Source organism: Rhipicephalus sanguineus, chromosome 7, assembly GCF_013339695.2.
Source record: "Rhipicephalus sanguineus isolate Rsan-2018 chromosome 7, BIME_Rsan_1.4, whole genome shotgun sequence".
Lineage (NCBI taxonomy): Eukaryota > Metazoa > Arthropoda > Arachnida > Ixodida > Ixodidae > Rhipicephalus > Rhipicephalus sanguineus.
The window spans coordinates 122216726-122288814 of NC_051182.1; the positions used below are offsets into that span (position 1 = coordinate 122216726).

Here is a 72089-nt window from a genome sequence, read left to right on the forward strand (position 1 = left end):
TTTTAATGGAGTTTCTTTTTTTTTTCGTCCCTAACATTGACGTCGGCCACAGATGGCCTTTTAATATCTCACTGCGTACTTTGAAGGCATCGTCGTTTGCGAAATCCAAGACGAAAATGGAGCTGGCATGGTAAGTACAGTACTGAGCAGCCTCCAGCCCATCAAGACATCCGAACGCATGAACTAAATCCTTCACACAAGACCAACAGTTTGCAGATTCTGCTCCTGTCACTAATGCAGAGACCTGCAGTGCACCAAACAACATAACAATGTGCTCTCCATTAGACATGCTCATTGCACGAGCGAACAGGAGCACTGTACTTGATAGTGTTGCAGAATTCAAACGTTTACTCCAATAATAACAAATTTACGCAATATCAACATGCTTTCAATATCTTTCTCAATATAATTCGGTGGACATTCATTTGGGCATTCTGCGAGTACATGTCATTATCTTACATTCGATTAACTAAAAATTAAAAATAACAGTCGAACGGGCCTTAGTATCCAATAAGCCTGATTTCTACCAAGTTGACTGCGAGATTGTATCAACTTCTACCAATTTCTCTTTTTCCTCAAAACTACATGAACAATGTCGCAAGTGATGACAAAGAAATCTCGGTATTGTTATCCCCTATCATGCGTTCCAACATTTGCGGGCAATCGAAGGCAGTGTAATAAATTCCGACACATCTGATCCTGTGGTCCTTTAACCATTTCTTGACATTCCAGAACAAAATGCCGGTTGTACCTCCTACCGGCACACTAGCATCCGCGGCATGCCTTTCTGTACGTGACCGGCCGTGGTGGCGCTGGTGTCGCATCACGAGGCAACGACGATCGTTGGCGTTGGTGCTCACCAGAGGTCTTTGGTTTCCACGCCGCATCGCTGCCGATGCACCGACACTTGTGTGTACGTGAGCGTGTGTTATTCCACTGCGAGTTTGTATGTCTCTACGCAAATATAGATGGTTGTTGTTGGCAAGCGGGGGGTTGTGTCAAGTGTTCCTTTTGCGACATCATAACACGGTCTCCTTCTCGGTGATCTCCCGCTGGATGAGCGCCACGGGTCCGCCCCTCGAATCCGAGGGCGTCACCCGGTTGTTGGTCCCTTCCCGAGACCGCAGTAGCTCCTGCACTGTAGACGGTGGCCTGCGTCGCCAAGCACGGGCACTTGGATTTACTCGCACGATTAGGGTACAACACTCAATGGAGCAATAATCGGGTACAAGTTAAGGAGGCCGGAGAGGTCCAACCCATATCCCCGCTATATGTACACCCCCACTGATATGTCGGCGTGTGCGTGCTAAATGAGAGGCGCTATAAAGCGTCTCCGGCGCAGGGTCAGACGGCACTGCGCAACGGAGGCGCACATCTGGGCGCGCGCCGGCGCCAATGCGTCTGCCACGGCTATGACGTCACTCCTCTGGAGTGCGCATACCGCCGACGCGCGCGCCGGCGGCTCCGGTGCGCCAGCTGTGCGCCGTGTGACGTCACTTCTCCTCGCGCATGCGCCGCACGGCTCTCAAGCTGCCGCGCCAAATTGCTCCGCCTCGGCCAGTGTAGCTAACGCTACAAAAAGGAAACGCAGATACACGAATGCAAACCAACGTGCCTGTGTATTCCAAGCTGAGCCTCCAGCTGGCTGACCCGCATGCGAGCCAGGTCCAGTTCGTGGCGGACCTTCCACAGCTGAGTGTCGCACACGGGGTCCCTGCAGCGGTGTCTCATTCGAGCTTCGTACACGGCGTCGCGGAAGCTCAGCGACTTGCCCATGCTCTGCATTCCATGAAACGATGCAAAAAAAAAAGAACCAGCCAATACAGGTTGACTTCTACAGCGATAATAATCTCGACAACATTACGAAACATGCTAATTATATGGTTGCGAACTACCAGATTTACAACAGAGTATGAACTTCGCCTTGTTAAACTTGCAAAGGAGTAGATATTCTCTTCAGACTGGTGCATGCTACCAGTTCACCTGAAATTTACGAACGCTCACCAGCTACCATAAAACCGAATATTTTTTTATACAATAAATGCTAACCTCATAATTCTTGTGTGTGTTGAATGTGATTGCTCACGTCTTTATCAATGTTTTTTGTTTTCTTTCCAGTGTATGTGCGTCCGATTTTACGTAAGATTTACACCTTGTTTGTTTCAAACATTTATTGTTAGTTTATTCTACAAACTAGCAATCAAAGACAATCATGTACACTTTGTCATTTACTAACGCTCAAATTGTCACGAAGGACATTCGCTTTCACTGCTTTCGTATTTAACACATTTTTTCTCATCATCTACAGAATGTACCGAGTGAGTATTGAACTACAGGACGCCCTTCCATTATTACATGTTTCACAATACGCATTCCACGACTGGCAAATACAGTGTAGGATGTCTGCAAGATGAACCATTCAAGACGCGAAAAATAAAAGTCAACGTTATTTATCATAAGGGCCCCCTAACCATGTTTGTGGGGCATGTAGAATTGCCGTTGTCCGTACACATAGCGTTCCACTATTCCCCAACACTGCTGAGAGAGTTTCACGTGACTAATAAAAGTAATTTCGCAGAGCCCCTCCTTTCAGGACCTTATGTAATGACCTATCTATCTATCTATCTATCTATCTATCTATCTATCTATCTATCTATCTATCTATCTATCTATCTATCTATCTATCTATCTATCTATCTATCTATCTATCTATCTATCTATCTATCTATCTATCTATCTATCTATCTATCTATCTATCTATCTATCTATCTATCTATCTATCTATCTATCTATCTATCTATCTATCTATGTGCACGTATGTATGTATGTATGTATGTATGTATGTATGTATGTATGTATGTATGTATGTATGTATGTATGTATGTATGTATGTATGTATGTATGTATGTATGTATGTATGTATGTATCCGAACTATGCCATCTGCACGTATGTTCTCTCTAGAAGTGGCTCTCTTGTCATGAATCTCCTTTTCACTTGTTACAGTGAACGTGGTCACTGCTAGAGGGCCAATGTTGCTTGAAACGTAATCAAGACGTGGAAAAACGAACGTGTTATCGGACGTGTTAAACGAACGTGTTAAAACGAACGAAGACGTGTTATCTGGAAAGATATAAGTGTAATTTAGACTAAATGGAGGCCGTCACTAGCGCACTCACCAGGGAGATGAGGGCCAGCCATCGACCCGAAGGACCCCGGCTTCCCGAGGCCACCCGGGCGCGGAGGTAGCGGAAGTATAAGTGCTCCAGGAGTAGCAGTAGCAAGGTGAGCAACACTCCACAGCCCAGAAGGAGAAATGCACTCATGAACTGGTTCACATCCAGAGGGTTGCTCGCGTTGCGTTTTGCCTTGTCCGGCTTGCAGGCACCCTGAAGCCAGAACCTCTGGAGACGCTCCAGGTCTCCGCGTTCCCTTGGACATAGCAAGATGGAAACGTTTTGTGATTTTTGAGGCAGGTGAGTGGGGATATGAAGAACTACTATTCACTAGCGAGACTGCACTGAGGAATAGGGAAAAGTGAAAGAGAGGAGCATGATGGGCAATGATGACAACATAAGGACGATGAGAAACTTATAACAGGCAAGTTGTCTCAAAGCATAGAATCTATTTAAGAACGACATGTTTATGACTTTCATATCCTGGGTTGGATTAGATGAAATGGGAACGTCATAATCACCCGATAAATGCTTCTGGCTAATGCTTCAAGTAGAACTACTTATCAGATATTTGAAGGCAGAAACTGCATGACGCACTTTTATATGCGCCTCCAGAGAGTTCACCTGGCAAAGACTCCACTTTTAATATCGCTTACTGAGCCATAGATGTGACTGTATAAGTTAGCAAAATGTTTAAATACAATTGATTGAATGGTTGATTAAGTGGTTAATTATTAATCAAGCCTTCTCGCTTTCTTCGCGTCACTTAATGTTCCAGCTGTTTCTCCCCAGTCTTCACAAGCAGTTTATCGCATCCCGTATCCTGATCAACGCACGTTACTTTGCTCTAACGCAGGGGTCGGCATTTTTTTAGGTGGAAAGCCAAGTTGCATGATGTTGACAAGGCGGGGGCCGGAGAGGAAAACCGGGGGGAGGGGTTTTTGCAGGCAGAGAGAAAAATTAAGTGAATTCACAATAATGTACAAAACTGACATACACTTGGAGATTCTCAGATGAAGGTCCTTGCCTGACCTAGTATTTCTACAAAGAATATTTCTTCCCCCTTTTTTTGGACATGTGCAAAGAAAGGAACTGAAGATGATATCTCGCTAAATATAAAGATGGGGGACAATGCCAACTCGAAGAGATTTTTGTTTGTTCACGTCGGACCCCATCTGAGGTGGAAACTGCCATGTCATCCTTCAGATAGGAAGTGACAGGGGAAGGAGGGTTGGAGTGCCGGGGGCCGCAGGTTTCCGACCCTTGGTCTAAAGAACTACTGAACATTAAGTGTCGAATTAGCATAACACGTCAGTACTGTTCGAACATTACGCTGTGTTGATACAACGAGAGCAAAGGTAATCCTTGTTTCAGCTATCCATTGTTACGTTATTGCGCACCACTTTGAGGACGAAGACTGAACCCCCGAACACAAGCGCAACACTGCGCTTCTGTTCCCGTGTGGTTCAGTCTTCGTCCTCAATATGGTGTACAATAACGTAACAATGGATAGATACCAACTGGCCCAAGCAAGTTCCCTTATCAATGTGTAGTAGGCTGCTAATTGCGAAATATATGGCCCGAAGTCCACGACTCACCGGTACTCGATCATCTGTCGGTTGAACATCTGCAGGTACTTGGACTTTTTTGGGAGCGCGAATCCGTATCCCGTCATGGCGTACCACGAGCCCACAGTGAGCAGGCGGCACTCGTCGTCCTGACCGACCAGGTAGTCCAGCACAGTGGCGTCGTACACGAAGGCATCCAGCTCCCCGCGCTTGACGGCCCGGATGCCTTCGAGGACCGTGGACCGGTTGAATTGCCGCATGTACGAGTACATCTTGGGCTTGTTCTGCTTAAGCACAGCCTCCGTGTTTCCGTGCGGGATGGTCCCGAAACGGAATGGTGGCTCCACCTGCTGAGGGTTTTGCAGCTGCGCCGAGGAGAGAGAGAATTAAGCTTTATTTGAATGACCAGGCTGTTGACGCCCGTATGCGGGCGGCCAACTCAGTTCATGTAGCCGTGAGCTTGAGCTAATAGCCTAGCCCTGATGACCTCTGGACTGTGGTCCTCTGGACTGTGGTTGTCAGCTGTGCCTCCCACTGTTCCTCTGTTGGTGATTGGATAGACGTTGTTTGTGGATTCTCGCTACATTCCCAGACCACGTGGTACAGTGTGTCCGGCAACTTTCAAAATTTGCAGAGTCTTGCATATGTTCCGGGATACATCCCATGTAATTCAGTGCCATGGAGCTAATTGCCCACTTGAAGTCGGCGCAGTATGACGGCTTCTTCTCTGTTTAAATCGCAATGTAGTGTGAGTTATTTCCGAGTGTTCTTCGTGTAATGTTTTAGAATGTCGTGGTAGTTTGTTCGCACGCCTTCACCTGGCTCTGGTGGTACACGATAACCGGAAGAAATATACTCACCGTAAGTGTCCCTACGCTTCAGTTCGTCGGTACATGACGAGTGGCCGCAGCTCACTTCGAGGAAAAGCGACGTGCACACATTGAATGCAGCATGCATAATGATGTTCATAGTGCGTTCCATCTGTCTCAGGGCTACGCGTAACAATAAGCTCGAAAGGTACGATTCGCTGATATGACGAAATTCCGTCAGTTTAGCTACAATTGACAAGAGCTTTGAAAGGGAGAACTGCCGAGGTAGGCCAGTGCTATCTTTATTTGAACCACGCCTATCATAAGTAAGTAGGCTGCTTCTCCATGTCAACACTATCAGTAGCAGTTAACAACAATTATGCAAGTTCTGTACCACCACAAGGACTACTGTAGAGTCATCAGCGCGCTGGGCGATATAACATCACGGAGACGGTAAAAACATTGCTATAGAATCGACATATAACAGATGGTGTAGACGAAATGCAATCATATAGTCTCTTACTCCTTCAACAGAAACATTTGATCAGCTAAGTACGCATCATTCTGGCCTTGTTTTGTTGATGTTCAAGATGAAAACAATCAAAGGAAAACAACGGACGCAGGAAAAGTTGTTAGTCCGTCTTTGTCCTGTCGCCCTCTTCATCTGTGTCAGTTGTTTCCTTGGCTTGCTTTCATCTTCAATCGTGTACCAGCTGGAACAACTATCGAGTTCGTTGATGCTGTTCAAGGCCTTAAAGGCCGACTCCGGCGATTTTTGGCCATGTCAAAGTAATGGCGATTTTATGTTCCTGAGACGCTCCTGTTACGGGCCCAATAGCAGAAATACTCGGCAAATTGGAGAATAATTTTAAATAAGCAAAAAAGCGCAACACCGAAACCGAAACCCAACCGAGAGTACTGTCTACGTATGACGTAGACGTTGTTACGAACGAACCGGAAGTCGTGCCAGGCATGCCGGTCACTCCGGCGCGGAGTATGAAAACTGCGACAGCCGGGACGACCAGCGAAGCGCCGGCCAAACCAACGCTGTCTGTCGCCTTGTGCACAGCAGACGCTCGCTGTAGCGGCCGAAGCGCCGAAGTTAGCGGTGCCCTCGGCTGCGTCACTTCCGCCGCCTTGCCAATACTGACGTCACAGACGCAATGTTGCCAATAATTGTGGGAAGCCAGGAGGGCGTTTGCAGACAATCTTTAAAATTCATTTGCAAACAATCTGCGCATGTCTCAAGCCTGCAATTTGGCATTAATGACGGAAACGTGCAAAGGAACGTACCCAACGAATTTCATTGAGATCCATCGACCTCGAAAAATCGCCGGAGTTGGCCTTTAACATTCTCCGCATTATGTCCCGAAATGTAGGACTGAAAACCACCTGCTTGTAGCGCGAAACCACATGTACTTCACATGCTTCGAGGCGTTGACTCATCCGCCCTCGCGCTGCCACTTGCCAGCATCTTCGTTAGCTCAGTTGGTAGAGCGACCGCCCAGGAAAGGCGTTGGTCCCCGATTAGAACCCCGTACCGGGGGGAAATCTTCAACCTTAACCATTCGTTTCTGAGAAATCCGTATGGATTTCCTTGCAGCCTCGTGCTATTAACGTGTGCTTGTTAGTTATTCCTTTCGGTCACATTGCGGGATTCCGCGGGAGTAATTTTCAATATTGCACATTAGGTCATTTTAAGGTTGCCTTTAATAAGAGCAGACGGCAACGGTACCTTACCCGGTGGTCCTCGATGCCGATGAGGTTGTAGTACTCCTCTCGGGTTATCATGAATGCGGCCAGATTGGCCGTGTAGATGGCCAGAAAGACGACGGCGAACATGGCCCATACGTTGGACATGAAGCGGGCAGTGTAGCCGCGCGGGCAGTCCACGTTCACCGCCGCCCCGAACAGGATGGCCCACACCAGCCAGTAGGTGCGGAACAGCGAGAACCGGTGCTCTGCGCAAAATTAGTGACAGCTTTGTGAGACAACTCAAGATCCCGTTTTTTAACTTTTGTATAAGCGCCGAACGAAACAGATTGTCTTTCATCGGGCCGTAAGGAGGACTTGGTCAGCCAACTTTACATCGTTCTTACTTATAATGGGCGTACTGTGACACGATATAGTTCTTGAATATGTGATCAAGTTATTAGAGTTCTGATTTATTACCTATTCACAAAAGTTACATGTTCCACTAACACAACATCTCTTAATCTATATAAAACGCATGGTAGCCTAAATTACATATTACCGCATGATTCACTGACTTTTTAGGTAACGAACAGCTCTAAATCTGCATTTCTCTCCATTACCTTGTAATGGCATGGCAGGGTGAACTGGATGAAAACTTTTGGGAGACATTCATAGCATCGAGAAGAAAGTGAAAAAAGAAGATATTTCGATCTGAGCGCTAGCTTAAATGTTTCAGCGTTACTTTCAAGGTTTGTTCTGGTGTGCAATTACCAGAGCGACTGAAATCAAGCCTTTCACTTCTCCATGACTTCCCTTACCTCTGGGAGGAGTGATCCGCATGTCGTAGCCGGAGGGGCTCATCCACTCGAAGACGAAGATGGAGAACGCGGCCACCTGGATGCTCACCAGAAGAATGAGCAGCCACGACACCGTGTCGAATGGTTCTACGGGCAAAGCGACAATTATATAAAAAAAGACATTGTGATGTTGATTTACTGATAGAGTGAAAACATCTTCATTTACACAGAAAACGCTTATAGCGTGAGGCTGGGCTTCCCAACCTTGTACTATATCTCAATATCACTCTCTGCGTATTGGCTGGGATCAGCCTGTTCAGCATTGTGAAGAGTCCGACATGATGACCCGAAACTTGCTCTATACCCTTTGAAATTTCCGAACAAATAAAAGATCTGTTAGAATATTTTGCATATTATTTATAGCGACATACATCTACTTTATTACTACGCATATCTTGTAACCGCCGACAGCCGCCTAAATAAGTAACCATGCTATTCAAATCACAAGATAAGATGGTATGCTCTCGAAAGACCACATGTTTTCCTAAAGATTGAAAGCTGGTTCCGGTTAATGTTCCCATGGAAGTAACACACTTTCCACGTGTTATCCATGGAACTAATGTCTAGTGGGTCTAGGCCGAAGCGTTTTCTGGTTTACAATGTACTACGCTTTTTATAGCAAGCAATTTTGCTCGAAAAGTGCTATCTGAGCATTGTCACCGAGATTACATTATCCTGAAGTATCATGTAACATGTTATTTTGAAATTACTTGCAAAGATCCTCTACCTGAACTGTCTCTTTCTCTTCAAAAACTATAAGGTTGGTAAGAAACGCTGCAAAGCACCTTTCCGTTATAGGGATAATTGTTTTAGAGATGTTACCCCTTTTGTTCTCAAATATTCACCGCTCGCCATACCAAGGAACAAGAGTCATCACCTAGAAAGGCCTTAGGTGAGATGATGCCGGTCCGCTTTGCTACCACGATGGCGATTCCAGTCTCGAGGAATGGCACCGTGAAGTCAACCGCCATTTGGCGGTCAGAGTTGATCTTGATGGAAGTGACCACGATGTCAGCCTTGCCGTTGAGGAGCTCGGCTATTAATCCATTCCATGTGCCATTCTGCGAAAGAGCATAGAATAAAATACTTTCTAGTGACGCCATAATAACAACCACTAGTTGGTTAAGCCAACAATATTATGTAGTGTAAAAGAAAATTAAGCTATATTCTCCAAAGTAGATCCATAATAACGCATAAGAGCACAAATTTAACCATGACACACGTAGGGTAGATGCATAATTCATCTTTTAAAACACATAGCGATGGTTCTGTGTCACTGTAAAATAGTTAATTTTCCTTTATCAAAATGCATCACGTTACATTTTACAACTTTCTAGCCGTAACAATGGCAAGATTAGAATATAAAGGTTTGCAAGCAGGGGTCTCATCTTCAGCATCGCTTACGTGACGCAAAGGTGGCAAAAAGACCTGAATAGGGTAATTTGGATTTCAGATACGCAGACGTTCTTGAGTGCCCTGATGGACCTTAATGGATACGGATTACCAGGTAGTGCTCATGTTGCTTTGTTGAGCGATTTAAATTCTTATAAACGCCCAGTGGATCGCGTCCAATCATTTTAAATAGAAATTTAAAAGTTGTATGCCTGCCCAGAAATGTGCCACTCACTCACTCACTCACTCACTCACTCACTCACTCACTCACTCACTCACTCACTCACTCACTCACTCACTCACTCACTCACTCACTCACTCACTCACTCACTCACTCACTCACTCACTCACTCACTCACTCACTCACTCACTCACTCACTCACTCACTCACTCACTCACTCACTCACTCACTCACTCACTCACTCACTCACTGGATCGCTAATTCCCTCGCCCATTCCCTCATACACTCGAGCAGTCTTTGACACACTCAGTCACAACGGCGCTCACAACGGCGCAGTTTTATAATGCAAGCTTTGGCTGTAATTTGAACATGTCATGTTCTTTGCTATCCCTATTGAAACGAGGCAATCGAACTCACGTCCTTGACACCCCAGGTGCCGTCTTCCACTCGGTGAATGTCGTACGTAAAACCTAAGTCCTGGGCGAACATTTGCAGGAGGTCTATGCAGAATCCCAGGCAGCATTTGTAGAATGTAGAGTTTTTGCGAGCAGCTGTATCGTTGATCCTGAGCAGTGAAGAACAGCAAGGAAGGAAATGGGCAAGTTAAATCACATCTGAAAATTTCAGAGTATCTGTTAGTCTTTCCGATAAATCCTCACTTGTCACGTATATGACTCTCTTTAAGGATACGCGTTAACTCTTTCTTGGGTCCTATGACTCCCCGACGAGAATATAATGATCTCCAAAAGGAGTTCACGCGCCCTTTTAAAAAAACTGATATACGTGCCAAACCAGGACAAAAATGAGCCAAAGCCTCTTTTTCGTTCTTAGAGTGTCAGGCATAGGTCGGCAAAAAATGTGGAGCTCACTTAAACTCACTCATGGAATATATTTTGCCCTTCGGGCTCACTCGGACTCAGACTTAGAGCACTGCACGGGCCGGGATTTTCGGCCCGGGCCCGGTCCGGGCCCGGAACTCGTTCAAGTTTACCCGCCCGAGCCCAGCCCGGCGATTCAATACGCGACCTGAGCCCGGCCCGAACCCGAGAAAAAATTTCGCCTACCCGGCCCGGCCCGGCCCGGCCCGACGGTAGATCAGGCCCGACAGATGCAATGGGGATCATCAAGAGCGTTTTGTAGCAGATATTGCAGCAAGGTAAGCGATTTGCAGCATGAATTCAGTTTCGATAGGAAATGCAATAAAAACAGAGGAGAGAAAACACAACGCTCTCATTGCGCTCTTTACTGAAACTTAAAACATGCTCTAACGACAAAACCAATCATGCACCCTTCGATCTGGATATGTAACACATGTCTTCAGTACCTTGCCACAGCAAGATGGAGGAAGAAAGCCAAGTTTATTGCCTTGCTGTATGTACACTAACCTAGATAAATATTATAACGAACCACGTGTGCGCCACGTGTACTTTTAGAAATACGTATAGGCAGCCGAAAGGACGAAAAAATTATTTGTGGTAGCATTATTTTCCTATATCATATTTATTTCATATATCACCGCTGCTACTATATGCAGTCCATAAGTCTTTTGTGGCCCATTTTATAGTTTATTACTTCACGTGTTATTGTGCAAGAAATCAAATTATCTAGAGATTCCGGCTTTAAGCACGCCATACACCGTTGCATCACATATCCTGCCACGCTAAAGTTTCTCGCACTGCATGCGCTAGCCGCAGGGGTGCACATCTGCCTTGCGAAATGTGAAGGCGTCGGCAGTCGTTGTTCTTAACTTCCACCACTGGAGCAAATTTAGGATGTCTTTGTGGACCTCTGCAGAATGAACGTAGCTGTGCAGCTTATCCCTTCATTTCTATCGTTCCCGAACGTCGTGACACTCTTTCAGTATCCCCTATAAAACTCCTCTATGAGGGCTTCTGCTTGCAGTTTTCAGCCGTGTATGTTTGTACGGTTTGCACCGCGCTCTTCTTTTCTTCCGTATCATAATGCTCTATGCCTCCAACGATGTTGTACTGGTAGAAGGTGATCACTGGACTACGCGGGTAGGACTCGCAGGAGGTGGACGAAGCGATTTCGATCTATTTTTGGTGTTTGTTACAGTTTGGTAATAAAGGCGCGAATAAGCTTCTCGACGCTTATTCATTGGATGCCTATGGTTCGAGGTGAAGGGACATCACCCGGCACGGAATTTGTAATTGTCTTTTTCAAGCCCGATATTTCGTCAAGCGAATATATTTTGCCTCACGCCTTATGCTGTTTGAACCTATGCTATTCCTGCACATTCCAACGGTGCCGTGGCAGTGCCACGTAGCTCTCACACTATACCTGTATAGCGCAGGGGACCCAGTTTTTCATTTTCTTTTTAAGTATGTTCTTAAGTTACACAGGCATGACAAGTCTAAAGCTTTTTTGTCGTGAGGCATCCCCTGCGGCCACCATGTGTTGATACCTAACCGTGAAACAAAACTCTATACTTCAAAATCGGCGTCTTTATTTTATTCATGTAAGATAGGCATCGATAATGTTGGAATCCTGCCGCTAAATACCCTTCAGAAACGACCCATATGTTACATATCGGAAAGCTCTTCTCCTAAATGGCAACGTTAGCTGACATTTGGTACAACCTAGCCCCTTTACACCCCCCCCCCCCCCCCGGGCTTTTAGCTGCGTTACTGTCCTGGCCCTTGCGGGAGTAAATTTTCGTGATATGCGACCCGTTAGCTGAGGTGGGTTTGAGATCCCTGACGTAGCGGATAAAGGCGAAAGTTCAAATGTTAACGAATTGGGCACACCAAGCAGGCTGTGCACGTCCATCACGCGTCACATGACCACTGGGGGCCGTGACGAAGCCACGGAAAAAGAATGTCTATGTATATGACTTCTATGTAACAAGAGTCCGTGCAGGCCTTTCGTTTTAGTGCAGGGCTGGAAACTTCAAAAACGTTTGCTCACTTTCGAGCTCTGTGATCGCTCTTGCGATAAGCTACAGGTATATATTTATTATATTGCACTGATTACTGAGATTACAGAATAACATTTGCGATATAAAGTCATAACGAATGAAAATAAAGCACAGAATATCGACATGTTAAATATATAAGCGCCTGGTATATCTACTTTTAACTCGCGTGTTTAAGATAAATCAAGTAGCCCCATATGCAAGGAACAAAAGAAGTTCAGTACTTGTCTCTAATAAAATTTCTCTAAATAGCTTGCCCCACAGAAAAAGAAAGCGTTTTTTTTTTTCGAGAGAAAATGTGAAACAGAAAACGCCAGGCCTGCGCTGAAACCGCAGCACAGTCACAGCGAAAGCAGGAAGAGCGGCGTTTCTAGAGCCCGTTAAGCTCTCTTGGGGCTACAATACAAGTACACTAGGAAGGTACCCACTACGCCATAAATCACAATTTTTGTGAAGTTGGGAAGCACCTACTAAGCCATTATCGTCATTCTGCGGAGAGGCGAGGCACCAGCTACACGTCTGTAAGGCATTATGTGCACTTTGTTGACGTGACGACTGGTGACGATGAAGAAATATGGCTCAGCCCTTTGTAATGGGTTGGAATCTTTAAACGGCCCACCAGTTATGTAATTTGCATTGGGTGACGCCCGGTTGCTATTTCCCTCTCCCATCATGCTGTATAACATACATTGACGTGGGAGAGAGACGGGTGGGGGGCGAAGAACTTTACTGAGACCCCGAGGAAATGGATCATGCGCTTATGGGCTTCCTTGGCAACCAATACAAGTGCACTTGCGAGGAACCCACTATGCTATAAATCGTTGTAATTTTTGAGAAGTAGGGCAGCAGGCACTGTGTCATTTTTCGTCATTATACGGAGAGCGTTGGTACCTCCTAAACGCATGTAAGGCATTATGCGCACTTTGTTGATGCTGTGCCTGATGAGGATGAAGAATTGTGGCAGAGACCCTTGTAATGGGTTGGAAGCATTCAACAACCTACTCGTTGCGCAATTCTCATTGTGTGACGCCTGGTTACAGAATTCGCGTTGTGCGACGCTTGGTGCTTATTTTACTCTTCTACCACGCTATATTTCATATGATAATGTGGTTCCTTCCCGACATGAAGCCTGTATAGGACCTTTTTGCAAAGCAGTTTCAAGCACCGGCATGGCTCAGAGGTTGAATACTGGGCTCCCACGCAGAGGGCCCAGGTTCGAACCTCGTTCCAGCCTGGAATTTTTTTCTTATTTCGTTTTATTTTTCTTATTTCGAGCGATACTGGTTACGGGCACCGGCGGTGGCGGCGGCGGACAACTAAGGCGCCAAAAACGGCCGGTGAAATGATCTCATAACAGCTTTCGCTGTAATATATATGTATACACAACGTATGTGGAACAAAGATGAAGGGGCACTAGAAAGAAAAACAATTTCCCTATTGTCAGTAAATTACTCTTTAGCATTTCCTTAATCACCACGCTCGCCGGAACAAGACTCTTGATAAGTGAGAATACGCGCAAAAAGATAAATGCGAGTGGCGACGCCCCCTTTAAGTTCGCGCAGCAGACACCGCGACATCTTAGATTCTGACGGCGTCTAATGGGCCTTACGTAGTTCCTAATCACTAAAAATGAAGTACGTTGACCTCTGAGGGGGCCATAGACTTAACATACCAAGTTTGATGAAATTTTATAGAGCCACTGTTCCCAAATACGACAAATACAGGTTGAAATTCGTGGCGTCACGCTCGGGGATTTCGGTACGAAATTAAAAAAAATGGAATTTGACCTCGATTTTCTCGTCTGATAATAAAATTATGATGGTGAAATGAATAACATTTGAGTTCTTAGACTTCACTTTACCAGTCTAAACCAATTCAGTGCTTCACTACGGTGTCCATTTAAGAACCCAGCAAAGTCCAAGCCCGGTCCGACCCGAGCCCGCCACCTCAAACCCGGGCCCGGCCCTAAGCCCGGGGCTTCAGGCCCGAGCCCGGCCCGGGCCCGCCGTGAGAACTACTTTACCCGGCCCGGCCCGGCCCACGGGCCGGGCCGGGCCGGGCCCGGGTTTCCGGGTAGGCCCGAGCCCGTGCAGTGCTCTACTCAGACTCACTTAAATATTACTCACTCGGACTCACTCAGACTCAGACTCACAACTCTATCTGAATCTGAGTGAGTCTGAGTTAGTCGACTCGCGAGTGAGTTTGCCAACCTATGGTGTCAGGAACAAGCCTTGAAAGCTATTCCCATCGAAATTATGGGTCAATAAAAGTAAGCGAGTTAAAAAATAAATAAAGCCATTTTAACGTACGTGAAATCTGGACAACAATGGAGCTGGCGAGCGAGTGCCACAACATGGCGAACGCAACATTCCGTTTTTTTTAAATTTTCCTTTAACTTCTCGTTTCTTTGGTGTTTCTTTCTTTCTCCTTTCTACATCTTGTTCTTTCTTTCACCTTCTTTCTTTCACCTCTTTCTATTTGCCCTCTCTCTTCGTTTCCCTCCCCCAATCCCTCACATCACTCCTCCTCACGGTCACTTCGCTTTTCAACCCTTTGTAAAATATACTATGCAAGGCCATGCCATGCTTTACCATCTCCCCTCTTCCTTTCCTTCCTCCACACCCTCATATCAGTCCTCCTCCTCCCCCACATTTTCCTTTCTCTCCCTCTCGCTATACTATACTATACATGGCTGTGCTACGCTAGAAGCTGCTTGGCACATACCCACGGTCTGTGGCGCATAAACTATACTACGAAAAACTATGCCATACTTTGCCCTCTCCCCACCTACTTTCCTTTCTCCTCACCTTCACATCACTCCGCCTCACGGTCACTTTTCTTTCCCACCCCGTTGCTATACTATACAATGCATGGCTATGGCATGCAAGGAGCTTCTTGGCACATAGCCGCTTTCTGTGACGCATACCCGCCGAGCTTTACTTAAGGTCAATGTTGGCCGTGAGTAGCAGATAGAAAATGATCATCATCCTGAACCGGCATGTACCATCTTCGTCCTCTTCTTCCTCTTCTGTTTCGCTACCAGAATACGTGCGCCGATTGTTCCGGCGAATGGTGCAATAGTATCATGGGCGAGAGAAGGAGTACAGAGACAGAGAGAGAGAGAGAAATAAATAGACAAAGAGAGATAAAGAGAGAGAAATAGAAGGAGACAGAGAGAAAAATGTTTTTTTCTTTGCCGAGGCGACATTCGAACCCGCGTACACCCGATCCGAAGGCCGGCGTCTTAACCACTCGGCTATCCAGGTACCCTGGCAGAGCAGAGCATAGCCTTGTATAGTATATTATACCAAGGTGGGGGAAAGGGATGTGAGGGTGAGGAGGAGAGATGTGAGTGTTACGGCGAGGAAAAAGAAGATTGGGGAACGACGAGTACAGAGATAGAGAGAGAGAGAAATAGAAACAGTGAAATAGATAGAAAGTGAGGAAACAAAGAAAAAGATAGAAGGCGAGAGACAGACTAATGGGAGAAAGAGAGAAGGAAATCAGAAGCGGATGAATCAGAGTGAAAGGTAGAAGGCGAGAGATCGAGTACACAGAGAGAGAACTACAGACACGAACACATAGAAAGAAAGAGAGAGAAAAGGAAAAAAGAGAGAAAAAGACGGAGACAGAGAAAGAAATACACAGAAAGAGATCGAGTCTGAAAGCACTACATCAACAGAGAAAAAGATACAAGCTGACATACCGACTACAGAGATAGATAGAGGCAAAAAGAAATAACAAATGGAAGAAACAGATAAAAAGATAGAACGCGAGACACCTACTACAGAGAGAGAAAGATAAACAAAGACAAAGAAAGAAAAGATAGAGAGAAAGACCGACAGACAGAGAAAGAAATAGACAGTGAGAGAAAGAGGTAGAAAATAAGAGCCACAAAAAAAAACAAGAGAGAAAAAGATGCGAGGAAGCGTAGCCATGCACAGTACAGTATAGCACGTATGGTTTGCGATGTGGCGTAGAAAAGTTATGATCTTCACGAACCGGTACGCGCCCTCTTCGTTATCTTCAACTTTGTCCTCTTCTTCCTCTTCTGCTTCGCTCCCAGAACACGTGCCCCATTTTGGCCACAGTGGGATTAAATAATAGCGTTGGACGAGAGATGCTACGTTTAGCACGTCAGCAATCTTATAAACCCCACAAACTTAAAAAAAAAACTAAATTTTCAAGAGAGCAAGTATATCCATGTATAGTATACTTTATTTAGCAAGGGGTGGGAAAGAGAGAGGTGAGAGGGTAAAGGCCTAGCCCAGCCAGGACGAGCTAGGTGCGCACCAGCTGTGCTGTGATTCTGCCTTGCGCGGCTTAGAGCAAGTTGCGCTAAATTTTGTCTCGGGAACCGGCGTTACTCGGAGCTTAAACAGTTCCTCTGTTTAAAAAGCGGCTTTTTCAATAAGACCTTCTCGCGGATTAGTTGGTTTATATCAAACGGGTAGTGTATGCGCAAGCATGAAGGAAGGAAGCAGGAAAAAAGTTCACCGACGATTACGATACTGGATAATGCGAAATCTGAGCGCAGCTGTTCAGGTGTTTTCATTTTGCGTTAAGGCAACTGCTTCTGCTTCGGCGGCGCGCACCTCTGAACTCTGGCGTCAACGGCGTTCATCCTCTGCTCGGGCAGCTCGTTTAGCAGCACCGGAAGACGACGCACTTCCACCAGTTGCGTCGCTCACTGTTCAGAAAGACCTCGCTGAGACTATTTTATACATAGCTACGCAGTTTGCATCAAGAAGAGAACCCCGTAAGAGCATGACTGGCGTGGTCAATTTCGTGCAGCTCATTTCACGCCAACCGCCGCAGACGGAGCTAGCGCGACTGCCTCGCTAACCGGGAGACCACGTAAGGCAGCCCGTGGGCGCGTTCCACAACAGCTGACGCACGACGGCGCGCATTACTGTGGCGCCGCCGGTTGCCGCCGTGGAACTTTTCGTCTCGCCGCTGTCGTTCCCCCCTTGTCGCGCTCCCTTTAATATCACCGTCTTTTATCCACCGCTGCGCTCCGCGTTCGCTCTCTTTCGTCCTCGTTCGCTCTATCGCTTAGGCCGACGGCGACGCTGCACAACACAGGAACGGGCGCCTAAAAGCTGCACTCTAAACGAGACAGGAAAGAGAGCAGCTTCGTCGACCATATGAAGAGTAGACTATTCAATCCATTAGAATGGTTTGCAACTGGGCTAATTGGTCTTTTCATCGTCCGTGCGTCTAATGTTTCGCTGCAACCACCCAACATGTATTACATTCAGCTCAGGCTATTTCGACACCACAGAATGCATTACAAAAGTGACAACGGTGATGCTGTGGGGCGAAAGCGAAAAGCCATTAAGGCTTCACAGAGGCTTTCGCATCATTTGCCGACTAGATAGCCGTTGCCTTGTTAGATAAATAGAACGGCTATACCTAAAACATGGAAGCGCTTTCCTGGATGTTGCTAAAGTAGGTGGGCCTGATGCAATTTAGAAAAACGGATGCCAAGAATGAAGCCAGCTTATGAAAGATGATGAGATCACTTCGTCCCTCAGGGAACGTAAAGTCGAATCGCGAAGAAGATATCTACTGTATACGAATGTTCAGTACAGTGGACGTTCTCGCAAGACGTAAGGGTTATAAAGCGGGGGGGGGGGGGGGGGGGCCGTAAGCAGGCCCCACTACCTAGTACGGCCAATGAAGAACAAATAGATCCTCCCTAATGCCAGCGATATCTTTAATACCAGCGAAAAAGAGTAAAATAACTACAGCACAGAACAAGAACGGTAACTCGGCAAAGCAAACGGCAGAAAAACAATCTCCAGATGCGCCTAATCACCGGAAAAGCTACCGACACGGCAGTGCCATTAGCGCTAAGTGGCCACACAAGGCCACGCTGTAAACCCGTTTACTCATTTTGTCATAAGCAGAGTATGGCACCTCTTCTCCATCTATGTGTTTCCTTTATTTTTTTCTCCAGCAATACGGAAGTGCGGCGTGGTGTAATGGGCCACTGGTTTACCCAAGCAGAAAGGTATCTCGCATTTCTAGACCATCGGAGCGCGCCAATGTTGGCAAGGCGTAGTTCTTATAACAGAGTAAAAAAAGAGAGTTCGGGAAAACCCAAGTTAGGGTGATTGGCTAAGTTAATGCGACAGCCAGCGTTCCTGGCAGCCGCAGTTATGGCGCCACATAGCTGCGATCTTCAGTTGCAGCAACACGCCGTCGCTTCCTCCCTCGGACTTGCTTCGCTGTCGTTGTTCTCCGCGTGTTTAGGTGTAACTCTTGAGTTCTGCTTACTGTGTTACCTCTGTGTGTTTCAGTATGATTTTGAAGGTAACCGCTGAACTGTCAGATGTCATTTTAATGAAGCCAACAGGTGATAAGGCCAGGCAGTTTATAGATGGTGTTATTTGTAGTTTTCTTTTATTTAAGCATAATAGGCACGAAAGAAAGGGAATCCTAAATCTTTTTGACATGTCGCGTTTCCAGCCCTGTTTCATCCTCACTATTCACATATTCTTGCTAAAATCTACGGTGGTCATGAGACTGAATAACCATATGAGCTTTAAGTATATGTCTTTTTTTTCGATGAGCGCCTATATACGTAATAGCAACGAACACCATCACATGGAGTCACGTTAGCGACCACCAGACTGTCAAAGATTCACTACGGAAATGTCCTAGCGAACGCACATTCAGCTTAACAACATTCGCGCGTTAGTCCCCACTAATGGAACACATTACCTGCAGAAAAGTCCGCTTCTGAAGTCGCACATTTGCAAGAAAAGTCCCACCACGGGTCGCAAATAGACCGCAGGCAAAATGTCACAAGCGGTAACTGAACCTTTTAAAAAGCAATGTTTAAGTTGCCAACCTATTGGTTATTGCTGACCAGCGAGTGAGCAGCGTCTTTATTTATTTATTTATTTGTTTGTTTGTTTGTTTGTTTGTTTGTTTGTTTGTTTGTTTGTTTGTTTGTTTGTTTGTTTGTTTGTTTGTTTGTTTGTTTGTTTGTTTGCATGCTTGCTTGCTTGCTTGCTTGTTTGCTTGTTTGTTTCTTTGTTTGTTTGTCATATCTCAAGTGTCTCGACCCGGACATTACATGGGGGGTGGCCAAACTGATGAAATGGAAGGTCAGGTTAGATATCACGGTTTGAAGGATGGTCTTCAATGGCAGCTTTGAAAGGAATAACGTCGATGATGAAGGTAACGTAAGAAGGAAGGGCATTTTATTTTCAGGAAGTATGCAGAAAAAAATGAACGTTCATAGCTAGCAGAATGGGTAGAACACGTATGCTCTTCATAACACGTGTGCTCTCTAGAGCCAAACAGAACTACTTCCACAATCCATTTGATAAAAACAAAACAAGGAGTACTGCCGAAACTTCGCAGCAATGTACTCATCGACAGCCAGAAGATTATTTTCTGGTTGTCAGCGTGCACTATGTCACTATTCATCTCACGAAACAAAGCCCTATGGATAGAACTCGCCTTTTTCAAGCAGCCACTGAAAGGGTTGAAGAGACGCCCAATGGCAGTTACTTAAATAGCTCCCTCCAAGGAACACCGCAGTTCATGAATATTTCATGAGCGCGCACGGGAGGGACAGAGTATTGGTTGAGAGCATCGTGCGGTAAGTAGGGAACTGAAAGACCGTGACACAGAACCAATGCTGTTGGCACGGCGCTTTGAGGCGCCCCGCTTTCCGTTTCCCGATAGTGCTGGGCGAGTCTCCGTTCCTTTTAGATAGCTACATTACCAAGAAAGGCAATGTAGTGATACGAATGTACCCGCAGTGTCGTCGAAGCCAATGACGTTATTAGTAGCTAGATTAGTTTTGCTTGCAAGCATGTTTTTCCTAAAGAAACGTCCGCAGCAGCGAAACACTGTAGTGAACATGATTACTGCGTCGAGATCAGACGTCTCCAGCAGCCTGTTTCCCGTTTCCTATTTTCATTCTGTCTTCTGAATGGCTGTTCGTGCGTATTTGTCACGTTTCATCGTTTGCCTTCTCGGCAACTAGCTTCTCTACTCTTGTATGCCATCAACATCACTTTTTTTTTTCTCTTTCTCCAGTCTTTACTCTTTTCTACTGACTCATCATGATAATAAACATCGTAATCTCCTCTTTCTTCACCAACAGCCTAACAACCTACTGATAAATGAAGCCTTCTTCCGTTCTCCCTCTTTGCGGTATTTTTGTATGCATAGATGGCATGACGTTCGTTTGTTAAGCTGGTGCTGTTGTCTCTGAGGCAAAATTTCTTCACGTCATCCTGTCAATCGGCGACATCATACACCTTTACCTTTGATTTTACGTTGCGTTCATTTTATCAACGCAAGGACACTGCATTAGCCGAGTTAACCGGTTCTCCGAAGATTGTTCTTGGTGTTTTTTCTCCACGGACGCGATCCGCTAGAAGCTAGACACATACAGCTTGGCTGTAAAAATTTATTTACGCCACCCGGTTTCGTCTTACAGTGGTTCGGCTGAAAGACGAGTCCACTTTATTTCGGCTGGAAGAGAGTAGCAACATGCCTGCGGTTCGTGCCGCAACTTATAATGTGCTGTTTTACGCGTTCAACTTCTTACCGTACCAATTGCTCTCGCTGAAAAAGTTTTCCTGTGTAGATATCTGCACTGTTCAGTGCCCGTTCCCGAATTTCATTTCATCAGCTCAGACTGGTTGACTGCTGTCGATTTACTTTTCTTGAGCCCATAAAGGAAGTTAAATCAGCGAGTATTGGAACTACATCCAGCAGCGACGCTTTTATTTTTTTATCAAGGTTCTGGAAATAATATATTCAGCTCATATCAGACGTTGCGTATCTCCCTTGCCCTAATTTTCTTTCTCAGGAGCTCGAGTTCGAAACTGCGTATTTATTTTTTTACTGAACCCCGCACACGTAGCCGCGCGCGTTTTCTGAATGCATCGGTAACGTACGCTGCTGCCCTCATTTGCAGTCGCACCATCGCCAATTCATTTCCTGACTGAAGGCAACGCAGGGGCTGTTCTACGCGAGAGGCGAACGAAAACCTTCCGAGTTCATTTATATATTGCTGTCATTTGCGTGTATGTTGTATAAAAGAGAGAGAGAGAAAAAAAAACAAAGAGGAAAGGCAGGGAGGTTAACGAAGCTTTGGCTCGGTTGGCTACCCTACACTTGGGGTGTGGGAAGGGGGAATTAACTAATACGATAGAGAAAAAAGAACACGAGTAGGAAATACCAGAATGAACAATTAGTTGGAACAAACACAACGCGAACTCGCGCACTTGAGCCCATTCTATGCCACTGCCCATCATACCAGACTAAAAGACGTGACCTGGAAGCTAAGGTCCATAGCTAAGATAGATAGATAGATAGATAGATAGATAGATAGATAGATAGATAGATAGATAGATAGATAGATAGATAGATAGATAGATAGATAGATAGATAGATAGATAGATAGATAGATAGATAGATAGATAGATAGATAGATAGATAGATAGATAGATAGATAGATAGATAGATAGATAGATAGATAGATAGATAGATAGATAGATAGATAGATAGATAGAAACGCTCAAAGTGCCTTATTCTTGGCCCTTCACCCAACCGTGGCCTCCGAGATCCCCTCCGGAAGCGCAACGGCGCGCTGCCGAACCTAATCGCGGAGGCCGTGACCCAAAGCCTAGATACGTACAACAGGTCGTGTGCGCCTGCTTTCAGTAACTGTACGGGATGTCCACCACGTGGACGATCATTTCTGGGTGAACATGCATCGAATGTTTTTCTCAATAGTCTGTAGGCGGAATTGACGTATAGACTGGAAGTAGGATCTGAAAGTCATTCGGATGAACAGAAGTGACGCAATGGAAGTTAGGTATAAAGCGCCATCTCCATGGCTTGCGAGTGTGCACCAGCGACAGTGTGATCTATTTAGCTATGACAGCATCCGCAGCAGCCGCGGTCACAAAATCCCGAGTAGGTTCACACGCAATGCTTCGCTATAAAATAGAAATGTTTAAGGTAGGGTTGAATGCAAATCCGGGTACTGTCCCCGCACTCCTATGCTATTTAAGTGCCACGCGCGCAGCTTATGTCGACACTCGCGAGGTGCCTGTAGTGATTGTAATAAGGTAGCTAGTTGGGCAAGTTAGTAAATCTTTGAGGTAATTTTACAGCGCGGACGAATAGGGACAGGCACTGGGACCGCGACCTCTTCATTAATGTTAGCATTGGGTGCATTGGTTCATCATTCTTAAGGTAGTGCTGCGAAACGCGGAAAAGGAGAAATTGTGACGCGTTCGTGTGTCCTTTTTCCTCGTTGCGACGTACTTGCACAACCCCACTTCCTCTGTACCCCTCTCCAATTCCCTTTGTAAATCTTTGTGCGACTGGGGGTAAAATAAAATAAATTAAATGAAAGAATGATAAATGACTCGCACAATCCTCAACACCAAGGAAGAGCTCACTGTTGCAGTGAACTTCCTTCCAATTCCCTGTTGCAGTGCAATTGTTTCAAGGGACAGTTCCTCGAATACAGTGTGGTTCGAGGAACAGTTCACTTCCTTTGTGTCTGTGTGAACAGCCGTTGAGTCTAAGGAACAGTTAACTGTCCTAGTGTTCTCGTGAAATGTCCTTCAAAGAATAAATTAAGAAAAATTCAGGCGCCCTTCCCCTATCTCGAAAAGGGGGGCAAGCGAACATCGCCTGTGCCTGCCTGAACTAGTACTTTCATTTCTTTGTATCGAATTGCGCAATGCTCTCTCCTAACTGTTTCCTTTCTCCATGCCTGGAATTGGGTCTTCATCAACATGCTTGGCCGAGCAACACTTCAATTGATACCGGCAACAGTGATGGTCATGCGTTCACACCTAGGCAACGTGAAATGACAAGTCACCTGGATAAAAGATCAAATTGCCATATCAGAAACGGCTGACAACAGACAAGCCCACCATCGAGAGAGCAGCAAGTATTGGAAAACGGCGCATGCAAATGCGCATGTGATCGACGCACCTTCTAGGGACGCATACGCTCGGCAGCATCGCGTTTTTCGCGTACGATGCCGCTACTGAAATATATGAGTCATAAAATGCTCACTTGAAAACGTCAACAATTTGATAGCTCAATATATGTACTACAAGTGAAGAGCACTGAACTGCACCTATAATGGATTTTTTTTGTGTTGACAAAGATTCAGTGGCGAGTCAGAGTAGCATGAACTGCATTAAGACAGAATGGCAAGCTGTCCCTATCAACAAGTGGTACGAATGACAGCGCTGCTATTGCGGCGCTGCTAAACATGCCATCTTGAAAATCCGCCATGCTCGCCCCGGTGCATTCCGCCGATTCGATCTGCTTAACTGATTAACATTAACCTTATCTATGAATTTAAGAATTCGTGGCGGATAGGTTTTCGCTTACTTCCTGTCCTTTACACGGAATACAAGCTAAATACATGTCTGTAGCCACTGAAATATGTAACACATAACAAGCTGCGCTTGAAATGTTCGAGGAGAGCTCAATGCCCAAGGGACAGTCCACTGTTCCGTGGACATTGAATAGCCCGGGGGAAGGGGCAGTGCGGACAATTAGTTCAACGTATCTTATACAGTTAGCACTGTTTACATTCCTCTAGTAATTAGTGTAGGAGACTGTTCTTCAGAAAAGCATAATATCGACTCACCCTTGCAACATGGCCTCTGGCACGACGCGACACTTGACGGCCCGGCCACTCTCGCATTCGCCCGTCTCGTTGTCTGGTTGGCCGATGTTCAGAAATGGCCGCTCCTCCATGAAAGTCACCTGTGACGTCAACGTCGTGACGGTGACGCACTCTCCGCCCAGTTCTAACGACGACCACCAGCTGAATTCGCAGCGCTTTCACGCCCGTAAATCGATGAGTGTGCATCTGCAGCATCTGGCAATTTCATGCGCCCCACATCGCGCATTTTTATGAAGTTAACTAATCACTGTAATATTGTTAGGGCTGGTGAGTTATAATTATTTGCTAAATATGTTAACAAGATGAATGAATTACTCTGAATTCTTCTGTGTTTTAAGGACTCTTGTTTGCCAAAATAATTTAATTTTTAGCAGAAATCCCAGTATTTAAGCTTTAGCTCTATCTTCTATTTGAATGGAAGACTCTGGAGCAGCTGCCAAAAATAATTAACAAGTGAATTAATCTGCGTATACCTTCAGGAGCCACATAGAAGAATGAAAGACGGTTCAATTTTCAAATTATCAATTTTGGACTGTTTATAAAACACAGACATTTATATTTTTTGGCTAAGAGGAGCTCTTGAAGCCCAAATTTTTGATAATTTAATGACAAGCTTTAGAAATCCAAATTACATCGTCTCGTTATTTGAAAATAAAGCAGCCTGTTGGTTTTCGTGCGGCGCCTCCTTTGATATTACGTCGAATGCTGATTACCGCGTACAGCCATGAAGCCGAGTTATTAGTGTACAAAGTTTTCTATTAACTGTTCCGGTTTTCATTTCTCGCTAAGCTAGTGACGTCTCTTGCAGGAGAGCATTACGTGGGGAACAGAAATTGTGACTTTTTCGCGCGTGCTTAAAAAGCTCGCTTTGTCTATTAGCCTATTGCATCCGGGCGTCCAGTAGCAGCTGAACACACGATTGAGTGAGGTGCAGTGAATGAGAAAATGTCCCAAATTTCTACTAATGTTTGCCCCATTCTCCATGAAGACGTCACTAGAGGACGAACAGCCCCTGGGATATGTAGGCGGGACTGCACTGTTGAAAAACTATTACAGTAAGTTTTTGTTGAGATCCGCCGTGGCTTGTAATTCAATATCTTCTACGGTATCAAAGTACAAGATCACTGAGAAAAAAAGTTGAAATTTCAGCATTTCACGCAAGTTTATTGATTCAAAGAATCCTTGAGAAGCAACCGTAAGATGTTCAATCCTTAAACAACTCGAAGAATGTTCACAGATGTGACACAGGCATCAGGCCACAGCTACGAGTTGATAGAACGGGATGTGCCAAATATAGACGTGGAAAGAGAACGTAATACGATAACATTATATCTACAAGTACTACCAAAAATAAAAGTTGACTAAATAGACAAAGTAAAGAAAAATCACAAATCACAGGACATATCCAGTCTCTCGAAGTCCCTTTTTAGATAAACGCATTTCGTTTCATCGAGACAGCTGTCGGTTGCTGTGTGGTTTCGAAATTTTCGGCTTCCACCAAAACGAAAATAAAGAACAAAACACCTCGTAACCCCACGTAAAGAAACATTGCGGCACTGCTTCTGATTAATCTGGTTTCGCCGTTTCATCCTTTCTTTTTTTCTTTTTTTTTGTCTACGAAGGCGCTCGTCCTATCTGGCACTCTTACGTTCAGTTGCAGCAACAGCCCAAGCAAATCGTATCACGAAGGCAGTCCACTCCATCTGTCTATTTTCCAATCAGCGACCGTTATATTTTCAAGAAAAGGTGATCTGAATCAAATAAGACATACTTTGAGATTGAATTTCTCGGGAACCCCTTTCGGCGGGACCAGTTCTTCTCCAGGCCAGACGATATCCTTGATGTCGATACCCTTTTGCGTCCAGCCTCCAATCTGTGGGCATTGAAATCTCGTTTACCCATTTCGAGAAATGAAAAAAAAAAAAGAACTTAGAAGAGCCGGTGAAGCGCAATTCTACTATCTCCGTGTCTTCGGTCGCTAAATTGCTCTCAGAACTGTAAACATTTCAAACTTTCACGTAGTGTAACGCAAATATAATTTTATCTAGCGCATCAGTTAAATAAAGGCAGCTGCTGAAGAAATACAACGGAAAAAGCATTGAAAAATAGATAACGGGCGCGCCCATTAAATGCGAGTCTCGAAAACAGCGAAAGCTGGGATCTTTGTCTGATACCATTATTGTTAGCATCGCACAATGCGGATGCTTCTTTTATTTGTTCCCCTCTGTGCGTGACCTTCGCGCTGTTCAGCGACGTGCACTGTTTTGGTTGCTGACAAACAGATATATGCAGGCCACTAATATCAATATAACGACCACGAAAAGCAAACAAACTGCATCAAAAGCACAGACATGTGCTTTAGCATTTCCATACTGTCATAGCCCATATGACAGCATTTATTTTAAAAGTTTTGCTTTTACTTTTTTGTTTTGTTTTTGTTGTTAACCACTCTGCTGCGTTGTTGAATTGAATCAGCTATCCAATTAGCTGGCCATTAGCATCAGATACGAATAGTATTTCAAAGCGGTGCACACGTCGTAGCTTTCTGGAAGAACAGGAAGTGTGAGGTTTTTCTATGTGCGTCAACTATGAAGCATGCCCGGCTGGAATTTTGAAACGTTTACTGTAAGCTGTACATTTCGTATGGCACGCATTAAATTTTGTGGTCATTCATTCTGTCCTCTCAGTCGCTTTAAATTATGATGATGATGGTGATGATGCTTCTGGGATGATTGGCATCTACCCACTCAGGGGGATCGGCCATGAGTCGGGCGGATCATATAGTCTGAAACCTTGTAAGTGCTAATAGACGTTACAGTATCAATTAGAATGAAGGTCTTTTTAATGAATTCCAGTTTTAGATTAGACCGTGTTGCATAACCTCCCAAATGGCCAAAATGATTATGTCATTATGACAATTTAAAAATTATTAGCGGTTGATGTGTCGAATAAGCCGATTTGATTCGCATATGAATTTCTCGATAGCGCTGCATATATTCCCGTCCGAGTGCCCCTGCACAGAAGCCCCAAATGACAACAGTATAGTTGAAGTAACTCGCAGACCAAGGTGCCGCATTACAATTTCGATGGTTCGTTTTCTGAGAGAGGAAAAACGTCGGCAGTCCAGCAAGAAATGTTCGATTGTTTCTACCTCATTGCAAAAAGGAACATGTAGGAGAGATCGCCAGACCAGCACTGTGCATGTATAAATTAAGAGTTGGGATCTTCAATGATATCGAAAAGATGTGAAGAAAGACGTGGTGCACAGACACAATCCTGTTTCCCCAGAAGGAAATGTCGACAACTTGCGCGCACACAATGATCGTGATATATTTTGCATTATAAATTCAATAATCATAATAAGCTTCCGGAGAACACTGTTTTACGCCATACATTTTTCCCGCGAATATTTACTAAGATATAACACGAAAAATGCAACAATGACGATCCAGTACTCACTCTGTCCCAGTACCCCTCCTTGTTAAGGTTGAGGATGTCGAGCTCGACGTACTTGAGAGTACCATCCGGCAGGAACTCGATGTTAGGACTACCTTTTGTCTCGATGGACACGTTACGCAGGTAGCTGTAATGAGTTCACGTTTACCCGTATAAACGTTTATGTGATTTAGATACGTCTCTTGTCCTTGCGAAGGTCTTTCCTCTAGCGACTGGTTTGTTTAAGTAGCCGACAAACTGGTACGTCCTTTCATTTTGTTTAAATTTTCACTTTGTGTACATGTTATATCGCTTTCTCGTTAAGTAATTATTACAAAGCTAGAGGCTAGATAATGGTCTGATTTGTTATTAGCAGCATTCAAATGGCACTTACACAAAGGACACTTTCATCCACAGTGTCAGCGGACATGATGTAAAACCTAACACATAGCCTCAGGGATCTTTGTCTCCGCAACTGACATCCACACCATGCCTGACGTCATGGCGAGGGGTCACGATGGTCTAAACTTTTACCTTTTCGTACGTGGTAATGTCGACAATCGTTCTTCTTTTCCTTGTATTACAATGTAATTTTTAACTTGTACGAGCATTAAGAAATGCGAATTTTCAAACGTGAAAATATTGCAGGAAGCGACCTCGTCACCTACGTACCTGAAGTTATAGTTGTCCAAGGCGTTCAATGCGGCTTTTGTGGAGTTAGCCGAGTTTCATTTCTTCAAATAACATATTCGAGAGAGTTCGTTAATAACAAGCGTTTGAGCAGGATTGGGACGAGCAATCACTTGCACGGCAGCCTTTGTCACAGCTACTCATTTCAGGGAGCGAATTGCAAAGATTCCTGTATGAAATCGCAGAAAGAAGCACCCCAAACCTGCTAGTTTGGCCATAAGACGGGGTTAATCTGTCCACACCACATCCACAAATTACGAAAGAACAATATCATGGCCATTCGTGGCTTTCATTTTCTTTTGCGGATTACCGGCTTACCGGAGGAGAGTATTGCAGCGACCACGCTGATAGCAACACCTGATGTTGCAGAGCCTAAACAGAGGCACAAAAAGATAAATGCAACAGTGACCTAAACATATTGTATTTTACTGCTGGTGTAAAGGGCTGGTTAGCGTAATAAAAGTTAACTCCGAGCGTACGTAACATTGCCCTTCGACTTGGACGCAAAGCAAGGTTTTCAGGTCCATTGTACTTGTACAAAATGTGCAGACACGCCGCTACCAGGTGTGCCCTTGCCATCCACGGCTGTGATAACCTGCTAATCCCTAAACTGTAACGACGGTAAGAAGGTTTATCGACGATCTGTAGCTGTGTGCGGAAGTTCTTGGGCGTGGACGCAACTATGATGCACGTCAACCTAGTGCGAGGTCTGGGCAATTCCCCACTGACCGGAAGAACGTGTCCCCCTGCTCCCAGTGTGCTCTGCCGGGCTCGTAGCAGCGTAGTCCAGGAGCGAGCGTGACGTTGACGTTGGCCGGCTCGTTGACGAAGAGCTCGAGCCCGTGTCCCAGAACGAGCACGGCGCGTTCTATTTCGTCGTGCAGCTTGGCTAACGAGGTGTTGTAGTGAATGCCTGGACAAACGAACAAGACAAAAAACAAAAGTCACAGTTTCGCCACAAGGTCGAAGCAATGAATGCGATAGCAAGATATTGGAACAGCAATTAATTGGTCACTAAAATAAAGCTCCATTAGGGTCTAGTTGGTATATATTCCTGAGGCTAAAATTACAGCGCAAACGCACTTCTTTCTCCTCCTTACTGCTTCTTTACTTCTTTGTCCCTGCACTCATCTGAATATGATTTGATATATTTGCGTATTTAATGCACTGTCATCCTTATTACACGTTTTGGTTGAGAGCTATTGTTGTGCGCGCATGTGCGGTAAGGTTGCCTTGGGCTTATACATGCGTTGGCGTATGAACGAATAAACCAGTTGTTAGTCAGCGCTTGTGTCATACGTTTCATTTCTTCGTGGGTGTCTTGTGCGTATGCGCTGTAATTTTAGCCTCAGGATTCTGTTCACGGTGCAAGATATATACCATGATTCTAGTTCAGCCGTCTCTTTTCTTCCTCCTTTGGAATAAGCCTACAAGAGCCAAAGCGTTCCCGCTAGCTCGCGCCACCACAAGCCACGGGACGCCCTTCTTTTTCCCTGGTCGAGTGGCCACAAATGGCGCAGTGCTTCAACGCCAAAATGGAAAACAAGCGTAGGCCGCCAGCGATACGACGGAAACGCCGCGCGGGCAACGATGCAGCATGGCCTGCGTCCTGCATAATTTTAATTTCGCCACGTGTGGCGTCCCGAGCGCTTCACCCAACGCCGCGTGCGTTTGTGTTCTGCCGTTAGCAACCTGCAGAACGAATGAGGCATGGCGTAATTGTCGAAGGCAGTGAACTCCGGAGCGAGGGGTCGTAGGTTCAAAACTCCGGCCGAGCGCTTAGGAATTTTTTCTTCTGAATCATTTTTAATTGTGGCTTTTATACATACATACATACATACATACATACATACATACATACATACATACATACATACATACATACATACATACACGACATGACGGCGATGGCAAAAGTCCTCAGAGAGTGTCCATAAAATTGCATAAATACAGAAGCTTTCTATGTCCTGCACATATTTACACATTTTGTGTGCCCAGCGTTCTTAACGGTACCTGTGTACACGGCGTCTCGTGTTTGGATCCTGTCCTAAGCGAAAGCCTTAGTTGTCTCATCAAACGCGAAAATTGACCATCGACGTCGGCGTCCGTCGGCGTCGAAGTGAACACGAGTGACTCAAAAAATGGTCGTCACATGATGCATCATCATATCATGTCATCAGACGTCACAAGCAGAGTTCCCAGTTCAGCTTAAGAAAAGCGGATTTGGGCTTCTTTTTTCGCCGAGTCGCTTGTAGAATTTTCCAGTCGCTTGTCGCGTTTTTCTGGGCTTATTTGCATTTTTCTAGCAAATGTAGTTAGTTTAGTGATCATCACGCTCACCAATAGCGCTTTTGTCGTTCACTAATAGCACGTTTGTCGCTGAATTTGTGTCGTTGATTGTTGAAGACAAACATACATTGGGGAAATCGAAATTTAACGTTAATCGTGCATTGGCAAACGAGCATTCAAACCAATGAACACTACCCTGAAGACAATGTTAAAAAAGGAAAATATGTGCTTTCGTTTATAGTTGCGCATATTTCCGCTGTTTTTAAAAGTATTTAAAGTGATTTTTTTCAACTCCCCTTTGTATTTGATGAGATTTTTATAATGATTAGAAATATTTTGAAGAATGGGACCATTTGTTAATTTCCCGCTTCTTTTGGGCTTCTTCGCGAAAGTCGCGCCGCTTTTTTGGGGCTTCTTTTGTGACGGTTATCTGCTTGTTCGTTCGGTGGCATCGGGCAACTCTGGCCACAAGTTGTCGTAATTTGTGACGTTCTCATGATGACGGAATTGCATGACATCGCCGCTTAGTGAAAGGTGGGCCGCTCACGAAGGCAGTGCAAAACCAAGTGACATATGTGTAGAAAGTTTGCAATGCCTCCGATCCTAGAAACAGTGCGAAAGCACATTAGGTGCAGAAAAGTTTGGGATGGGGGCGGAGAAGTATCACTACATCTACTGAGAAGAAAAAGACGACGATGCCTTTCGCCTTCGAGTCATCTTAGGCGAACGCATAAGGGGCTTTACGAGCTCTTCATTCGGTCGTTCGGTCGGTGTCAAAGTGCTGGCTTCAGCGACATTCCCCGTACACGAATTTCTGATCCCTTTAAGCCTTCATCATACCATAGATTTTTGTCTCGTTTGCAAATATGATACAATAAATACACAGAGGACAACATATTCTTTAGCCTCTTTCTCCGAGATAGCATACGTCAAACTATTGACTGGGAAAACGTCTAATAACTACGAAAGATAGCCTACTGAGAAGGGAAAAAAAAGTGTGATTTTCCTTGTCTTGAGCAGGAGATTTCTCAGCTCTAACCACCGCTATTATAGAAAATATTATAAATATACGCCTTTGGAGGAAAGTGTGGCGCTCCTGGCGGGCATATCGCTTTTCTCGTCAATGAGATTGACGAACCGCTGGACTTTCTTAATAGCCCCTTTCAATTTGTCACTGACGGCAGCAGCGAGCTTGGCGGTACGCTACTGGCTAAGTATGTACGAAATGGTGGTGTCACAACATAGACAAGTGAGAAAGAAGTTATTCTTTTGCGGACTGTCTAATTTACAATTTTGTTGGTGCTACGGAAGGGCAGTTTAATATTAGGTTAACCCCACTTTGGCATACAGTGTAAGAGACGGAACATCTACATAAACTACACAAACGCGACCCACTCCAGCTTATAACTTTCCTCAGAGGTCTGAAGAGAAAAAAGAAAACTCTGTTTCTCGAGGCTGCCGTTCTTCATTAATAACGTTCCATAGACAAGCAACGTGCTTGACAAATGATTTCACCGACACTTGCCCAACGTTGGGTTTTTCCATAAAGGTGGGTCATCCTTCGTAATAGTTACGCAGACCTACGCAGAGTATTGAAAGAGACCTTGAAATTAAACGGAAAGCAGTGGCTGTTGCCATTATTCACTCAGCTGCTTGTGTCCTTGCGTTGCGAAATTAAAAGTGTCGGGATACTAAATCACATTTTATGCTTCATTCATAAATGTGGCCTTTTGTTTATGTATATATGAAATAAGTCTGTCTTTTCAAAACAGATTACTTCGCAACAGTAACAACACAAATAGTATCGTCTAACGTCTTCGGGCGTATCCATGAACAAATATTAAAATCACTGGCCCTAGCTGTACAAGCTTACGAAACATTTATATTGAAAACAACACAACTCTATGACCAGGCCTCTCCTCTTGTACTGCTCAAAATGAACAAGAAAGCTAGAAAGGCGTGGATAGATGCCTCACTTTTCAAGAGAATAAAAGAAAGGGTAACCTAATTAGCACATTCATTAAAACATCCCAAATCGACCACTTGCGGCAGTTTAAGCAGTTTAGAAATCAATTTGTCTCTGAATAAAGTAGGCACTCATACATTACTACGAACATACGTTGCAGCTATCATGAATAACCAGAAGACAGTTCGGAATACCACAAACGATCTTTAATTTTCATCAAATAAAAAGACTATAACCGAGCTTATGAGAGAAAGCAAATCTTAGTCTGGTACATTACTTGCTGATATCTTCAACGACCATTTTTAGAAGTCTGGGGCTTGTGAAATTTCCGCTAGTAGCGACGCAGGCTGTGAACCATACATTACCAAAAGATATTACAAAATAAATTTCTTTTTTGCCCCCACTGACGAATGCGAAATGCATTCTTACATTATGAATGTACCGAACTATTCTGTGGCAGGCGTTGACGATATAAAAGCAGAGCCATTAAATGAAGTCTCACAGTATAATAATCTGCCGCTCTCACACATATGTAATTTGATTTTTAGCACTGAAGTATTTCCTAAACCTAATATACCTGGGGTGTGAAACATTCACAAAGATGATAATGGAAATGACATCAATAATTCTAGACTTATATCTGTTTTTCCTATTCTTTCAAAAATTATAGAACGAGTCTTGTGCGCACGAACCTCAAATTTTTGTAGCAAGGAAACTACAATAACGAAAAAGCAATACGGTTTTCAGAAAAAAAAGGTATGGAGTAGGCTTTACTGTCTATCAAGCAAAAAAAAAAAACAATAGATAACATTGGGCACAGATCTTACACGGTTGGATTATTCCTTGATTTCAAAGAGGCTTTCGATTGGACCATGCATGAAATTCTCCTGATAAAACTAAATCAACACGGCATAAGAAGTGTTGCCATCTGGTCAATAGGCAGTTATCTAATAAATTGCTTTCTGTATTGTGACACGTAACATGTTTTATCAAAAATGAATAAAATTAAGTACGGCATCCCTCAAGGGTCTTTACTAGGCCTACTGCTGTTCCTTTTATGTATAAACGATATTGTTATTATACCACCAACTCCAGACATGCTTTTATGCGCCGATGTTACAAACGTTTTTTTTTCTCTGGCAAATATATGAATAGCTTAGAAAAGCAAGCAAACAGATGAATTGGGCAATTATCAGTACGATTAATAGCAAATAAGCTTGAACTAAACACAAAACAACCACAAAAATTAATTTTTCAGCCAAAAAAATAAAACTATATCTCGCGATATTCAAGTAAAATTTCGAGGGGATTTCATTGCACGGGTCACAAGCCAAAAGTTCGTTGGTATTATCTTTCATGAAACACTCGACTGGACATATCCGATAAACAAAGTTCGCACCGATATTTTGCTTTCAATTGGTGTAATCGGGAAAATCATGTTTTAACACGAAAGTGTTTTATGCCGGAGTCCACCAAGACTTCAGTGACGTATTTCCGTCACGGAAATGACATCGAAAAATTTACACGATCAGATGGCAAAGAAAAAAAAAGTTCCGTCAAAGGGCATCGAACACACGACCGCTCGGTCCGCAACAACAGATGCCGGGCACGCTATCCACTGCGCCACGGTCACAGACTCTAGAGCCTTTACAAACGCGCCTTTTATATCTACCACTCTCCCGGTCGACGGGGTGGTGTTGCCCTCTGGGAGCGGTAAAGTAATTCGTCATTACTATGGCTTCCGCGATTAGCACCTGCAACGCGTTACACGTCCGTCCCATTTTCTTTACACACCGCGAGGTGGCGACCTGAGCCCAAGCGTCGTAAAAGCATCGGCCTCGCTCATAGCATCATGCTAATTCAAACCTAAAATATCTCTGCGACGCGTGCCTGCCTCACCTGGCTGTAACACCGCATTTCCCACTCACGCGCTCACCCCGAGAAAAATCGCGGCCGGGCTACCGGGGCGGCACGACGCGCTTTGCGTTTCCCTCTAGTCCGGCCGTGGTGTTCAATCACATTTTAACATGCGACCAAGTTCTGCGTCCAATATGCGACGCTCTTCTGGCTATCACACCTCGTTCTCCGATTACGCTTTCAACGTTAACTACTACAGCTACCACAAGGGTTTGCTTAATCATTTAACATGGACGTTAGTCGTCGGGATGGAGATGTAGCACCAATCATCAAAGTCGGTGCATCCACGTTAAACGGTGCTATAGATGCCAGACATTAATATACATTGTGCAAACTCTCTTATATCAATGTACAGTAAACATTCAGTTACTTTTGTAGGGGCACGCTTTACTTTCGTGTTATTCCGATTCCTATGACGGAGGGATCAACCATCTTTTTGGCCAATTTGTGTAACAAAGTAACTGTACTATTCTTCAGTATACTCGCGTATTTATTACTCTGTATTAATATGGGGAACGACTATTAAAACAAACAATGAAAGCATTTATAAACTACAGAAGAGAATAGTACGGATAATCGAAACCGTTCCACCTAGACTGCATTCTACCCCACCCTTTCACAAGCACAACATATTAACGCTTGAGAACAACTTATACAAATAAATAGCGATAATTGCATATGATAGATTCAAAATCCATCGCGGTTGCATTTCACGATGTTTATTCTCGAAAACAGCGCACATACAGCTTTAGACGCGTAAAATGTTGTAGTGAGAGAATACGGACAAAATACGGTACACAAAATCTAACGCATGCGATCCCTCAACTATTGAATGCAGATCCCACAATTGCCACCACAGTGCAAGAGAGCCGCTCAGCTATTTTGTTTAAATAGAATATGCACACATTACTAATCCTTCAAAAGTAATTTTTTCCTAGATGGCACCGTTCAGGCTGTCGTTAAAATTGACGTGCATGAATAGCTGTCACATTTGCATTAAGTGAATAGTAATGGCATGATTTGGTATTCAATAAGTCTGGGTAATTGCAGATATTCCTCGCTTTGTGTCTTTGAAAAATAATGTTTTAATGCACTATTGTTATAACTCAATCGAATACACTTTGAAGGAGTGTATATCGAGTACCAGTGTTTATTATGTGCGTATTGACGCCATCTTTGCACAGGATTCACCATGTGCTGGTAAGGGGTAAATCATGATCATGGGCGTTAGTCGTCGGGGTGGAGATTGTGCTACTAGGCGTCAACGCGGGTGCATTCAGGTCAAGCGGTGCTATAGCTACCAAACACCAATAGACATTGTGCAAGCTCTCGTATATAAATTTACAGTAACCAATTAACAATACTCCTGTGAACCCACCTTCCACTTTCGTGTCATCAAGAAACACGAACGACCAGTCTCCTGTATGAAAACTTTTGCGCTTAGTATTGTCGTGCATGGAGTGCCAACTAGCGCCAAACCTCAACGTCGTCCTTTTAAGGTTTCTGGGCTGAGCTAATTGAATTTTGTTAATTATCGCGAAGCAGCGCCCCTAGTAGCACCAAATGTTGACACAACGTTGCCGCTACATTGAGAAAGTTGCTTCAACGTTGCGGCAACGTTGCGTGCTACTAGGGGCTGACGGCGTGAGGGGTGAAGAGACGACGCGATACGTTCTACTGCAATAAAACATGGCTACATCAAATCCAGTCAGATTCCCTCAAAATTTAATCTGCTGAAATGCTGATTTTATCGCCTCAAGCCCAATCTAGTGCGATCAGGTGTAGGTAAGATCCCGTCCAATCTGATCTAATTTAATTCAATCAAGTCATATACGGATCAGGACACATCAAACCCAATCAGATACGCCTAAACCAGGCATCGTGAATGCCACGGCATATTGCCACGTATGCTTAGTTCTATATTTTATGTGATCGGTTTTCACCCACAAAAACTGTTAGCTACACTCGGCGCGATTGTTTCAGAACTTCGCGATTGTTTCAGAACTTCGCGATTGTTTCAGATTGTTCCCTAAGATTACGCGCAGCACGCGAGTAGTAAGGTTTGTTCGGGAGCTGAGGCAAGCACCCGCGATAACGCTTGAAGATTTGATCAGTGATGTATAAAAGACGACGCCCTCCGCCGACGATTAGATTATCGAATCCCTATGTGCGCGATCACAGTTGTTGTGCAGCGAGTGGCGCTCGTATACTTTGAGTCCTTTCTTTTGCGGGGTCCAAGTTCGCTCAAAAAGGGTTTTCATCTAGCACCTGTTGCGTTCGCGACCACGTCACAATATGTCAGGCTATTTGGAATGCACAAAGCACGCACACTTTAACAGACATGCGCGATGGCGTGCCCGCAGGGCGTAGCGGAAGGCAGCGTGCGTCGCGTGCTACCAGTCATCGCCAGAGACAAGGCCGAGCGTATCATGTTTACTCGCAGCAAGATCGCTAGGAAACTTTTCTATAACTGTCATACTCTCGCGTCTGTTTTCCTTACTGCGCCTGAGGTTAGTCTGCGGCAAAGACGACAGTCTGACAAAAAAAAGGCTAAAGCGAAACGATCGTGGTTCGAGGGAGTTGTCGGCAGTGTTTGGCTCCGTCGCTGTCACCACACACAACACGACTGTGCTGTACGTCGTCGTCTAAAATCGATATCCGCATTCTCGGGAACCCGGCTTCTTCGTATTCTCTGCAGACAGTGCGGCGTCAAAGCCACCCTTCTAGACTCAGCATTCTCTCACAACTTCGGCTACCGAAAAAAGAAAAGGCGGGGGGGGGGGGTTCCCCCATCAAATTCTTCAATAAAGTCTCGGCGTAAGAACTTCGTAATGTCATCTTCACTGTTGTGCGCTTAACGCCAAGGGTTGAAAAGAGAAACCAAACAAGAAAGAAAAAGCAAGGAGACAAATGACAAAATTGTTGAGGCGGAAATAATCACAAGATCGAACAAGCGAAGAGGTGAAAGAGAAAGGCCATAGTTTCTCCGCAAAGATGAAGCAGTGAGTACGATAGCAACCAACTGGAATGTGATAGGAGGAAAGGCTAATAGCACACTTATTTCGTAAACGCGGCCGCTGCAACGAGTAAAGTGACCTTCGTGATTTCTATATCTTCATCTCAAACTTTCCGATGAGTGCACAGCGCATACAAAGCTGCGAACAGTCTGTTGAACCCCCCTCTAGAGGTAAGCGTGCAAGCATAGCTGATCACGCTCTGTACTTCGAAGTAGGGAGCCGGTGGCGTGTAGCCTCACTCCGGCCGCGACCAAACACGGGCGGAGTGGGATACACGATCGGAATGCGACGAAACACGCCCTTCTAAAGCGCGCCCTTTGTCCTTTTGCGCCATCTCGCGGGTGATAGTGAACAAGCCGTAGCCACGACAAAGCGCCTCAGCGATCTGCTTATTACAAACGGTAAATCGTACACATAAAGAGTTCGTCGTTAGTATGCTGGGGGATGTATGCTGTTGTGAGTAGTTTAACGTGTCGTACCGGGACGCGAGAGGTCGCAGGTTCAAATATCTGGCCGCCCATCAGATTTCTTTCAAGCAATGAGGCAAACGTCGAAATATAATTGTACAAGACAAAACGATTTTCAACTCAGTGCACCACTGGCGTAACGAATAACAAGCGTGCCAAATATGTTTCTACCTTCCCCGAAGATTTGTGATAGATGGCGGCAGAAAAAAAAAAAAAACATTGTGCTGAAAGCGAATAGCAACAGTGGAGGAAGTTTTTCCGAGGAAAAGAAAAATTCAACCTGTTTCACGCCGTGAAAACCACCTCACAGCGAACCTGTAAGCTCGCTATGGTGTGTAAGGCTTAGTCAAGACCGTCTAGACTCATTTCGAGCATAATCTTTATTTTGTTTCATTTGTTTCTTTATTCATACCCGCCTCTTGTCACGTGACCTGCGTAACGCCTTCTACTACTACGGCCACTACTACTCCTACTACAGCCACTACTATTACTAGTACTACAAGTACAACTCCTACTACCACCACTACTACTACAACTACACTCCCACAACAACCACTACTACTACTACTGCCACTAGTACTCCTGCTGGTACCACTACTACTACCACTACTACAAGTACTACAACAACCACCCCCCATACTACTACTACAACTACAAGAACAACTACTACTAATACTACTAATACTACTACTAAACTACTACTAATACTAATACTACCAAGACTACTACCAAAGACACGACTACTGCGGCGGCGACGACGACGGCACAGGGTAAACTAAGACAGCTTCGCTGCAAACGTAGAACGAGTAGGACCTATTATCTCCCAAAGGGCTAACGCTATCGCCTTAAAAATAATGTTCCTAAAAAGAAAGTGGTTGTAGTGGGATTTAGATCCTGCTAAACCACGCCTCACGGCTCGTAACTTTCGACAGTACAGTTACCAGCCACGGTATGACTACTAGAAATGACAACGCTCTAGTAGATTGTATTCGCCGTGGCCGAATGTTTACAATTCCCCACCGGGTGCCAACCCAGTTACTCGGAGTGACAACCAATATGATGCGTCTAAAACACGCGATCACTGCTGTTGGCTTCTTGCCAAGGTTGGAAATCCTCTACCTCCCAAGATTTGCCGGGTGTCTCGAACTACCCAGTTAAGGTATTAGCAGCGGTAAGAGATCTCAACGGCTCATATATCACATAGAGTTCGTACGGCGCTGCTTATTGGAGCCGGTGGTCGGTCGCCTTTAAGAGTGCAAGGCGATATCGTCATCAGAGCCCGTTCGCATCCTCTTTTCGTTCGCTTGTCATGAATCGCTTCTCGGTGTACAGCCTTCAACATTGCTGTGATGGAAGGAGCATCTGCGCGCGTGACATTGGCCATCATAAAGTGTCCTAGGGTGCCTTATGAAATTGCAGTCGCGAAGTACCCACTATGCATCCTTAAGGCAATACGCACGCCAACGTGCGGCACACTTAGTTGATGGTGATGATGATGGTGGATATAACTCGGCCCTTTGTAATGAGGTGGCAGCTTTCATCCACCCACTCGTGGAGCAGTTTACATTGTGTGACGCCTGGTGCAACTCTACGCACCATAGTGTAATTTCGCGGCCTAGATCGACGGCGCTGGTTCGATTATCGGCGACAGAAGCAGCATTGCCATGGAGGCGAAGTAAAAAGGACATCCGTGTTCCTAAGTTTAGGTTCACGTTCAAGAAGCCCACCTGATCAAAACGAGCCGAAGACTCTCAACGCGGTGTAGCTGATAATCATTTCATGGATTTGACACGTAAACCCTCAGCAATTATGATTATTAAAAATGCAATGTTTTAAGTCATGTAGTTTATCTATTGCTGTGACTATCAACACAGCGCCTTATTTCGCGGCACTGTCACGTTATTTCTTAAAGATTTTGCTACACTGCGCTGCCGTACTGCAAGTAGGTGTCGCCTTCACACAGCCCCGTCCTAAGTGTCGTTTCATTCTGTTATTTAAAAAGTCACAGTTTCACCGCAAGGGCGAAGCAATGAATGCGACAGCAACAAATTGTAATTTTATATGAAGTGAGGCTGGCAGTTAACTCTTTTGGATGCGACTTCGCGTAACTCTACAAAACACTGGTGTAAGAAAACACGGCGGCTTCATGATGAGATGCTCTTTCCGCGCAGGCTCTTATCGTTGAGAACGCAGCAAGTAGAAAGGTATACGAGCCGCCCGCTGATGGCTGCCGAGATAGCGCGCGCGCCAGCGCTCGCGACCCCGTCTTTCGCTTTAAAATCAATATTCTAAGTTTCTGGTCGAGCGAACCCCCCCCCCCCCGCCCCCCTCGCGTCTTTTCATGCTCGTCCAAGACGGGCGGGGCGTTTCCTCTCTGCTTCGACGGCAGGCATCCCGAGCGGGGTGATGTGCCGTCCGAGTGACGGAGATGGGCCGGCTCGTTTGATCTCTGCTTCAGCCGCGTTCGTCGTCCCCGCTCGCGCGCTTTTACCCGCGGTAGAACATACGATGCCCGGGGGATATTATGAGTTTGGTCTTTATACGCGACATGACGGCGTCCGCAACGGGGAACTCAAAAGCACATCAAGAGTGTCCATATAATTTCTATCGCAATAAATACCAGCTGTCAGCGCTCCTATGTAAGTTTGTCCATAGACATTACTCACCAAGCAGACCTGCCGGGTACTCCGGTGGCGCCACTCCCGGGTGTGCTCCGATGACAGACTGGGTTACGATCCAGACGTAGTTCTTGCCCGTCATTCCCAGCTGGGAGGCGGCGGCGAACAGCTCGCGCGAGTCGTCCTTGCTGGCGAATAGCAGGATCACGCGGGCTTCTCCAGCCGCGACAGGTTCGAGCTGCCGGCGAAACTCTTGGCGAGTACGGCCACGGAAGGTGCGAACCTCCAGGACGGAATACCTACGCGATCGCAGTGAAAACCAAACACGATGTTACGTAATTTAAAGCGCAGATGCCAAACGAGAGAGCTTTTCTTTCTCAGGTAGGAATAAACTTGACCTGATAAAATAACTCCAGAACAGAAAGCTCAAAAAGACTTTCCGTAAGACAAACGTTTGTACAATTTTATTGAAGATAAGTAAGGTGAAAGCCTTCGATGGCTCATCAATCGTCCAAAGTGACCGTCGGCGTCAGCAGGATTGATAAAAATCATCGCGTGATGACCCCACCACATGACGTCATTATGACGTCAAAGGACTCCAAAATTCATGAAGCCATCATGAAGTCTCTATAGCGTCACTAAGGGAGCGTCACATGATGCCGTCATAACATGGCATTGTCGCATGGTCAACGGTGGGCCGAATCCGTAGGTACAGAAAAACCACAATGGGTGCAGAAAGCGTTCGGAGAGGGGGGGTAGGGGGATTATACAATCTATTGAGAAGAAAAAGAGGAAGATGGCTTTTGCCTTCCAGTCGTTTTAGCCAAATTCATAAGGGACCATGTGACTTTAATTTGTCTGCCACGGTGTTGTAGCGGTTACGGTGCTCGGCTGCTGACCCGAAGGTTGCGGGTTCGCTCCCGGCCGCGGCGGTCGCATTTCGATGGAGGCGTAATGCTAGAAGTCCTGTATACTTTGGGACGTCAGTGCACGAAGAGCCCCACATGATCGAAATTTCCAGAGCCCTCCTCTACGGCGTGCCTGACAATCATATCCTGCTTATACAATGAACAGCTGCTTAGGGCTCTAACGCCTAAGCATTCAAGCATGCGGGATATGGAAGACGTGAAAGAGTAAGTGGCACAACTGCTTACGGACTTGGACAAATACAGTACAGTTTTTTCAGTAATTCCTGACCTCTCATGACACTAGAAGGGTTGACCAACACTAGAAGGGTACGCAGTTTACTCATTCAGTAATTTTTTTTCTTCCGACCCTCCAAGATCCTACGACGTACGACGTACTTTGCCCTGAGGCTGCTGCTCTCCAATTGCCGATCTCGGACTGCGCGGACGAAGTCCTCGTGTCCTCCGAGATTTGTGGTAATCACGGCAAACTGGTACCACGAGTAGCGCTCCAGGATGGCGAAGATGGCCGCCACTTGGTGAACCACAGATGGCGCCAGCTGCAGGACTCGCGCCTGGGACGCCCTCTGTCGCCACGCGGGAGAGACAGAAGCAGATGAGGAGGAGAAGGAATACGCGTGACTGTAAGATGTAGTAGCATGGAATGTGAAAAATGACGTTACTGTGATTGCTTAAAGACAGCGCTTATTTTATCATTGTAGTATATTATAAAGCAGTTTTGTTCCGACGACTGGTCGGAGAGCAAGGCCCATGCATTCATGCAATCTACCATTTCTTTTTAGTGGTCCTGTTCGTGCAGTAATCCCAGGAAATTCAGCCTTTGTCAATTTTGCAGACTTATGATGCACGAGGTGCTCCGAGATAGGGGTAGTATTGGTCTCCTGCTAAAATTATTTCCTTCAGAGGCTTCCAAGTTCTGCCCGGTATTCAAGTTAGGAAGATTGCGGTACGACTCTGCGCCGTTGGCAACAAGCTTCAATGATACACGCGAATTAGTGATACTCGGGAACAGAAATTTCGAAATCAGAATACGTTACTGCCGCTACTTTTTGGAAGCCGTTCTGATGAAATAGAAGAGTGACAGACACATCACGGTTACTGTTACCACCTCGATATCAACCTACGTTTGGCACACGTCCTAAACCTTAATTGTTCAATAGACACTACGCATGCGGTCTCTTAGAAATCTGCTAGTGTCTTAGTTTATGGCATATTTCTTATTCTGCGGACCCTGGAAACAATATTTATATCCGAGGAATGAAAAAATATTCACACAGTGAACCTCTCATCAGTAATCACCAGAATGGGACACTGAGAGGCTTTATTACATGCATCCGGTGGTCATGCCAGTTACAAGCATTGCAATATCTTCGGGATCTAGATTTCTTTTTTTTTTTTTGGCACGCATGCATCGGCAACCCAGTCAAAGTCTCCATCGTGCATCGTACCAAACCGTCAAGAAATTTACGGCCCCAGCCGAAATACGTTGTAGCCAATACAAGACCCGTACATAGCCAAGCGTAGCGCACGTAGTACCTGCGTCTGGACGAAGGCGAGCCAAGCCAGAATTCATCATCATCAGCAGCGGCGGCAGTCCATAGCGGGTAGCATGAAAAACAGCTCACTTAAGCCACAAGCAAGGCAAGCCCACGTAGCAGCATCGCGTGCAGTCGCGGCTACGACTACGACTATGCAAAAAGCAGGCCGAATATGTTTTTTTTTAGCGATGACGACCACAAAAACCTACAAACAAACGACGCAGGCAATGATTTAGGACGATTCGCTTTTCACGATACGTCTAACAAAACGATCGCTGCATGTTTACAGCTAACCGATAACAGAGAATTTTAGTTGGTCCATTGACTTTTTTACTGTTTACGTTTTTACGGGTTACCGTAACCATTGACGCCTGTGAGAGAGTTGGTCGCGAGATCCTCTGGTGTTTCGTCTAACAACAAATACGTATACAAGCATCTTCAGTCGCGCCAGTGCTCACGGCAAAACAAAATGAAAGTAATCTGACTGTCACCCTCCCAATGTAAGTGTGTAAAGCATGTAAATCACTACAGTATGAACATTTGGTGCCTCTGGTTAGGTTTTACGTCATCAGTTGTCGCTACCACCGTTACCTGTCGCGTAAACTTCTCCAATGACCCGTAAAAGCGTGAGTGGTAAGAAGTATACAGACAAACTAGAATTCTCTAATGAAGGCTTATGCTAAACTAACGTACTGATGTCCACATATGGGTGGTACTACGGTATCTCAGTCAGTTTCCACACTGTTGGCTTCGCTGAAGTTTCGCACAGTCACACCCAACCAAATTTCTCACTCACGAGCTGTGTTTTGGCTGGCGTTGGGAAACATAAATTTATAAGTTTACGCGTATTTGCATGGGTGGATAGGTGGAGGTGGGATATTCTAGCTTTTTCGTAGAAAACCTCTACTTCGCTGCTGAAGGTGCCTGCTTTCTTGCCACCTTTACTTTGAGGCAAGATGGAGTCACAAGCATCGGGTTTCAAGCTCAGTGCTAATGGCTGAGACCATCTGACTTGTACCGCATGTTCCCGATGCTGTGACCGGCCACGAACATACAGAATTCCGACAGTTTTTGAGTTTGTACACAAGACACATGGCACGGGGGGGGAGAGGGAGTGAGGGGGAAGAGCCGCTCTTAATTCCACCTCATTGCGCTGTGTTCTGTCCATAGTGCACGGGGGTATGGAGGAGGGAAAGGGGTGCTGATATGAAGCTTGGTTCCCCCTAATGGAGAGGCCAGCGCCTATGGTCGCAAGGAGAATGGACTCGCCCGACTGCTCCCCGTGGGATGTCCCTAAATATAGATTACCGTCTTCCCGGACGCTCTCCTGCTGAGAGAAATTGATATACCGTCGGGGTTTTCGCGGACCCGCAACCTCTACCATTAGCAAGGCCGCTTGGCGCCAGCTAATGGTTTCCAGTCACGACACGGTTGGGACCACTCACATGTGGCCTAGCTTTCAGGCAAAGAGCTTCCGCGTTGTGCTTGTCGAAGGGTAAACCACAGTGTTCGAATAAAAGCGCAGTCGTTTGTAAACAATGCGAGCAGCTCAAGTTTCTTGGCCAAGTTTCCGGAGCTTGAAAACAGCGTTTAGGGTTTTCGACGAAGCGTAAACTTACTCCTTGTCTTCCAGCAACAAGTGTCTCATTTGAACACGTGGTTACCTTTCTTCAGTCGCACGAACAACGAGTGGCACTCTTGTTTTTCCTGCAAGCACTTCCGTTCCAGCACTTACTTCCGGTTTTCAGAATATTCAGGAAAATTTTTGGTATGAAATCTATGGTTCTGTTTCAAAGTACATGCTATACAGGACTCATACGATACCTGAGCGTAAGTGTATTAGAATTAGGACCAATTAACTTTCCGTAAAATTAATTGAAATTGAGTTCATTGAAAGAGCAGACGCTCTTTCTGTGCGTGAGCAGCTGGGCTTGTTCCGGCACGTGGCGGAGAAGATCACAATGACAAGCTTCTTTCCGCGTGGCCTCTCAAAACCGCATCGGCATTACGAAGAAACCCAACGTTGACCTGAGGAATACACCAGGACGCACGAACGCCGAGGTGTCAGTGCCAGACACCTAAGTCAAGGATTCTGGTCGCCTTTATTCTTTCTTGTTCATATTTTACTCTGTCGATGTATGGCCGTTAGAAGACCTCTTGTGTATTTTAGTTGGTGTCGGTTCATTAGTAAGTGCTACTTTGGAGGAACACAACGGCGAACTCACGAAGCGAGCGCATGGAGTACTTAATCCGTATTGACTATTTTTTGAGGATACAATACGAAAGAACGAAACAGATCCCATTTCGCGACAGTCACGTTTCCAAAATGTACCCTTCACACTCCATGAGTTCAGGTAATACGTATGTTGCGTGAGCATTTCTCTGAGTTCTCTCATTCCCGTCTGTTTTTAACACGAAGGTGTTTGATGCTGGGATCGACCCACCAATACTTGATTGACGTAAATTTCCGTGACGGAAGTGTGGTCACAAACCGATGACGTAAGAAGCGGAACGCCTTCGGGCATTCACGGCTCCATCTACGAAGTCTGCTTCTAGCGTTGCTGATGCGCTGTGTGGTAGCGCATGCATAAGCGAAGGCGTGGTTTGCTCAATGACTCGGAAGCGGCGCACACCTTCGTGTTCATCTCCCCAAATGATGACGCTTTGCATAAGCGGACATTGAGTATCACTGTTTATTATACGCTTGTTGATACCGTCAGCCTCTCTGCCGGTTTGGCCCATATGGTGTGTCCAGGTGAATGTAAATTACTTGAGTACCATACGGGTTTAATCATGATATTATGCGTTTGTCGTCGGGATGGGGATTTGCTACCAGGCACCAACGTGTGTCCATCCACTTGATACGGTGATATACCGTTTCCTTCCTTCTGTTAAGAAGCATTTCATTTTCGCGTTATACCGATTCTTATGACGGAGGGGTCAACCATGTTTTCGTGTGTTTGATCACTGTATTCCTGTCGGTTCACACTCAATGATAAACATATATGAACCATTGTTTCTAAAGACGCATTATATCTCTCACAAGTTTTTGTTCAATGTTCAGAATTATTATTATTATTATTATTATTATTATTATTATTATTATTATTATTATTATTATTATTATTATTATTATTTCTGGGGCTCTCAGTTCAAAAAAGAATGCATTGCCCCTCGTATATTAAGAAAAACTTCCCGCTTTTTGGTACCATTCGTTAAAACACGATATGGCAAAGCTATTAGAAAGGTCTATGTCCCTACTATCTTTAATGACCTCCCCGACAGTGTATTTTCTGCAACGACGAAACGCAGTCTACGAAACAGCCTAAAGTCGCTTTAATGCTGCATCATTTATATCGTTTATCACATTACTATTGTTTCTATTTTCTTGCATGCCGGGTATAATCTGTTTAAAGTTGTTCAATCCTTATCTTCCCATTTCTGTTGTTTAGGTAATAATGCTTCCGCTAAATTGATTCTTGTTTGTTATTGTGTTTCAATGTAGCGTAAATGAGTTACATGTCTTCTTTCTGATTATTTTACGTGACAAGCTCTTCAATATGTATGTCATCTCTCGTTTGCCGATGTGCCGGGCCTAGTCCTCCAAGCCACCGTCTGGCTTTGACAGGCCTGTTATCTGTTTTGTACAACTCAAGATGACAATAAAGATTATTATTATTATTATTATTATTATTATTATTATTATTATTATTATTATTATTACTATTATTATTATTATTATTCCAGCAGCAACGCCATTGAGCGAGTCCAGAAAAAAATTCCTAAGCATTTACAACCATCGTTTCGCTAGAAATGACTCTGGATCTCGTTCTAACGCTGCTGGATTATTATCATTGCCATCATTTTGCTGCCGACGAAATCGCGCTGATCTGTTATTTCTTTACAAGCTTGTGCATGGTATCATATCCTGCCCTGTACTGCTCAACTGTCTTAATTTCCGAATTCCACGTAAGCTGACCAGAGAGAATAGACCTTTTCATGTAACCGCCTGCCTCTGTGAACATTCGACCATTGGCAGGATACAACGTCTTTACAATGCTTACTTTTTGGAGCTCGATGTTTTTCACAGCTCCCAGTCGTTGTTCTGCTCCGAGCTTTGCACTGTACTTACATAGCCTCGTACCCTGTTGATATTTTTTTTTCTGCCTGCGCATAGTTGTATATGTGCAATTTTATAACGTTTTTTATCCCTGATATTTTATTATGAATGTTTCCTTTGTTTTGTTTTTGTTTTTTTCGTGCGCCAGTACAAAGACCTTACGGTTGTTCCTGGGCACATTAAATAAACGTTTGATTGATTGATTGATTTATTGATTATTATTATTATTATTATTATTATTATTATTATTATTATTATTATTATTATTATTATTATTATTATTATTATTATTAGCTGTACTCATTTGATGTCCGTATACAAACACAAGGGTACCGAGGAAAGCGAAAGGGAGCAGGTTGACAACAGCCACCTAGGGGGGCACAAGGCCTGCCTACTCTTTTGGGAGGATGATAGAGGTAGAGGAAACGAAAACAGGCAAGGAAAGAAATAAAAAGAAGAAAACTTGGTAAAATAAGTAATATCACACAAAAACTATAAACGGTTGGGCAAATCCCCTGACCATGCCTAAAAACGAAGCAAATGTTTACGTTTTTTTGGATAGCCACGATGACCTTTCTGGCTCAGCACATAAGCGCAAATTAATATTTGAAAAACTGTCGTACTATTCACATATTTACGTAGGTAAGAGCGCAGAAGAAAAATTTTAAGCGCATTGTATGCAAGAATACTTAATATTTGTTAGCTTAGTTACAATTGTAATTTAAGTGCGTATTGCCATTAACCCTGCTTTAAACATATTCAGCGGCCATATAAAAGATAGAAAGCTGTTCACGTCGCTTGTCTAAAAACAAATCACAACCACAAATTGATGCAAACCTGATCCCTATACTGGCTTGCCTCTCTGGCGAAGCATCGCGCATGCTTAAATTTTCCAGCACTAGCTACAAAATAGCCGCATCGTATGTCGCTAGAAGCAAAAAAAAAAAAAAAAAAGATGCTGCCGTACCATTCATGTCATCAACAATAACAAGCAAAATAATTAATTAGTGACTTACTTTATTTTACAATACTGGCCTCATCATAAAGCATTACGTGGCGGTACCAAAACATAACCCCAATAAAAACCTCTGTTTGCATACACACACATACAAACACACACATTATTAATATATACATATATATATATATATATATATATATATATATATATATATATATATATATATATATACATACATACACATACTGTGAGACAAAGAACACAGAATATTATCCAAAGAAAACATATCGTTTGTTTCAGCATTCCGATTTTTAAAATATTCCGCCGATATATTTATTTCCGGAATGATTTCACAACATACAAGGATACAGATCATTACCTGATATATTTACCAAACAGTTTGTTAAATTGCTGCGATCTGTTAATCTCTTTCAGAATGACTCCATGGACAGCCGCCACTGTGAAAAACCACAGAGGTTCATTGTATGGCTTAACAAAAGACCCGCGGTACGCAGCAGGGTGAGCCTGCACGTTCCGTGCGGTCCATTGTTATATTCCTTTCAGAGATTCAGCAAAAAAAAAAAGTGTATTATGCACGTCTTCTTCAATCCCTTGTAGAGAGGGCAGCATTTTTGGATTAATCTCCAACGTCAACAGAAAGGAAGATATATTTTCGTGCTGGCATTCAAAATGTCGTAATGTCGTTTCGTTGTTGTTTTAAGGACGCCACTTTTTTACGTCTATTTATTTATTATTTATTTCTAAGAAGAGATTAGAGATAAATATGAACAGGCAGAGGTACGAAAAGAGAAAAACAGCCAGGAGGACCTTTAGTTAGGGATTGAATAAAAAAGTAGAACAAAAAAAAAACATTAAGCAAACAAAGATCGTCAAAAGTTTCGTTCTTGTGAGCGAGTGAAATAATTGTTTTCTCGGTTGGTTCTTTATACGCCAACAAAAAAAATTATGCAGTTTCACTCAACGCGAAAGCTGTAGGAAATGCGGAGCAGCTCTAGAAAATGCTGTACGAAATGCGGAGCAGTGACGTGGGTTTCCCTGCCTAACGCTCTAGATGACTGTGCTATTTTTTACCCTCTTCCTTCCTCTTTTCCTTCCTCCTCACCGCCACATCACTCGTCCTCATCCTCCCTTCCCTATCCACCTCTTGCTATACATGGCTATACTTTACGGGCATTTGCTGCCTAAAGCCATTTACCCTCTCCCTTCCTCCTTTCCATCCTCTTTACCCTCACTTCTTTTTCCCGTTTCCTTGCTATGCTTTACATTGTTTTGGGTGCGTGACGCCGAGCGGTGTCACAAGACGACAGCATACGATGACAGCATACTGCCTTCCACCTCCTCCTCCATTCCTCATTTCTGTCCTCCTCACTCTCACATTGCTCCTTCAGTCGGACTTCTCTTTCCCGCCCCTCGCTACACATGGCTACGGTGTAGCTGGCTATGCTATATAGACGCTGCGCCGTGCTCCCGACTGGGTTGCAGAAATAAGCGTCTCTTCCTCTACATAACCACAAACAACAACAACAACGTGGTTTTGCCTGCGTTACGCCAAGCGACGTGAGACGATGACAGCGTACGACAGCGTACGACAGCATATGACATACCAGGCCTCTAATTAGCACTTAGCAAAAGGGGTAGTGAATGGTTCGCGTCTGAAGCCAAAACACAGAACCATCTGGGGAAAAAAAAAACTTTCAGCTTTGCTTTTCAGCATCGAGTCAAGATGTCTAAAGGACATCTTTAAATAATACTTTACGTACACAGAAGTGGCATGAAGAAGAAAAATTGAAAAATTGATAGAAATTTGAAAAAAAATCTAGCCGCGTGTCGACATAGCGCACCAGGCCGCTGCAATCTTTTTCAAGGGTTTATTGACTTCTGGAGACGAGTCGAGTGGCCTAGTATTTGGCCTAGTATTTTATGTTGGGAAGCACCTGAGGACTTTTACCCATAACAACCAACATTTATTTATGCGTAATTTCTCAACCTTCAAAACAGGCAACCTCGTCAGGCTCGAAAAGCGTATAAAACGGTCTTTCGTTTTTGATCCCTGCACAAAATAATCAGCGTAATATCCAACGTCACGTTCTAGAAATGCATGAAATGCATACATCCTCGGAAACTCTTTCACATCTTTTCAGACATTTTTTTATAATTGAGGTCCATATTTTTTTAACAATGCACAGTACAGTTTGTCTGATGCGACAACCGGCAGTCACCACCAACAAGACTTCATCAAACATACTGTAGACCGCCACTTGATACACTCGTACTGTGGAAGTTATTACTCATTGTTAGCTTGACATGCTCGCTAGTAAACACACCTGTGCATGTTCCACAGACACAATATGCAACATGCCAATAACCGAGCACGATCCAGGCAAAATAAACAAGGTCATGCTCTCTATATAATGTACATGGTTCTCGCAGCCTTTACTCAAATCTTTGTGTGTAATAATGACTACAGCTTCTCGTCACACATAAACTTTGACATTACAAGGAGTTATAAAAAAAAAAAAGTTCGCAGCTTGCACTTGTGGCGCAATGTTTGAACCATGAGCGGAGCTAGTGTTCGACCTAGCTAAGTTTTGCTAGTAATGCAAAGCTTTTGCTAGAGGTGCTAACTTTTCGCTATTAGTACTAAGTATGGCTAGACTTGGCTAGACATGTAACGTGACTACCAGTTACACGATGCTGTGATTTTATTCAGCTGTTACGTGTTTTATGGCGGGAACATGTCGCGTGACTAGGTATTACGCGATGATGCATGATTGTAGTCCCGTGACTAAACGTTACGTGATTTTTAGTCCCGTGACTTGATGCTGCGTGGTGTTACGTGATTTTTAGTCAGGCGAGTAGTTACGTGATGTCACTTGATTCTACTCTCGTTACTAGTCCTTACGTGATGTTACGTGATTTCGTTTCCGTGAGTAGTTGTTACGTGATATTACGTGATTTTTTAGTCACGTAACAGGCCCGCCCATTGCAGTTGTATTCCACGCCGGACAGTTTGCCGCACGCGTTGTGGGAGCAAGGCTGAAGTTTGAAAATGACGAAGCGAGCCCGTACAGGTTCATGATGATGATGATTCCTGTTCGCACAACCCGGCAGAACAAAATGCTTAAAGAGCTCAGCTCTTAAACGATTTTCTTTTTTTTACTTGTATGAAGATTTTTTTTATTTTAATATTTATATTCAATGCTGCGAAGCAATTTCTAATCGTCACAACCGATTACTATAATGGCTAATACAGTGAGTTGTTTTCAGTTAATACAAGAATAATGTTTTTTATTACCTCAGCGCGTTGTCCCATTGCCTAATACAAGATTTACCTTCATCACAGAATTAAAATGGAAGTTGTCGGAACTATATCGTAACCGAATGCATGGTGTTCCTTGTCACTTTATTATTCTGGTGGAACTGCAGGCGCCACCTCGGTCATTAAACCGAACAGCATTGAAATTTCTTGTTAGAAAAAGAAAAAAATATGTTGCACTTCCGTTGTGCACTTATTTTACGCTTCGGGATCCTAAATGAACAGGAAAAATAAACAGGGGCCATTCAAATACGACGTGCCTCCATAAAAGTTATACATTTGCTGTTGTTCCGTGACAACATTGTTTAACGTTGGTTTAAAATCTCGACCAACAAAGCAGCCTATGAAATATTTTTTTGCGAAAATGATACGAGTAAGTGATGCCGCGAAAGCTTGACAATTATCTATCTCTCCTGACTCTCCTGAGCTTCGCTCATAAAAACGTAAGGCACCTCCCCTACTGTGAAACCTGAAGAAGTGCGTAGCACGGGCACCCAGCGATTCCCGTTCGTAGATTTTCTAGTTTTCCGTTCTCCAAAGCGTCCATGACGCCAATGTTTGAGGTAAGCACGTAGGGTTTCCTCAGCACGACTAGATTCTTCTCAGGTAGATTCATAAACTCGGTCTGCGACATGCGCGCAGATTTTTTCTGAGCTTTATCGGCTTCCTGCTTGTTACGGCAGTTGAGATACGCATCGTCTGCAGCACGTTCCGTCACGTTGTCTCTCCCATCAGCGCGACATCAGTAGCGACATAGCGCCAGCGAGGCGTAGGGGGAGGGGCAATTGCTGGCTCGGCGAGGCGGTGGCGCCTTCTCTAATTCCAAAACGTTTTAGCGATTTTCACTCATTTATTGCGATTACGTGGTTATTCCTGTTGCTTATATTATTTTAGACCTTGTTCGTTCATGTTAACCCGCTTTTGAGCATCGCTAGGCTTGTTATGGTCTGTATTGAGCGCTTTACTGCAAGCGTGATAAAGTCAAATGAGATGCATGAATGGACGCCACACCGGGCCTCTAAGGAGCTCCGCACTTAAAACACAATTAGCAATGAACAGCCTTACACGTAGGAACTGTTCTCACAAGCTTAATCTTGTAGATAAGATATCGATTTTTCTTCGCTGGGCAAAATTTATTTTCCCAACAAATATGGAACTGTTTGTGTCCGTACCGATGCTCCGGAATGAACTCTTGTAACCCAGGGCACACCCGTTAGCGGACGCTACAAGTAAAACTTTTCCATCAGAGTTCATCACATGTTGTTCACTTAACGCTAGTTGAGTGTTTCAGATCGCTTACCAAGTGTCCTATGGAAACAATTAGAACACAATCAATGATTCTATTTTTAATAATGTTCTTATGTTCACATGTGTAATAATTATTGGTGTTCACATGTGTTGCAAACGTTACATACTTTCAGCTCGTTCCTTGACATCCAGCTGTAAAATGGCCACAATAGACGTTCACACGCACGTAGTAAAATCGCTACGCAAAGAAGAAACCATCAAAGAAAGAATCCTTGCAGAATGATTCGTCCTACAGCCTACAGAGAACTTGCGGGCATGCCAAATCCTATGAAGCCGTAGCCAAGCAAACTAAGAAGCCACTGTGCGCAAGACGCCTGTGTGAGAGCTAAACATTCAAGCGTACCTGGTCGAGAGCGATGTTGTCAGCGTTCCAGGCAATGACGGGCACGCCCAGGTACCCCAGGAGTTGAAGCACGTACTGCACGGAGGCCGCGTTGCTGCCGAACACGGCCGAGTTGGTCAAGTACAGCACCGCCACAACGTCGTCCGGGAGCAGATCTTCGCACAACCGCCGTAAAATGTCTCTAGGCAACGGGAAAAAAAAATGTGGAAGGTTTCACATAAAACAGACCCTTTGAAGACAATGTGCGTTATTTGCCCACTTCCTTCCATATTCTGAGCGAGATACGATGAATATATATTGTTACGTCTACGAGAGGGTTTATTTAGCTGCGACGTACCGGTGGACGCGAAGGTGTTGAACAAGCGCGCACCGGAGGCCTTTTTTACTAGCCGAACGTCCTCTTCTACTACTGCCTCCCTGTTTCCCACTACACAGATGCTCATACCCAAAGCACGCATGCAGTAACATTTCCCTCCACGCAGACGAAGCCCACCGGGCGAGTCAAATAGTCTCTCGAGGAACAAAGCGCTTCAAGCGCACTACATGGGCAAGTTCAGTCTTTGCAGACCGTCGGCCATTTGAATGGAGACGCGCTACGCGGTAAGTTAAATCGCTTAGACGGTCTATAACAACATAAGGTCCCGCATAGTGCGCCAGCAGTTTTTCGCACAACCCGCGTTTTCTAGTTGGCGTCCACAGCAACACTAGGTCTCCGCGATTATACGTCACGTGTCGGCGTCGACGGTCAAAACGTGCCTTCGAGCGATCTTGCGAAGCAAGTGTGCGCAAATAAGCCAGACGTCGGGCTTCTTCTGCACGGCAGACGATCTCGGATATACAGGGATCATGGTGTTCTAAAAACGGGAAGACTGTATCGAGGGTATGACGAGGCGGCCGAGCATATAGCAGAAAGAACGGACTGAAGCCGGTGGTTTCATGCTGTGCGGTGTTAAAGGCATAAGTGATGAAAGGTAGAACGCTGTCCCAGTTCTTGTGGTCTGATGCGACATACATAGATAGCATGTTCGTGAGAGTCCTGTTAGTTCGTTCCGTTAGACCGTTTGTTTGGGGATGATATGGTGTAGAGTGCCGAAACGTCGAAGCGCATAAACGAAGCATTTCTTCCACCACGTCTGCAGTGAATTGTCGCCCACGATCACTGATAACAATTTTAGGGGGTCCGTGACGTAGCACCACAAAACGGAGCATGAATAAACACACATCGGCTGCAGGTGCCGATGGTAGAGCAGCTGTCTCGCAGTACCTTGTTAAATGATCGGTGCATACGACTATCCACCGATTTCCATCAGAAGACCGCGGAAAGGGCCCAAGAAGGTCGATCCCAACTTGCTCGAATGGAGTTCTAGGGGGCGGCACAGGATGTAGTCGCCCTGGAGCAGCACTTGTAGGGCGCTTGTGACGTTGACACTCGTTGCAACTAGAGACGTAGTGTTCCGTCGTCTGGCGCATTTTTGGCCAGTAAAACCTTTCTTGAAGCCGGCAAAGAGTTTTCGCTGTGCCTAAATGACCGGACGTTGGATCATCATGCATAGCCTGCAAGACGGAAACGCGGAGACTCTTCAGAACCACGAGAAGATATCGTGAGCCGGTCGAAGTGTAGTTCTTTTTGTACACTAGCCCGTCGCGGATGCAGAAGCGAGTCGCCGATGATTGTGGTTCGGTAGCAAGTATCTGCTGAATGGTGCCGTCCCTTTGCTGCTCAATCTTAAAGGCATTGCTATCAGGAAATGGTAGGTCCAATGGTGCGATGTAGGTGTCGAAGTTGTCCGCGTCACAGTCCGTCGATGGAAGCGGTAGTCGCGAAAGACAATCTGCATCAGCGTGACGACGACCACTTTTAAAGGAAACCGTAAAGTCGTATTCCTGCAGACGGAGTGCCCAACGCGCAAGGCGACCGGACGGTTCACGCAGGTTGACCAACCAGCAGAGAGAATGATGGTCTGTCACGATGGTAAAGGGGCGTCCGTACAGGTAGGACCGGAAGCGCTGCACTGCGAAGACTACTGCGAGGCATTCTTGCTCTGTGACGGTGTAGTTGCGCTCGGACTTGCTTAGCGAGCGACTGGCATACGCTACGACGTGTTCTTTGGTATCTAAGCGCTGAACCAAGACGGCGCCTACACCAACACCGCTGGCGTCTGTATGGAGTTCTGTAGGAGCCAGAGGATCGAAATGTCGAAGAATTGGATGATACGTCAAAAGGAACTTCAACTCAGAAAAAGCGGACGCACATTCCGGGGTCCAGTCAAACCGCACGCCTTTCTGAAGCAGGCAGGTGAGCGGGTGCGCGATATTGGCAAAGCCAGGAATGAATCGACGGAAGTATGAGCAAAGGCCCAAAAAGCTGCGCAGTTCTTTTACCGAGTGAGGTTGCTTGAACGCCTCCACTGCGGCCGTCTTCGCGGGATCCGGTCGTATGCCTTCTTTGTCCACTAAGTGTCCAAGGACGAGTGTTTGGCGCTCTCCAAAACGACATTTCTTTGAATTGAGCACCAAGCGTGCGTTGCTGAGGCAATCCAGCACGAGACCAAGGCGTGTGTTGTGCTCATAGAAAGTGCGCCCGAAAATCACAACGTCGTCCAAATAACACATGCAGACTTGCCACTTCAGACCACGGAGAATGTTGTCCATGAAGCGCTCAAAAGTTGCAGGTGCATTGCAGAGCCCGAACGGCATCACATTAAATTCAAAAAGTCCATCTGGTGTAACAAATGCCGTTTTCTCCTTGTCTTCCTCGTGCATTGGAATCTGCCAATACCCGGACCGCAAATCAACGGACGAAAAATAAGAGGCTGATGAAAGACAGTCTATCGCATCATCAATCCGTGGTAGTGGGTATACGTCTTTTTTGGTGATGGCGTTAAGGCGGCGGTAGTCAACACAAAATCTCCATGTTCCATCCTTCTTCTTGACTAGAATTACGGGAGCGGCCCACGGACTACATGATTCTTGAATTACATTTTTCTTTAGCATCTCGCAGACCTGTTCATTGATGACGGCGCGTTCCGAAGGCGATACACGGTATGGTTTCTGTCGGAGAGGTCTATGGGATGCCGTATCTATGCGGTGCTTTATACGAGAAGCAGGGAATGATGACGGAGCCTGTAGCTGGGCGAAACGAAAAGAGCGGCATGTTTGCGCAAAATACTCGCCAGTTCATTGCGCTCGTTGGTGCTGAGAGACTTGTCAATCATAGCCATAATAGAGGTGTCCCTGGCGTGCAGATTATCGAAATCAGTTTTATCCGATGAATCGCTGCTCTCTGCAAGTATGGCAAGTGAGAGTACTTGATGCTGACGAATCTCGGCAAGTTTTAGACCCTCCGGCAGTACCGTAGGTTCATCAGAGCAGTTGATGGCCCATAAACCAGTATGCCCTTGCACAACTGACAGCGTGCAGTAGGGTATTAAAACATTCTTCTTTATGCAACTGAGGTGAACAGGCTCTACGGTGGCGTCAAATGTTTTCTCGGTTGCAGGGGAACAGGCGACAGGGACACACTTGGCAGACAAGGGTGGCACAGTTGTGTCCATGGCCACGCAAAGGGTACTTTCCTGGCAGGGCGGGTTTTCTAGAAACGCAACTGGAACATTTGAATCTACGGTCATTTCTCCTGTGCGGCAATCGACAGTAGCACCACAAAGCTTCAGGAAATCGAGTCCCAGAATTACATCATGCGTAGTATGAAGGAGAACAGCAAACTCTGCAATAAATTTCTGACACCCCAAACTAACAGCCACAGTGCAGACACCAACAGGTTGTAGTACATCTCCGCTAACTCCGCGAAACGTATCAGCACGGTCCCAGCGGAACATAACTTTTCGTCCAAGGAGGCGTTGAAACACAAGACTCATCACTGACACGGTTGCACCTGTGTCCACTAGGGCCATTGTTGATACACCATCGATAAGCACAGGAACCTTATTTTTAAGCATGCAAATTAAAGGAGGTATTTCGGTTGAAATCGAAGACTGTCCAGCGACCTCACCTCCAACGGCCGCGCCGACTAGTTTTCCGGAGGAGGCGAGGGATAGCGGCGCCGAGGAGACGGCGATCGGTTGGCGCGAGGAGCCGGTGGTGGTGTCACACTGCGGTCGGAGGCCGGAGAACGGTTTCGTAGCGGTGTTGGTATCTCGTGAGATACGCTCCCCGGGAACGTCGGTGCTCGTGCAAGGCCAGACCGGTGGAATCTCGGTGATCGGTCGTACCTCAGCGTCTGCTGGTAGTTGCAGTACCTGGCAATGTGGCCTTCAACGCCACAGTTGTAGCAGACTGGTAGGGGACGCTCGCCGGACCACTGCTGAGAGCGCTCTGCTGTGGAGTGTCGTCTAGCCGAATGCAGTGGGCCAGCTTGCTGAACGGGAACTGCCCGCCTCTGTGGGGCGGGACCGGAACGAAGGCGTTGGCCGTACCGCTGGTCAAACGTGAATGCTTCCCGACGTGGCCAAGAAGTGCGAGCTTCGCTGATGTCCGTCACACATACCGATGGTGGCAAAGGAGCTACCGGCGCCGTGTAGTAGGTTGGACAGCTGGGCGGATGATGGATGGTGTCGCCGACCAGTACGTCTTGTCGCTGTAGCTCTTCGCGCACTATTGCCCGGATAGTAGCGGCAAGGTCGGCGGGCGGGCTCACGTCGACACTGGCGACCGTTGTTACATTTGCCAGCCTACCAAATTTCGGGGCAATACGACGAGTCTTCAACTTTTCAAACGTACGGCAGTGACGTTGGACGGCGGAGACAGAGGTGAGGTCTTCCCTACCTATCAGAAAATTGTAGACGTCTTCTGCTATACCTTTCAGGAGGTGTCCGACCCGGTCTTCTTCGGACATCTGCGAGTTCAAGATCTTACAGAGCTTCAGAACTTCCTCTATATAGGTGGTGCACGTCTCTCCAGGAGTCTGAGCTCTTTGAGCCAGCGTGCGCTCCGCGCTTTTCTTTTTCGAATCAGAGTCGCCAAAGCACTTCTTCAGTTCTTCAGCGAAAAGATCCCACGTCGTTAGGGACTCTTCGTGGTTTTCATACCACGTCAGGGCGGTTTCCGTGAGAAACAGCGCGACATTTGCCAGTTGGTCGGTGGAATTCCAGCAGTTGTACCGACTCACCCTCTTGTAATGCGTCAGCCACGCGTCCACATCTTCTTCTGCCCTGCCCGCGAACGGGCGGGGTTCGATGTAGTGATGCCGAGGTGCAGCTGGCGCTGACCTTTGCGTGGTTGAGGTTGTTGAGTCTTGACCTGTGCTCTGGGCCATGACGAATGTTGTCGGTGGCAGACCGGCAAGACGACGGCTCCGGCGAAGTCCAAACAGCTGTGGCTCCGTGGTACGTTGACGTGCTGTACCCAGCACCTCCACCACTCTGTTACGTCTACGAGAGGGTTTATTTAGCTGCGACGTACCGGTGGACGCGAAGGTGTTGAACAAGCGCGCACCGGAGGCCTTTTTTAGTAGTAGTAGTAGTAGCCTCTACTGCATGGCTCATACCCACTCAGGGGGATTGGCCAAGAAGTTGTCTTACAAAAAAATTTTTTTTTTAAATAATATTTTGAGTATTGAATGCCTTTTTTACTAGCCGAACGTCCTCTTCTACTACTGCCTCCCTGTTTCCCACTACACAGATGCTCATACCCAAAGCACGCATGCAGTAACTATATGACCAAATCCAACTACTCTACTTACTTATTTACAAGCAGGGGCGCTATTCTGGATAGTGTGAAATTCCGCCATATTGTGAAATTGCGTAATGTCGGCATTTTAACCCATTGAGAGTGGCCGTAGCAGCTTTCTAGGCCAATTGGAGTTCATTAATGGCGGAATTTGGCAATGTCCAGAATAGCATCCCAGCGCTGCTTAAATGTTAGAGCGCGCGAGCGAGGAACTTTATTGAAAAAAGACCAAAGAAATTAGCGTTCTGGTCTTTGACGTGCCAAAACCAACAAATGAGTCACGCCATGGGGGAGGTCCTGACTGATTTTGACCTGCCGGGGTTCTCTAACGGCCGTCTAAATCAAGGTACAAGGACATCATGTCGAACTACCCTCGCCGTGGCCAGGAATCGAACCCGCGTCCTCGAGGAGCTTGGCAGAGCAGCACCTTACCAGCTAAGTTACCACTGTTCGTACAATCAGTGGTAAACACTGGTTCATATCGGATAGTATTTCCTGCATTAGGGTTAATGTCCGCTATAACTTGCTAATGTTGACTCTAATGCTGCCTCATCGTCATCAGCTTAAACTATGTCCACCTTAGGACGAAGGCATATCTGGATGCTCTCCAACTTTCCCTGTCTTCTACGAGCTTATTTTTTATTACTGCGAATTCCTCAACTTCATCACCTCACTTCACTCCTTGCAGGGCTCGGCGGCGTTTCCCATCCCTTGGTATCCATTCCGTCGATTTCACTGAGAATAGGTAATCTATCAACTGCGGATAAACTATGCAACCCAAACAATTCCGTACTTAATCATCAGTCTTCCCAACAGATTACACCGGTCATAGATTTTGTACAGAAATGCGTGTCTCTGAACTGTTTCAAGAGGAATGTTAAACTTTACCTTCTTTCGTGTCCTAATGATCATTACGTTGTCTATAAAGAAATTTTGTGTTCCTGAGGCTTTCTTGAATAATGTGATCTTTTTTTGATCTCCCTTTAAGATCATAAAACTATGCACCTTGCTCCATTGTTTACCTTTCATCAAGTTGTGTTCTATATGTGCCGTAGTATAATGCTTTTGTCTTTGTTACTGACTGCACTGAGTGCGTGAATTCGGGGGCTGACATCCCCATCAGGCAGAGCACATCTGCCTGTTTCCCTTGTAACCGACACTTTTGTTGTCTGAAATAGAGAGCTGAAATCTACTGTACGCATTAGGTGACTCGCCCATGTTCAATTTTTTTCTCTTAACGCCTTCAAGGATATCAGTTACCACTGTTTGTTACCCGATCAACTCTGCTCTCTTCGCCACTATCTCTCTTCATATTGCTATAATGTCGACTCTTTCCGCAGAAAAGTCTACCACCCCACCCCTCATTTCCCACCAATGGTATCTCCCGCAGTTCCCGTACAACGTTGCCGGTGGGCGGCACTCACTTCGGCGTGGGTTGGAGCGGCATGCGGACGGCCTTGGCGTGCACCGAGAAGAGCTGCATGAAGCGCAGTCCTCCACGGCCGCCGCGTGTCATGGAGGTGACGCCATCGCGCAGCTTCTGTTGGTACTTGCGCTGCTGGCTGAGCAGCGACGTGTCCGGAAAGATGGCGCCGAATGTCAGGTTCTGCGAATAAAAACGTTATTCTTTTACTAAGGCGAAAGTCTTAGATGCCTTCTCCAACACAAAAATTGACCCGCGTCCAGCGCCGGCGTCCCACGTCGACGGCGTCAACACGAGTAATAAAAAAATCATCAAGTGGAAACGTCACCATATCACGTCATAATGACGTCACAAATCGCCAAAATTTGTGACGTCATCACAAGACATCGCGTGGTCAAAGATGGGCCGACTTCGGGTGCATTGCATAACCACTCTAGTTGCAAAACTAGCTCGCGGAGGGGGTTGCGGGAGGTACAATACATCGACTTAGAAGGAAAATAAAAATGTGGCTATAACATTCGAGTCGGCTCAGGCGGATGCATTAGACACCCTGTGAGTTTTTGTTGTTCGCACTTCTTAACTTCTTATGCTTTAAGTGACGCTGCTTGATCAAGCTGCCCAATATCAACGTGCAGGCAGAATGTGCTGACATATTTGAAGAATGGAGAAATCATATAGAGAATAGAGAAATATGTGACGTCACATGATGACACCATCACAACTTCTTCAAAGGTGGGCCGTGCCGGAGGCGTGGCAAAACCACTTCAGGTGGAGAAACCTTTCGGGAAGTGAGGGGTCGGGGGGGGGGGGGGTGTCAGTATAGTCGATTCAGAAGAAAAAGAACGTGGCTTTCGCTTTCGAGTCGACATGGGCAGATGCATCAGGGACACTTTGAGCTTTTGCCAGGGGAACATCGTCGTGCTAAAACTCACGCATCATGTAAATCCTTATACAAATTGGTAGCAATGCCTGCCGGCCGAGTCACTCGATAGTGTTTGCACCTTTTTTTTTTTCGATTTTTGTTCGCCTGCCTGTATATTTATTCTTTTCCTTTCCAATAAAGAAATCAGTCGATAGTCGCGCTGTGTGCTGTATATTCTTCGTCCCGTTGTCTGCGCTGTTTTGCCACAATGCCATCTATCAATCTAATAGCCTCTTACTAAGAGGCTGTTAGAATGATAAGACGCTATTATTACAAGTTACCAGAGTTCACAAATAGGTTTATAACTTACCTTTTGCGTTCCGTTTTCTTGACTTCAAACAACACCCACTGGAAAATACACTTTTCTTTTTAGCATGACAGCGTGCAGTGGTCTAGCCTAGAGAAATAGCCGGCGCCCCGATACTGCGCGAAACTCTCCCTAAGCAATTTCCTTTAAAAAATCAGATTATTAACGTCATCGAAGTAGAAGCAGTGACCCTCCGCAGAATCACGGGTAAATACTTCCTTCCCGTCAAATTACGAAAGGCATCTCAGTGAAGCATCGACGTCGACTACGCGTCAAATTGCATGTTCGCAAAGAAAGAAAGGCTTTATAAAATTCCCCAAAAAAATCAAAATAAAGAACGCAACGAAGCTAACACGACTTTGATATCTCCCTTAGTCGACGGTTTGAACACGTGACGGATTTCGCGCAGTCATTGTGGAAAAGCTGAACAAAGAAAAACGAAATTTAAAAAAGAAAAAAAAGAATATGTAGCCGGTAGTGCGAATGCTTCCGCCCTCCCCCCACACATTCGCTCACTTTTCCATGACGTGACAGATTTTGGACACTCACACACAAACACTCTGAGCGACATTTTCGATGGATTTCTATATATGCTGCTACATCTATTTTCTATATATAGATATTTGCTATCTGCTTGCAGTTTTCATTTCCATAGAGAGACGAGTAAGCGACAGCTTCATTTATACCGGCGTCTGCTGTGGTGAGAAGCAAAAAAGCGAATCGTTTGCGTGTTTGCTCCTGCACGTTTGCTTTCAAATCACCGATCTGTCGAAAAAAAAATTCTTCCAACTTTCGATCGTGCGTGTTTGTAAATCGAAGGCAGAGGTGCCTTCAACCATCGTCCCCAAAACATATTCTCTGTGTGTACTTAGGTGCCGTCGCGTTCGCCGCCACCGTAAAGAAAAAAAAGGGATAAAACTGATACTTTTTCCTTAGAGCTGGCGCCCTTGGCATCTGGGATTCGTGACACTCCTGTCTTGCCTGCCTTCTACGCGTTTGTATAGAAGCAGTTCCACACGCGCAAACTTCTGTGCCACGCGTGCGGCTGCTTTCCTTTCGGGAAGCAAATCAGGCACCGCGTGTAGTGCGATTTAAGCGAACCACGACGAAAGAAAGAAAGAAAGAAAGAAAGAAAGAAAGAAAGAAAGAAAGAAAGAAAGAAAGAAAGAAAGAAAGAAAGAAAGAAAGAAAGAAACATAAAGCAGGCTGCAAACGCGAACGTCAAGGAGAGAATAGATCTGGAAACCGTGTCGCCTCTGCAACAACTCTAGATTTTTTTTTCTTTCGTCCTTGATTTTGTGTAATTCTAACATATTTTTTAAATTTCACCTTCTGGCCACACAAAAGCGGTTTCGGATTGAAAGCGCTGTTGCTCCACTCTTCTTTTTTTCCTTCCTCAATTTTTATAAAGTTGGTTTCTTCATTATGGAACGAAGGCTCTATAAAGCGGTGTTTGCGACCTCCTCTATTATGTATTTAAGGAGGCGGTGAAAGGGATGCTTCATTTGCATGTTTCTCGTCTCGTTTTTCTATGCCTTCTAAAGAACGGCCGTGACCCGAGAGACCGGAATAAATATCGCGGGATCAAAGCCCTCGGTGACAACAAACAAACAAAAACTAAAGTCAGCGAGGCTCTGCAATCAAACGAAGATGAAAGGGCCAGTTAGCACATGGTTTAAAGTGAGAAAACCAATTTGAAAAGGCACTATGCTAGTGGGAGGGCATAGCTTGACATTTTAAACAAGAATAATTTCGCGGAGAATCTTTTTTCCGTCTTCAAGTCACCCCCCCCCCCCCCCCGTGCTTCGAAATAAGAGACCGGAAATCTGAACCGAAAGCGAATTCAGAAGCCGGAAATGGTAACCCAATGTTATTTAGGAGCCCGAAATTATTCAGCGGAAGTTAACGTACGACCGGAAGTAAGCAACTTTTACTACTTTTGCTTTCTTTTGTTTAGTTTCTCTGCTCTTCTTGGTGTTTATGTCACTTAGAAACCGCACATTCGGACACGATTTATTGTATCTCATTACATAATGTTCGGGGGAAGAGAGTCTCTTCGAGAAATTCAATTCCTTTCAATTCACTTCGCTTTGTTATTGTAAGGGTGCAGGAAGGCCCGAAATGATAAAAAAAAATCACAGCATATCCACGGAGTGAATGATAATGAGTGGGCGAAGCTGCGGAAGTTCATCGGTAAACCGTGAATCTTCCGTGAATTCTGCCCAGTACATCATCACCGACGTGAGATCGGGCGCGTTTATACTAAAGGTTCGATGAGAGTTATGACGACTTGCAGCTCACTTTAATTTTACATGTACGCTGTGAATTTTCATTGTTTAGAAAACCATTGCTGTAGAAAACATCTGGCGTCTGTCGTTAAGCAGCTGGCGTCTTTTCGGTTTGCTTTAAAAACATCTGGCGTTCTTTCGTTTTGCTTTTAGACAACATCTGGCGTCTGCCGTTGGTTTATTTCATCAACCAACGGCGTTTTGAACAAAATTTTTATTGTTTAATCACGCACAGGAGAAATCTCACCAGGCACTGCCTTGGAGGTAAACAATGGCTGCTAATGGGAATGAGAGACAGAAGAAGTCGACTTTTAGCTAACACTTACACTTCTACTTCTACTATCGTTTCCTACTGGAACATGCCAATGGCTGCTAATGGGGAATGAGAGACAGAAGAATTCGGCTTTTAGTTAACGCGCAGGCTGCGAATTTTTTATTGTTCAACAACGCACAGGAAAAATCTCCCACCGGCACCACCTTGGAGGTCGAAGCGCAAGAACGGTTACGCACTACGACTACTACGACTACGACTACGAGGGACGAACGGGTGCCGCCTTAAGGAGCTTCGCCCCTAAAAAAAAATTATGAACGCTTCCCCCATCAGAAGAACGGGGCAAACGAAGCTTGCCGTGTGTCTGCCTGACCTACTACAATTATCTTTCTTTCTTTCTTTCTTTCTTTCTTTCTTTCTTTCTTTCTTTCTTTCTTTCTTTCTTTCTTTCTTTCTTTCTTTCTTTCTTTCTTTCGTCTTTCTTTCTTTCTTTCTTTCTTTCTTTCTTTCTTTCTTTCTTTCTATCGCAATGCTTCTTCCTAGCTCTATCTTCTTCCTTCCTCCATGCCGGATATTGTACCTTCAACCGCGTTCTTAGCGGCGCTACATTTCTGTTGCTGGACGCAACAACGACGCTGCTGCGTGAAACAATTAAATACAACGATGAAAGGCAACAATGAAACGCGGCAACGTGAAATTATAAGTAACCTCGATAAATGATAGGATTTTGATGTCAGAAACGGCTTATCGCCGACGTACCCACGATCGAGAGAGCATCAGTTATTCGAAAACGGCGCATACTGACACGCGTGTGACCGACGCGTCTTCGTGGGCCGCGTTTCGTCCGAGTTGTCCGCACACAATGCCCCCGCCGCCTAAACCTGTAACTAATGACAAGCTTCCTTTGAAAAGTGGCAATTTTTCTACTGGACGGAGATTCCGACCCCCTTTTACATTACTCGAAACCTGTCAGCACAATTTTCGTGTTGCTTGTACAGGACAGCATTAGCTTTCATGCTCACGGATTGCCACAAATTAGCGTACATATAAAGTAAATCTCGAGGCCATTGTCCTACTGCCGCTTAGTTCCTCACAACGCCCATTGACCACAGAAGATGGGACGAGAGAGCCACAGTGGCAACCCCACCATGGCTCAATTGGGTCATGTGTTTGTGCAACCAATGAACAAAGAACACTCGCACACTCATATCCGCATCTCACAAGAAGCACCTGCGGGAGGCACCATTAGCATATCAACCCCGCCGAAGACCGTCAGATGCCTCACGAAGATGCTACCGAAGGATAAACAAGCGTCTCTTATTCCCTCGTAGCCGAACCAGAAATATCTTTGCTCGTAGCTTAGATATCGCTGCCCGAGGCAAACCAATACACGCAGCAACCCACACACGTACTCACAGAAACACGCATCTCGCTTCTTAAATCCATCGTGCGGTGTACCCGGAAAATCCCCCAGGAAACATCCGACTCAGGCCGTCGGAGATGGCACAAGGCAAGGGACATCCGTCAGAACGAGCGTCGCACTGCGAGACGAGGCGGGGCGCTCGACCGTGTACGTTGACGCGGCGGTTCCTCAATCGACGCAGTGCCCGCACGCGTAAAACAACCGATACACCGCAGTACAGAGGACACACGCACGTCTGCGCAACGAAAGCAGTGGCCCGGAAGACTAAGACGCCTTGTACCCAAGACGTCGAGAGGCGGCGATGCGGGAGACCGCGTTCGAACCGTTGTATTGACGCAATGCCCCAGCTCTTTTGCCTCGAGCCTTGACTGAGGACCACAACGAATAAAGATAGATAAAGATCTACACCGACCGGCTCATGGGGAAAGGAACACTGTGCTCTGGGTGACCTAGCAAGTCTGACCAGACATTCAGGGCAGTCTTTCTCTTTCCGTTTTTTTTTTCTTTTTCTTCTCTTATCCCTATTGTTGATGACGTCAGCAAATAGGGCAGTCGAAAAGAGATGACCTATTGCCGTTGTCCCGACACGTACGTACACGGGAGATGTGTAGTAGTGTTGTCGCTGCGTGCGTATTTATCATCACTGTTTTCGTGGCATTTAGCTAATGCACCTTATCTATCTCGTTATCGCTGCTTCTCTTGTTAATGATTTCGCCATTCATTTTCTTCTTTCCTTCCTCTCTCTTTTATCTCTCTATTAGCCTTTTCCTTTCCTCCCGCGTAGAGTAGCCAACCAGACGATGTTCTTGTTAACGCGTTTCGGCAAGGTGGTTCCCCCAGTTAGCCACCTTCTCTTCTGCCTTTCTCTTATCGAAGAGAATTGTAAGCGCATAGTATATATATATATATATATATATATATATCTGTGTATGTGTGTGTGTGTTTACTTCTTTTCTTTCTTTTGTACCGTAAGCTTCTCTCAATAACACACACCCTGTAATCTCTACATTCACCTTTCGCATAGGCATATAGTTTCTCCTTTCGCGTCCGCCCTTCAACTTAACCGTGTTCGTATTTAGTTTTTCATTTCTTTTCCTGTTTGAGTATCAGTTCCAACAGCTAATCGCTTAATGGCGCCAATTACTGACACCGTCTTCGCGTTTCGTAATTGTATAGTCGACACGTAACAGCTACCATACGTAAAGCAAGTGCATACTTGACAAGCCAGCGAGAAAATGGTGGAGAACACGCAGAAAAAGAAGGACACAGGACGAGCGCCGCGCAACGACTGAAATTTATTAGAAAGCGCTCGTCATGTGTCCTTTTTTTGTGTGTTTTCCGTCGTTTTCGCGCTGGTTTTTCAAGCATGCATCAATTCCATGTTCGACCGCTTTCTACTTTATTGTAAAGGAAATGGCCCCGCCACGGTGGTCTAGTGGTTATGGCGCTCGACTACTGACCCGAAGGTAGCGGGATCGAATCCCGGCCGCGGCGGCTGCATTTTCGATGGAGGCGAAAATGTTTGAGGCCCGTGTACTTAGATTTAGGTGCACGTTAAAGAATCCCAGGTGGTCGAAATTTCCGGAGCCCTCCACTACGGCGTCTCTCATAATCATATCGTGGTTTTGGGACGTTAAACCCCCAGATATTATTATTATTATTATGTAAAGGAAATGGTGGATGAGAAAGGTAGAATGTTGTAACTTAAAAAACGATCTCGTTGTACCGATATTGCCCGCTTTATCTATCTATCTATCTGTCTGTGGTAAGCTTAGCTACATTTACTTTTATTACTATACATAACAGTGACTAGGACACATTTAAAGCGTAACGGAGTCTCACATGAGCCCTACCACATCCTAGAAAAAAAATATCGTGCGCAGTGGTCACTAACATAAATAGTTTTGACGACATCCGCGTGTTTATCAAACAAAACTGCAAATTGTTTTCAAGGTGCCATGTGAGGTTTTTGGTGACAAATTGCGGGTACCGCCTCGTTTTAAACATACCGGGCGAGGGATATTATACACAGACGAAGTAGTTAAAACCTGAAGTAAGTACTCCGGCACTTTCGAATGGTCGTGGTAAGTATTCAAAGAAACGCATCGCTGAAAAGAGCCACCTCCATTCCAGAAAGCATTTTGTGACGTGCCACTTGAATAAAGGTTTTGCAGCAAATAGGCAAGAATAACGTTAAGTAATGTTTCATATCTGTATCGATGGTCCGAAACAAAACGAAAAATATAAACGTGTAGTGCTTTACAAAGCCTGTATCCTACAAAGAAAGGGGAGGTGCGAAGGGGCGGGCATAAAAACACCGTCTCTTTTATGAACCATCGACTTCCATCGAACGGAAGCCGTTTCGAAGTCTGAAGCCTTTTTTTTCTGTTTAGTGCTAGTGATAGCGATTTTCTAACTTTGTTTTCTAGCCCAAATATCCTTAAATTTAAAATAAACTGACCATTTATTTGTTCTTTACTCCTAATTCTTATCCACGAAGTCCGTAAAAAAGCTGGAGCTCTCTCTCTGGTCTCCAAGATCTGTAAGTCTCTCTGAAATTAGTATCTCTTTTTTTTTAATTTATAGAGAGTATACGTCACTGGCTCAGCGCAACGCTTACAATTTCTTGGATGCCCCAGAGTCGAGCATGCTTGTATGTAGTTTTGCTTTCCTCTTCGTTCGTTTCAATAAATAACTCGTCGCGCAGCACGTTGCACGCTCAAACTGCACTGCTAGCGAACGAGAACTGCGCTTTTAAGGGTGTGTGGACACAGCATTCTCGGTGTGATTGTCGAAATACTCTCGCTCGCGACAGTAGCCCAGCAGCCTTGGTGGCTGTTAGGGCGCGATAAAGCTTCCTCGCCTTTTCGTTGTATAGTTTGCGCACTCTTAAAGTGCACTCGGTTAACGACCTTGCATGGGCAGTAAAAAGCGTGGAATGTCCAGCGTGAAAAGCCATTGCAATAGCACTCAAGAAGGGCACTAACCTAGTTACGCTTGTTTCAGTACTGTTCCTTCATTTGATGCATACAAAGTTCGTAGCTATCAGCGAAAATAAAACGGAAGTCATTTTTTTTCTTTTCCTTTGTGAATATCATATTCTGACCTTACCTACGAAGTCTTCGTACGAATTTCACAAACCTCATGTTACGTGCTACGTGAGGCCAGCAGGCAAAAAAAAAAGAGTGTTTTAAACTCGCCGAGATGGCTATGAGTGGCGCTGACTAACACTTCCACGTTTAAATGCCTAGATATACCCAACTAAGTGTACGGGAGGATGTCCAGTGCCGTAGCTCAATTGGTAGAACATCGGACGCGTATTCGAAGGTTGCAGGTTCGGTTCCTGCTGGCGGCAAGTTGTCTTTTCGTCCTTTTATGTCTTCACTCTTATATTGCAATTACTACAAATTACATCCCCTACACTTTCCATGGCTTGAATGTCTCAGAGTTTTCACTATCTATCTATCTATCTATCTATCTATCTATCTATCTATCTATCTATCTATCTATCTATCTATCTATCTATCTATCTATCTATCTATCTATCTATCTATCTATCTATCTATCTATCTATCTATCTATCTATCTATCTTATCTATCTATCTATCTATCTATCTATCTATCTATCTATCTATCTATCTATCTATCTATCTATCTATCTATCTATCTATCTATCTATCTATCTATCTATCTATCTATCTATCTAAGCTAGGAAACCTAAAGCGAAAGACTGCAATAGGCTATTTCAACATTAGAAAGAGGCACAAAAAAAATAGTCGCGCCATTCCTAGATGAAGGAATTAAATTTTGCAGAATCTATAATGCCGCAGTATGAGCCTTTCGCGTACGGGCTCATTTCAGCCGCTGCATAAGGACCATGGCTGCAGTCATGGCTTCGGCAGAGCGTCTCTCCGCTTCCAATGTTCGCGCGCCGTGAGGCAGATCACGTTCTTCGCCTCGCTAACTTATGCGAGAATGCGGAAAGAAGAAAATAAATAAATAAATGACAATAGCGGTAGTTCGAGAAAGCAAAACAAAACGTACGAAGGCGGTATTTTTTCATTAGTGCCTAACCATTTGGCGGCCTGCGTTCACTCTTGGGACTCATCGCATCCTCCTTTCCACATGATGCGTTTTTCGCTGCGCGCTGCTCGGCTGTTAAAAAAAGAGGACACTCTCCTGAGTGCGTCCGTGTGGTAATCGATGAAGGAAGATAACGAGGTACACTGAGCAGCAAGCCGGGAAGCGATATGCGTGCATAAAGAACAACTAGATAACCAAACCAGGGGAAAGTGGTAGGGGTGTTTGGAACAAAATATGAACCACTGAGTACTACGAAAGTACTCTACTATGGGAGAGCGGTTAGCTGTCCCTGCAAATTACATTGACAGTGATACGCCAGCACCAACCGAGGAAGAGGACTGCTCATGGAGGGGAACCGTGTCATGGCCTGCATGTGGAACCAATCTTTTTAGCCACCGTTATTTCTTTGGTTGCCCTGTGAATTTCATTCTCAATAGATAATTACGAATTGCGCTTGGCTCAGCGGCAGACAAATATTATTATTACAGGTTATACATGCTTCACATCCTTCATGCGAATATAATGAAACACTTCCTGCAGATCCCCCGCAATGCGGAAATCTGGGTTGTGCGAAGCAGTTAAGAAGGTAGTGGCCAAAGCGCACTGTTTTGCCTCGACCCACGCGTTCTTGCGTTACTTGCGCTCTTGCATAACATTACGTTATGCAAGAGCGCAAAACCGAACAAGAACCGAACCCGCTGGGAGACTCGCTGCTCGGATCCGTCCATAAAAGCAAACTCTGGGCCTTCCAGCGGGCCGAGGAAACCACCAGGAAGCCGCCATCATGGCCGACGCGCAAACGGGGTTTGCCCCAATCTACGAATAACTCGCCGGACCTTTCTATAATGTTCTTTTAGGGGCAAAACTCCTTATGCCGTGGGTCTGTCCATCCTCCGTTTGTAGGTTTGTTTGTAGTAGCCACCTCTAGTTCGTAAAAAGCGCGCGTTCTGGTATGCAGTAGAAGACGAAGACGACGTTGACGAGAGAGACTCTCGTTTTTTTGCGTGTTCGCCTGTGTGGCGTTCTTTCTTCTTTACTACGTCTAGTGTTTTCAACGACACCCGAAGACAACATTTCAGAAGTGACGTGCCATGAGGCTCCCTCTTGGCACGCTTTCTCTTTAGCTCGGAGTCGCCAGATGGAAGACAAGGCTGCGGAACGGAGGGCACGGAAGGCGGCGGCAGCGCGCGCTCGCAGACAGAATCCTGAGGTGAGAGCCCGCGAGGCCGAAGCTGCACGTCGACAACGCGAAGCAGATTCCGCCGTTCAAGCCCGCGAAGCCGAAGCTGCTCGACAAGCTGCACGGCTGCGGCGCGAAGACCCCGCCGTTCGAGCCCGCGAGGCCGAAGCTGCACGGCTGCGGTGCGAATCGGATCTTCAAAATGTGAAGGACCGTGAAGCGGCGAGAAAGCGCGCGTACCGGCAGGCGGAGCCCGAGGCTGGGCGAGCACGTGAAGTGGCTGCAAAATGCATCAGGCGGGCTCTGCCGGAAGGCGCCGACGCGCGCTTCCAGCGGGACTTCCTTGATAATAGTTTCGGCAATAGTTGCGCTGTGTGCAACAGATTGTGGTTCTCAAACAATCTAGTCACAATATCTTCCATCAAGAAGGACCACGCTCGCGCCAATGCCATCGCCGTGCTGCAGCGCGAGTTCGCTTCGCCCCACTCATCATCATTCACCACGTGGATATGCTGTGGTTTTTTAAAGGCGAAAGACCTCTATGTCTCATGAGAGAAGAAGCTTTGGAGATTTCGCTTGACCTGACGATACATCGCGAGACCTTGCCGACGTCGGCACTAACACAAATGATGCGGCAGACAACTAAGAAATAAACGTCGGCCAGAAATCACGGGATACTCAAGTGAATGTGAGTGTTTTCAAGCGGCGTACGGAAGGTCACATGACCGCTGTGTAACATGACGCCATCAGTGGCATCACCCGTTGAGGCCATCATGACATCACATATATCCAGTATTTGTGACCTCGTCTTCACTTCACGATGACGTCATAACATGAATGCACATGATGACGTCATCGAACGACATCGTCGGTTGGTCAAAAGGGGTCCTGTTGCGGAGGCTGTGTAAAACCGTGCGAGATGCAGATAGCTTGCAATATGCCTCAGATCCCGAGGGAAGTGCAAAAACCACGCTTGGTGCAGCAAGCTTTCAGGGTGTGGGAGGGAGAGGACATATGCAATAGACTCGGATGGAAAAGAAGAAGGAGAAAAAGAAGACGGCTTTCGTCTTCCAGTCATCTTAGGCAAATGGATGAAATTCGGTGCGACTTTTTTAGAGAATTTGCTGTCGGGCTAGTGGGTGGTTATGCATAACAACATTTTAAGGCAAGGACACTGAACTGACGCAGACTAGCGGCAACAGTTCCGCAGCAAAATCGTAACTGACTCTATTGACCAGAAGAACTTATACAGGCAACCCTTTCACG

General features: G+C 45.4%; 1 protein-coding gene across 1 annotated transcript; it reads right to left on the reverse strand.

Annotated features, from left to right (window-relative positions):
- Positions 1-1019: 1019 nt before the first annotated feature.
- On the reverse strand, positions 1020-60539 carry LOC119399821 (glutamate receptor ionotropic, NMDA 2B). Its single transcript, XM_049417482.1, has 16 exons — positions 60351-60539; positions 53242-53422; positions 42013-42200; positions 40757-41007; positions 29164-29347; positions 27769-27892; positions 26081-26182; positions 24271-24389; positions 10094-10241; positions 8981-9164; positions 8065-8190; positions 7292-7512; positions 4773-5107; positions 3178-3430; positions 1598-1779; positions 1020-1152 (listed from the first exon to the last, which is right to left on the reverse strand). Exons 1-16 carry the CDS (start codon positions 60440-60442, stop codon positions 1020-1022), a joined length of 2823 nt encoding a protein of 940 aa, XP_049273439.1. The 5' UTR covers positions 60443-60539.
- Positions 60540-72089: the final 11550 nt, after the last annotated feature.

Excerpts from the sequence above, each read along its gene's own strand:
- LOC119399821 (XM_049417482.1), bottom strand. The coding sequence starts at position 60,442 with ATGACACGCGGCGGCCGTGGAGGACTGCGCTTCATGCAGCTCTTCTCG. Across the intron at positions 29,348-40,756 it reads GTACCCGGCAGGTCTGCTTG|GCATTCACTACAACACCTCG; the intron begins GTGAGTAATGTC and ends TCGTTTGTCCAG. Across the intron at positions 26,183-27,768 it reads AGGAGGGGTACTGGGACAGA|ATTGGAGGCTGGACGCAAAA; the intron begins GTGAGTACTGGA and ends CAATGCCCACAG.